Consider the following 72,089-nt stretch of genomic DNA (forward strand, 5'->3'; position numbering starts at 1 on the left):
TCTTATTTAAGTTGAAAACTCTACCACTTGAGTCATAGCTTCACTTCTGCTTTTTGCTAGTTAATTAGAGATAAAAGTTTTATGGATTTTTCTGCCCAGGGTGGCTTTAAGCTGAGATGCTCAGATCTCACCCTTCTGAGTAGCTAGTATTGTAGTTGTGAGCCAGCAGCCGGCTCCTTGGGTGTATTTTGAGACATTTCAAATGGCAGACAGGTCATAAGGTGAGTTTTTCTCACATGGTATGTTTATCACTCAGGATTCTGTCAAGCAATAGAAACCCAACTAGTAACTTTAATGGAGATTGTGGAACATAGACAATTGGTTGGATGGATGGTGATATCAGGGCAAATGCAAGATGAGCACAATGCATTCATAAACATATCAGCTGAAGGGAACTTTTGACCACCACAGATATCTTTAGATTGTTCTGCTCTGCAATTTCCACGGGGCGCTTTGAATCTCCCTGTTCCTCAGGCTGTAGATAAAAAGGTTCAGCACGGGGTTGACCATGGTGTAGTACATCACTGAGACCACTGCACATTCCCTTGGAGAATAGGACACTGCTCACCTAAGGTACACGCAAATGGTGGTTCCATAAAATAAACACACCACAGAGAGATGAGAGCCACAGGTGGAGAAGGATTTATGCTTCTCACCTGCTGATGTGATTCTCAGAATAGAAGAAATGATTTTATTGTAAGACGAAATTTTCCTAGAGATGAGAATTAAACCAAACAGGGAACACACAAAATATATGGTTAGGTTCTTAATGAGCATTTCTGAGTAGTCAAGGCTAAACACTTGAGAAAGGTCACAATAACAATGAACAATAGCCACATCCTTGACACTGCTAAACTGTAAGCAATCAAGGTGTGCACCTGTGACTCCAACATGCTAGTGAGGAAAGACACAAGAATCAGAAGTGTACAGACATGAGGGTTCTTGATGAATGTGTTTTTTAAAGAGTGACAAATGGACACAAGCCTGTCATAGGCCATCACATTTAGACCATCACATTTCCAAAAATGATAGCAAAAGACATGTGTGTCGGGCAGCCCACATAATAGATAGCTCTGCTGTGACTCTCTATGTCCACCAGCATCTTAGGGCAATGGTGCTGAAGAGACCAATGTCACTGATGGACAGGATGGAGAAGAAGTACATGGGGGTGTGGAGTTGGCATTCAGAGTTGATGACCAGGATAATGAATAGATTTCTGAGCACAGTGATAAGCTACATGGACAGGAACAGATCAAAAAGGATGGATTATAATTTGGGATCTGTTGAGAGACTCAGGAGAAGGAATTCTGTTACATGTTGCTAGGTTTTATGCTTCTGCATTGCTTGGACACCTGTTTTTTTTTAAAGGAATATTTGTTGGAGAAAAATAGAAGACACAACTAAGTACCCACTATCCTGTATGTTTTTGAATTCAAGTCAGCACTAGTAAAATGTTCTCACTCGAAGTCCACACACCTTCAGCAACATCTTTGGATTCTCATCAAGTAGTTGTTAAAAGGATTAAATTCATCATGTCATTTTGTGAATACAATGTATCATTTACAGTGTTGCCCCTTTCATTTTTCTCTCCATCTCTCCAAGTCCATCCTTCCTCCTTACAATTGTCCTAGTTTCATACTTATGCATTGAATACTATGACTGCATTCTCCCTCCTTTCTGTCATTTGTCCACTCCCACCCCTTGACCTTACCGTACTCCTTGCAAGTGCTAGTTTCTGGTGTTCATTTTATTGGACTGTAAGCATTTTTTGCCAAGGAATGACACCACCTGAATTATCTTCTGCATATATCATACTGTGGTAATTACATCTCTGTTCATTTGCATACAAAACTCCTATATGTTTAATTTTACATTTATAAATTAAATCTAACTTCCACAGGTAAGAGAAATCATGTGTGCTTTATCTCTCTGGGCCTGACTTACTTCACATAATTTTTTCCCAGATTTACCTATTTGTTTCCAAATGATGTAATATCATTCTTCTTATTGGATTAATACAATTCTATAGTGTGTGTGTGTGTGTGTGTGTGTGTGTGTGTGTGTGTGTGTGTGTGAGTGACATTTTCTTCATCTAATTGTCCAATTGAAGGGCATTCTGTCTGTTGCTTGAATTTTTCTTTTTAATGCCAATCCTGGGTGCTGTCCCTGAGCATTTTTGCTGAAGGTTAGCAGCCTGCCATTTGAGTCACATCTCTACTTCCAGCTTTTTAAAAAATTATTGTTTTGGTAGTTAATTGGAGAAAAGACTCTCACAGACTTTCCTGCCCTGGTTGCCCTTGAACAGTAATACTCTGCATTCAGCCTTCTTAATAGCTAGTGTTACAGGTGTGAGCCATCAGCACCTGGCTTCTACATATACTTTATTACCATTGTTCCTTGCAGTAAAATATACCTGACAGCTCACTATTTTCAGCATTTTTGGGGGCCCTAGTAAATGGCATTAAATTCATTCACATTGTTTTACAACAACAGCTGACATTCATTTCCAGAAATATCTATTCTTTCCAAATTGGAACTATGTACCCATTCTAAAGCTATGAATTCCTCTGCTTACAATATTTAGCAAAGACAATTATACTAGAAGAAAAGATAAAGAACTAAAGACTACAAAATTTACAATAATAATATTAATATTAATATTAATAATGTGAAAATAGGGCATACTTAACCAATTCAGATATTTACTTTGGCTAACTTTGTTTGAAAACTGCATTGTAAATGAAGAATACAACTCCTGAGTTTGGGATTGCTCTGTTAGGCAGACTGCACAAGACCTTCTCTCTATGGGTGTGGGTCCTGGGGCTTGAACTCAGGGCCTGGGCTCTATACCCAAGTGTTTCTTTTTCTTTTTTGTTAGTCATGGGGCTTGAACTCTGGGCCTGGGTGCTGTCCCTCAGCTCTTCAGCTCAAGGCGAGCTGTAGAGTGCTCGCCTTGAGCCACAGTGCCACTTCCGGTTTTCTGGTGGTTTATTGGAGATAAGAGTCTCACAGATTTTCCTTGCCCGGGCTGGCTTTGAACCATGGACTTTATTTCGGGGTTAGTTGAAAAGTCTCATAGATTTCACTCCCTAGGCTTGTATGAACTGTGATCTTCAGATCTTATCCTTCTGAGTGTCTGGAATTATGAGTGTGAATCACCAAATTCTGGCTCTTCTTCAAGCTTTAAAAGAAAGGAAGCAGCCTGGAGGCTACCACAGTGGCATCAGTGAAGATAATAGACCATTTCTGAGAGAATGTGAGAGAGCTAAAAGAAGGTTCATCCAAGGCTTGTTGTAGTCACAAAGCAAACCCCCACTACAATCATGAAGCACAGTTAAGAGAAGCCTCGATACTTCCCACGCCACCAGGAGATTCTAAAACAGAAATTGACAAGAAAGCACAAAGGTGCTGGTGACAATATAAGGCAAAGGGGCCCTTACACTCTATGTCTCACTATGAAAATCAACATGGATATTCCAAGAAAAAACAAATAGAAATCCCATATGTTTCTGCCACACCACTCTTGAGCTTATATTTGTGAGTGCCTACATTAGTTATGATTTTTTATATTTGTTATGCTAGTGAATCAGACAAGCATAATTCACTGAGAAATTTGAAGGATTTTTATTAAAACCAGAGGCCTTTATGGGATTGCAATAAAATGTGATTGCAATAAATTGCAATAAAATGGGATTGCACTAAAATGCAGAGCTGCTGCATGGCAAAGGACATAGCTAGCAAGATCAGTAGAAATCCAACAGATTGGGATATCTTCACTAGCCATACAGTGGACAAGGTTCTCATATCTAAAATATACTTATAACTCAAAAAATTAAATTCCCCAACAACAAATCCTCAAAGAAATAACTGCCTGATAAATAAGTGGACTAAAGACATAAAGAGAAATTTCTCAGAAGAGGAACTAAAAATGGCCAATAGACAAATGAAGAAATGTTTAAATTTTATAGCCATAAAAGAAATGTAAATCAAAACAACATTGAGATTCCACTTCCCCCAAGTTAAAATGGCTATAATCAAGAAATATAATAACAGATGCTAGAGGGGATGTGGCCTGAAGGGAACCTTACTGCATTATTGGGAATGCAAACATGTTAAATCACTTTGGAAGCAGTATGGAGGTTCCTCAAAAGACTCCACATAGAGCCCCCCAATGACCCAGCAATCCCACTTTGGGCATTTACCCAAATGATCACAAAGGACATATTAAGGCTACCAGCACAACTATGTTTATTGCAGCATTATTTACCATACGTAAGATATGGAACAAATCCTGATGCTCCTCAGTAAATTAATGGATCAAGAAAATGTCATATATATATATATATATATATATATATATATATATATATACATAGTCATATATATATACATACACAGATATGTAAATGTATATATATGTATATATAAAAAATAGAATTCTATGCCTCCATCAGAATGAAAGACATCACCTCATTTGTTAGGAAATGGAAAAACTTGAAAAAATTATATTAAGTGAGGTAAGCCAGGCCCAAAGGAACATAGGTCCCATGGTTTCCCTTATTTACAATAACTAGTACATATCTAGGACAAGCAGAAAAGGTCAAAAGCTATATACATATGTCCAGATAAATAATGTTAAGCAAAATGAAACCCAAGACAGGGACACAAATTTGTTTTACTTTCTTGCTATTGTTTGTAATGTATTTATAATGTACTATATGATTTTTTGTTTCTTTGTATGTTCCTTCCTCATGGTATAACCCCTGTTTTCACTGTATTTGATTACAGTGCCCTTCATCTTGTATATACACTTCTCTAATTTGGAGAGTAGAAGGGAAAAAACAAAATGCTTAAATATGTATAAAGGTTGACCCATTTTAACATGGAGATGTACAAGACACTATGTTGAAAATGAACTTTACAACTTCGGTGGGGGTGGAGTGGTGCGAGTAGTTGTGGAGGTGAGAGGGAAGGGATGGTAGGGAAAAAACAAAGCAGGAGCAACAATGCTCAATAGGAAATGTACTCATTACCTTGCTCATGTAACTAACTCCTCTGCACAATATTTTTACAATAAAAACATATAAAAAATTAAAAGAAAAAAATATAACCAGCCTGGGCAGGAAAGTACATGAGAATCTTTTTTTTTTTTTTTTTTTTTTTTTTTTTTTTTTTTTTTGTCGGTCGTGGGGCTTGAACTCTGGGCCTGGGCACTGTCCCTCAGCTCTTCAGCTCAAGGCGAGCGCTCTACCACTTGAGCTACAGCGCCACTTCCGGTTTTCTGGTGGTTTATTGGAGATAGGAGTCTCACGGTCTTTCCTGCCCGGTCTGGCTTTGAACCGCGATCCTCAGATCTCAGCCTCCTGAGTAGCTAGGATTACAGGCGTGAGCCACCAGCGCCCGGCGTACATGAGAATCTTATCTTCCATTAACTACCAGAAAACTGGAAGTGTCATTGTGGCTCAAAGTGCTAGAGTGCTAGCCTTGAGTGACAAAGCTGAGGGACAGCATCCAAGCCCTGAGTTCAAGCCCCATGACCAACAAAAAATCAACAATAGTTCTCCCAGGAATTTAAATGTGCATCAATCTTAAGACATAAACATACATTCATTTCTCATGTGAGTATATCGACCACAGTCAAATAGAAATCAAAATGTATGTCTATAATTTACAGTGCTACCTGCAAGTGCCAATGTGAGTGCAGAGATGGAAGATGAATGCACACTCTCAAATGAGAAACATCAAGATGCTTTTTAAAAATGATAAATATTTGGATTTTCACATGGGGTTAACATTCAATTGGATAGAGAAGCATTAAAAAATGGCAGCTGATAAACATGCAAAGCATTGTTCCAAAAAGCCATTTAAATTCAGACTGTTTTCTACTTGAATTCCAAAAAAAGCACATCATTATTTCTTTAGATGTACCCAGGAGCATTTGTAGGGAAGCAGAGAACCCTGAAATCTGACAGAGGCATCCCTCTGTGGGTTCCTCATCACTCATTATAACAAACCCTTTAGAGTCAGATGTTTCCAAACTTCAACCATGTGGAAATGACTTTCCTCAAGAGCTCATTAAATATGAAAGTCTGAGTCTGACCCCAGGAGTTTCAGACTCAATAGATCTGGGGAAAAAGCCAAGGAGTCCCCTGTTTAAGCCCCCAGATGAGGCTGGTCATGCTAATCTGTATACAATACTTAGGGAACCTGGGTCCTTGATTGGGTCCTACTACTTCAAATTAATTTTTATTTAGTTCCAAATAAATTCTTGCAGTTAGAAGACATCATTTCAGAGAGCATCATGGAACCCTGTCTGATCCATCTCATTCTCCCAAAGTGAATTTTCCCATAAAAGAAAAAAAAACTCAGGGAATTATTCCACACAGAAAATCTCTAACAACTAAGAGATCCAGTGTTTTACCTCAGGGATAATGGGAACTTATATAAACTTTTCAAGACACTGAGAAATTAATTCTCACTGGTCCTCATTCAATTAATTATTCTTTTCTTGAGGTATAGAGGAGACAAAAAATATCTTGCTAGCCACTCTCTCTAAAGACACATACATTTATTTTCTTTAATTATTTTTTGTTATCTGCTATGTTTGACCATTTGTAGCTAAGATGATCAGTGCCCTAGAGATTTTTAAGTTACTGTCTCATTCTTAAAAAAAGCTTTCCTATATGTGCTTGTCAAACAATACATTCTCCCATGAAAAGATTTTAATTTCAGGCTGGGTGCCAGTGGCACACACCTGTAATTATAGCTACTCAGGAGGCTGAGATCTGAGGATCACAGTTCAAAGCTAGCCTGGGTAAGAAAATCCATGAGACTCTTATTGCCAATTAGCCACCAGAAATTTAAAATGCTGCAAGTGAAGCTGTGACTCCAATGGTAGAGCAGTAGCCTTGAGCAGAAATGCTCATGGACAGTGCCTAATCCTTGAGTTCAAGCCCCAGGACTGGCACAACAAAAATTCAATGTCAATGTAGATGCTTCTGCCTGCATGACATATTTTAATGCCACAGGGCTCCCAACAACCTTGACTTTTAGGATCCCATTTGTACCCAAAATGAAATGCATGAGAAATAATCCATCACCATATCAAGAAGAGCAGCTACAGTTCTTTGTGGATCTGCTACTGAACCATCAACTATATTGAAGAACAGAAGTATCTTTAGTGACTTTGGCAGTGCAAATATTACTGCAGCTCTTTTTTTTTAAATTTAATTTAATTTTATTTGTGAACATACTGTACAGAGGAGTTACAATTATTACTGCAGCTCTTGAAGGATACTAGTGTCTTGGAAGTAGGAAGACCAAATGTGAGTGAATTTGAGGAGAGGGATCAGTGTAGAAATTAGAATATCAAGTAAAAGCAAAATTCCCCCAAATGTGAAGCAATACCCCAAAGAAACGGGGTCATGCATTGGTTTCACTTTATGCACACTAGGGGAATTCAGTGATGTGTTTTGTGTGTGTGTGTGTGTGTGTGTGTGTGTGTGTGTGTGTGTGTGTGTGTGTGTGTGTGTGTTTGTGTGTGTGTGTGTGTGTGTGTGTGTGTGTGTGTGTGTGTGTGCATGTTCTGTTTCTCCAACCTGAACTCAGGGTCTAGGTTCTGTCCCTGTGAGCTTTTTGTGTTCAAGGCTGTGTTCTACTGTTTGACCCTCAGCTCTACGTCTAGCTGTTTGTTGGTTCATTGGAGAAAAGAATCTCATGGACTGTCTTGTCCAGGATGCCTTTCAAACCAATATCCTCAGATCTCACCCCTCTGAGTAGTTAGGATTAGAGGCATGAGCCACTGGTGCCTGACACCACATACTCTTATAAAATAAATTACATCTGCATCTTGTATATACATTTCTCTAATTTGGGGAGGGGAAGGGAAATAACAAATTGCTGAAATAAGGATACAGGTTGACCCATTGTACCAATGAGATGTACAAAACACTATGTTGAAAACGAACTTTACAGCTTTGTGGGCTGGTGAGGGGGAGTTGAGGAAGTGATAAGGGGAAGGATGGTAGGGAAAAAGCAAAGGAGGGGGTAACAATGCTGGATAGGAAATGATCTTATTACCTTACTCATGTAACTGTAGCCCCTCTGTACAGTATCATTACAATAAAAATATATATTTCGAGTCCTGGAAATTTCTTAAGTGGTTTAAATTTTGTTTCCCTTGTTTGCAGTGGATTCCTGGACATCAAAGATTCATTGCACTTAGGAAACTTCTTTTTAAATTCTGTGTAATTTTCAAGGCTGTACAATGTGTGCTGATGCAAGTCTTTTTCAGTACAAGAGAATAAATGTTTATAAATACTAAAAAAATAAAAATAAAATAAAGTATAGCCTTCATTCCCTTCCTAAGGAAAAAATAAAGTCATTCTACTGAAATGATATTCATAAGCCTTCAAATATACCTGATCATATAGAATACATTCATACAATTCCCTTTAATGGAGGGTATTTATAAACACTCTGTAAGAACTAGACTGTATTATCTGAACACTACACTGAACAGTTAACTCTGAAAGCTCTGTGTTTAGTCTTTTGAGGAACCTCCATACTGCACTCCAGAGGAGTTGAGAAAGAACAAAAATGAGGCCACTCTAAAGCTACCATGTTTTTCCAACATTGTTTACCATAGCAAAGATGTGAAATCAGCCCAGAGGCCCCTAAGAGCATGAATTGATCAAGAAAATGTGGCATATATATATATATATATATATGTAGATATATAAACACATATACATATATATACATATTTACATATACACATATACACATACACACACACACAATGGAATTCTACTCATCTATTAGAAATAGAAATAGAAAGACTTGTGGAAAACTTAAATTAAACAAGTGAAGCCAGACCTATAATACTAACCAGTCATGTCACCAAATGCAGGTGATGGTTACTGAATTTTCCCACTAAAAGTAGGGACTCTTCACTTAGGGTCCTTGACTTTGATCACAGAATAAGAATTTCTGGACAAGTCCCAATGGTAAGAAAATAGAGCTTTCCTAAGTAAACATGCCAGTGAGCATTCAGACAAACAGAAAGACAGAGACACACTTTAACAGAGTGTGACTGTTCTAAAGGAAAGACACACAGCTCTTTGGCTGCCAGGTATATTTATATGATAAAGGTATTTTGTCTTTAATGACTCCTGCTGTTACACTTTCTGAATTTCTCGGGTATTCTTTCCAAATAACAGTGCATCCTGTCATAAAAAAGATGCTCATCACTAACATAAGGAAGGAGTCATGTTGTCTGAATGTAGGTAGGAGGTTGCTTAAGTTTTCGGGGAGCATTTCCTCAGGAAGATATATTTCCTGCCAGACAAATGTTAATTCCTGAGGAGAGATATGCACCTCACAGGAAAGAGTGTATCCTGATGTCTCTCTTTGAAGCAAAGTATAGTGCTTCTATATTCCTCTGTACCATGTTTCCTCAATTTGTACTCCTCATTTTCCCCTAAAATGACTTTCTTCGCTTAATCTTAAGGGAAGTGGATGGACTACCTTTAAGCTTGAGGTTGTTTCTTTTTAAATTTCTGGCAGCCATTTCCCATGCCTCATTTTCCCTAGGTTATCTTTCTTTATGGTCCCTTGAAATGACTTTGTTCCCTTCATCTTAAGAGAAATAGATGGATAACTCTCTCCTGTATTAGCTTTAAGCTTGAGTTTTTAATTACTGGCAGTTATTTACCCTGCTTCAGTTTTCCAAGGTTATCCTGCTTCAGTTTCCCCTCAAATAACGTTGGTCCCTTAATCTTAAGGGACATTGATTGGTGAAGGTTTGTCCCTGTCACTGCATTAAGCTGAGCAGGGACATTGACCCTTTCTATCCAGGCATCTGAAGTCTTGTCCTATCTTATCAAGGTGTGACATGGGAAGTTCTGTTGTTGGATTGCCAGGATGGGACATCATTCGGAGCATTCTTTAGCTACAAACTGGAAAGGAAGTCAAACAAGAAATTCTGGAGCATAACAATCCTCAGAAACTATATAAGGTACAGCAGATCAATATACCCTTACCTATTAATGCCATAAAGATAAATAACAAATTTCCTCATCAAGTGGTTCCAGAGAACCATGAAGCAAGAGCAGAGTCAGACTTCGTATCAATTTGAGTGTGTAGATCCAGAAGGGCTGGGGAAATATTTGAGTTGTCTGGAATATGCAGGCAGCATTTAACCTTTACAGTTCTGCAGGTTCCTCTTTGGGCTGCAGGAATGATAGCTAAAGTCTTCCTGTTCTGCAGGAGAGTTTTTCCCATCCCATTGACTATAAGTATGATAGTACTATTTCCAGAAAAGAGAAGTCTTTGAGCTCAAGTGCCCAAGAGTGGAAATTAGCCATAAATAACCTGACTTGTATAAAATTGGGCCCACTGTCAAAATGAGTTACTTTCCAATTTAGCTGAGGAAATAATAATTAGAAAAGGTGACTTCTTCTACATCCTAAGCTTAATGAAGGAGCGCTAACAATTGTTATGAGGCCAAGGAATACTATTTATAATTGAGTTAACAGAAATTTAAAACTGGAAACTAGATCACACCATTCAGGCAATGTGGTTAACTCCTTTTATTAATCTTGAAAAGGAATCTCAAGACTTTTAGAGGTTTACAGGTATAGAAGTTCCATGAGACCTTGTGCCTACATGATCTGAAATCTGAGATTGGAGTTTAAGAGATAGTTTTTATTCTAGAAATGTGTATTGTAGAAATGTGTATCCAAGGGGTAACACCAGACACTTCCATAGCTGTGGGAATACAGAGAAAAACTGAACAGGGTCACTTCCATTTAGGTAAGAGGTGATCTGTAGAAATTTGAGCCTAGAAGGGATTCAAGCCATTTGAGGAGTATCTTTCGTTTTTAAAAAAAAACTTATTTTATTGTAAAGCTGCTATACAGAGGGGTTACAGTTACATCAGTAAGATAATGAGCAGATTTCTTGTGAAGCATTGTTACCCTCCTTTGTTTTTCTCTTATTCTTGCCAACTCTTACTCTTGCTGACTTTCACCTTTTGTCCCAGACCATCTGGAAAATTCCAGAAGTTCACAATGTCATACTCTGCCTCCAATTTCCTTTCCTCATCCAAAACTACTTGTTCTCTTACAGTATTGGTAAATTGGATCTTAAAAACGGATGCAACTAAAAGACACACATTACCATAGCTTGAAGTACTTCCCAGAGTGACCACAGTAACCCATTATACCGGACAGGTGCTGATTGGATTTTATTTTCCCCCTCCCAATTCACAAACAGCACAGGAATCCAATCAGGTGGAGCAAATGCAGGCCTGTAGAGGACTGAAATGTTACCAAGTTTCTAAAACCTTGTTACCCAGGATAGGATGCAGAGACCCAAATTTAAAAGATTAAAACTTCAGCCACATCCACCTAACTAAGTATAATAATACAGACCTCCACTGCCTATCTCTAGCAAACCACAACCACTTATTTTATGAATGTGATCAGAGAGTCAGTCTGAAAAATAGTAAACAAAAACTAAGTAGAATCATAGAATATTTTTGACAACTATGAAAGATTACCTGAAGCATGACTTAGTTTATTGTATGTATGTGTGCCTATCCTGGGACTTGAACACAGTGCCTGGCACTCAACTTGAGAGTTATTTTTTCCATCTCGAGGCTAGCAAGCTTCTACTAGAGCCACAGCTCCACTTCTGCCTTTTTTTAAAATTATAATTGGAGATAAGGGTCTCTCGAAGGTCTGTGCCTGGGTTGGCTTTGAACTGATATCCCAGCCTCCTAAGTAGTCTGGAGTGATCCCCAAGTGTGAGACTTTTGTGCCAAGAAAATCTTAAGGTTTTCAAACATTAGTCAACCTTGACCTGCTATATTAATCAGTTATAATGAGAATTTAGATTTTGTACTATTGAAAAGTAAAGGCTTATACCACACAAAGTGAGGATGGGAACAGAAGACAAAGCACTTCCTTCTTAAAGAAGCAGTGTTATTCAAGAATGTTGTTAAACAACTGTATGGTCACTTCATGGAAAGCATGATGGGCCAAGTGCAACTTGTACTTTCCAAAAAGGACCCAGACTACTTAATTCCATCTGCTATGAAAGGTTCTAGAAAGACACTGTGCCTGGAACACTCAACAGATAAGTCTGTACCTGTGAAGAGAGAAATGCCTTTGCTTGCACATTGTGTGCTGGTGGCTCTTCTGTATGATGAAGAAGCATCTTTTGGAGGGCGTGGACCATGGCATACATGGCATTGTAGATGTTGTAACTCCCTTCTGACACGGCAGTGTCGAAAATGTGCCCCAGCAACCAATCCAGTGTGATAGTATACAAACAGTGCCCCAATAATGTACAGTCAGACTTAATCAGCAAACACTGAACAGTCTGAATCCATCAGCTAGAATGGGAAATATCTTCTGAGTTCTTAGAATACTCAGCTGACAGGAACAAACAGGTGAACCCAGAAATATTCCCATGGTGGTGAGAGAAGGTGAGGGGTGCATGGAAGGAGTCTAGGAGGAAAAATCATTTACTGAGGGTTACGTCATTATAGGGTGAGTTCATAACCCAGATTTTCCCTGTAATTAAACAGTCCCCTAATTTAAGAATAAAGCTTAGTAGAAATTCAGTGTCCCAATAAATGATCATCACATTGAGTGATGATTCCATAATCTGGCAATGTGTCAATGCACCATTTGTGAAACTTGGTAGGGCATTGTTTGTGCTTGTTTTTGCAAAGGCAAAACAGACTCCATTCTTGCCCATCTTGTCTCTCAGTTCTGAGAGGAACCACACACCATAGTCATCTTCAGTGATGAACAGTCCCACCCAGGACCAGCTGAAATGAAGTATCAAGGAGACCATGGCCAGGGATAGAGCTGTCCCTGGTCACTCAGGAGGGGATCAAAAGACTCAAAGGTGAACTAAAAAGGGAAAAGGTAACAGGAAGAGAATGGTCAAAGTCAGAGTTTAAGTCTTGATATGAACTAAAAAACAGCTAGCCATTGTGTGATCGAAGGTTTACTTATCCTATATGTAATTTGTAAAGTCATCTTGCACTTTCCAAGATCTTGGAAGAAATATATGGATCAGGCTCAGATCCTGGGGTCATCCTTTTCTCTCTTATAAGCTCTCTTTTTATCTCTTCCATCAAACCTAATATGGATGCACCAGCCAATTTTGGGAGTCTTTTCCTTTGAGGTCATTCAATATGAGAGGTTCATAATATCACTTTTTCCTTTCCTCTTCTTCAGCCTGTTGAAGACAGGGACAAAGGCAACATGCCTTTCCATCTCCCCACTCCTCCTAGAATTTTGTGGAGGTCTAGCACTGTCCCAATTGGGACAGATGTGCTTGAGGTTCCTGTGAGTACTGCTACAGCTTTGCTGTCTCTCCTGCAGGCGTAATTAGGGCTGTTTTTTCCCCAGACAGTAAGGTAAGTGGATTCTCAAACAGATTATCCTGCACAGAGGTCACAGAAATTTGGGCAAGTAAATGAGTATTACAAATGTAATTAAGTGGAAATCTCAAGGCTTTGTTGGATTGAATGCTTGTCTCTACACAAATGAATTGTTTAGACTCTATCTGCAAAGAAGTTGGAATTAGACTTGGGGTCTTCGGAAGTTAATTAGACTTAGGAGAGCTCCTGAAACAGGATTTGATCAGCATACACTAGAATGCTATTTTTTTCTGAGATTGCAGAAAGTGAGCAATCTGGCTTTCTTCTCTTTCATGTGTGGATATGTGAAAAGTAGTGATATCTAGGACACAGAAGCTTGTCCAGTTCACACACCAAGTCACTGAGTATCTTGAGGGAGGCATGCAGATGAAACAATTCTTAAAAAATTCAATTCAAGTTGTTCCACCAATGGGTCATGGAAGATATTAGAAAGGAAATTCAAACGTTCATGATATTCAACAAAAATGAATACACAAATTACCCGCTCCTCTAGGACACAGCAAATGCAGTACTCAAAGGAAAGTTTATAGCTCTGAGTTCCTACATCAACAAATCAGAGATATGAAACCAAAAATCTAACAAAGCACCTGAAGCTTATTGAAAAAAGCAGAAAGCTAAATAAACCCCAATCCAATAGATGGAAACAAATAATTAAAATTAAATCAGAATTAAATGAATTAGAATCCAAAAATACCATAGAAAGAATCACCAAAAGAAAGAGTTGGTTCTTTGAAAAAATTAACAAAATTGACAGACTTTAGCAAATCTTACGAGGAAAAGAATAGCACACACTCAAATAAATAAACTCAGAGATGAGAATGGAAACATCACTACAGAAACAATCAAGATTCAGAACATTATATGAGAGTACTTCTCAGAACTTTATGTTAATAAGTTTAAGAATCTGGAAGAGATGGAAAGTTTTCTAGCAAATATACACATGCTGAAACTAAACCAATATGATTTAAACCAATTTAACAGACTGATATCAAGCATCAAAATAGAAATAGCAATGAGAGACCTCCCATACAAGAGAAGCCCAGGACAGGATAGATGTGCAGCTGAATTCTGCAAAGCCTTCAAAGCAGAACTCATATCAATACTCCTTCGATTCTTCAATGATATTGAAAGTGAAGGTTCAAAGTTTGCTTCAAACTGTTTCTATGAAGCCATCATAACCTCATCCAAAACCAGACAGAGATTCATCAAAGAAAGGAAATTATAGACCCATTTCTTTGATGAACATCAATGCAAAATTTCTCAACAAAATTTTGGCCAATCAACTTCAACAATTCAACCAAAAAAACATACACCACGATCAAACAGGATTCATTTCAAGGATGCAAAGCTGGTTCAATTACACAAATCAATTAATATAATTCATCACTTCAACAAGAGCAAGGATAAGAAACCACATGATTACCTAAATAGATGCAAAAAAAGCATATGACAAGATCCAATACCCCTTTTGATGAAAGTCTGGTAAAACTAGGAATCCAAGGAACATTCCTCATTATCATAATGGCTGTGTATGACAAACCTGCAGCCAGCATTATACTTAATGGCAAAAAGCTAAAGCCATTTCCTCTAAACTCAGGAATAAGACAAGGGGGTCCACTTTCTCTACTTCTCTTCAATTTATTATTAGAATGCCTAGTTACAGCAATCAAAGAAGATGCAAACATAAAGGGAATCCAAACAGAGAAAGATGAAAGAAAACTCTTCTTTGCAGATGACATGATCTTGTATGTAAAGAATCTCATGGATTCCAATTCCTCGAGGTGATTCAAAAACTCTGTAGCAGGGTATAAAATTAACCGTCAAAATACAATGGCTTTTCTGTATGCCAACAATGAAAAGAGCCCAGCTGAAATCATGAAAGCAACTCCTTTTGTAATAGCCCCACAAAAAATAGAATACCTAGAAGTTAACTAAAGACGTGAAGGACCTCTACAATGAAAACTTTAAAAACCTGAAAAAGGAAATTAAAGCAGAATTTAGGAAGTAGAGAAACCTTCCATGCTCCTAGATTGGGAGGATTAACATTGTGAAAATGACAATACTGACAAAGGCTATCTCCAAATTCAGTGCAATACCTGTCAGTATTCCGACCTCATTCTTCAATGAAATAGAAGAAGGAATCAAAAAATTCATATGGAACAATAAAAGACCCAGAATAGCAAAAACAATCCTTAACAGAAAAAATACTGCTGGAGGAAAATAAATACCAAATTTCAAACTCTACTACAAAGCCATAGTAATCAAAGCAGCTTGGTACTGGAAAAAAAAAAAAAACAGTCCTGAGGACCAATGGATAAAACTGGAGACCCAGAAATGAACCCATAGACCTATAGCCACCTAATCTTAGATAAGGAAGCTAAAAAATAGAATAGAAGACAGCCTCTTCAGTAGGTGGTACTGGCAAAATTGGTTGAAGACCTGTAGCAACTAAATTTAGATCCTTATATATCAACCTGCACCAGCAGGAACTCCAGAAGGATCAAAGTGCTCAAAGTCAAAGCAGACTCCCTGAAGACATTACAGGAAAGAATAAGAGAAACATTAGGGCTCCTTGGCACAGACCGAAATTTTCTTAATAATGACCCAGAAACACAACAAATCACAGAGAGGTTGGACAAATAGGATTGCATGAAGCTGCAGAGCTTCTGCATGCAAAGGACATAGCTCGCAAGATCAATAGAAAACCCACAGATTGGGAGACGATCTTCATTAGCCATACAATGGACAAGGTTCTCATATCTAAAATATACTTACAACAAAAAATTAAATCCCCCAACAACAAATGCTCAAAGAAACAGATGCCCAATAAATAAGTGGGCTAAAGACTTAAAGAGAAAATTCTGTGAAGAGGAAATAAGAATGGCCAATAGACAAATGAAGAAATGCTCGACTTCTGTAGTCATAAAAGAAATGCAAATCATAACAACATTGAGATTCCATCTCACCCCAGTTAGAATGTCTATAATCAAGAAATCTAATAACAACAGATGCTGGGGGGGGCGTGGCCCAAAGGGAACCCTACTGCATTGTTAGTGGGAGTGTAAACTCGTTTAATCACTTTGGAAAGCAGTTTGGAGGTTCCTCAAAAGTCTCCACATAGACCTCCCCTATGACCTAGCAATCCCACTTTTGGGATTTTACCCAATCACAAACAAGACTATACCAAAGCTACCAGCAAAACCAGGTTTATCGCAGCATTGTTTACTATAGCTAAGATATGGAACCAACCCAGCTGCCCCCCCAGTAGATCTAGAGAATGTGGGATAAATACACACACACACACACACACACACACACACACACACACACACACACACACACACACACACACACACACACACAATGGAATTCTATGCCTCCATCAGAAAGAATGACATTGCCCCATTGGTTAGGAAATGGAAAGACTTGGAAAAAATTTTATTAAATGAAGTAAACCAGGCCCAAAGAAACACAGGTCCCATGTTTTCCCATATTTCTAATGAGTATTGTATGCCTAGGACCACCAAAAATTGTCAAAGGCTATGATTATATAAGATGATATTAAATGTAATAAACTCCAAGATAGGGACAAAAGTGTTTTTTCTTGCTTGCCAGTGCTTTTAATGTATTTACATTGTACTATGTAATTTTTTGTTTCTTTTGTATATTCTTCCCCCAGAGTAAAACTCCTGTTTTCACTATATTTGATTCCGTGTCTTACATCTTGTATATACATTTTTCTAATTTCACGAGGGGACGGGAAATAACAAAAATGCTTAAGTAGGATACAGGTTGACCCATTGTAACAAAGAGATGTACAAGATACTATGTTGAACACAAATTTACAACTTGGATGGTGGAAGGAGGAGTTGAACAGGTGGGGAGGGAAGGGATGTTCGGGGGAAACAACAAAGGAGGAGGTAACAATGCTTAATAGGGAATGTAATCATTACCTTACTTATGTAACTGTAACCGCTCTGTACAGTATTTTTATAATAATTAACAGGACTCCAAAGCATTAATAAAAGAAGAGAAGAAAAAAGAACACCTACAGTATTTGGAGAGGATTCTTTATTTGTTTTTTTTTTTGGGGGGGGGGGTGGGGGTCTGGTCATGGGGCCTGGACTCTGGGCCTGGGCGCTGTCCCTCAGCTCTTTAGCTCAAGGCTAGCGCTCTACCACTTGAGCCACAGCGCCACTTACGGCTTTTTTTTTCCTGCTTATGTGATGCTGAGGAATTGAACCCAGGGCCTCATGCATGCAAGGCAAGCGCTCTACCACTGAGCCACCTTCCCAGCCCGGAGAGGATTCTTTAAGCTAATCTGGGAAAACATAGTGTGTCCTTTCTTCCACTGCTTTATTATCTGCTTAGTTTTTAATATCCAGTAGTATTCCATAACCATTTATATAGGTCTCATTTCCACACCACAAATGTGTTTCTATTTTAAACATATTGAATAAAAAGTTGAGTAACATGCATTAACTTTTCACATTTTTGTGAAAATCTCAATATTATACACATCAATTTTTTTTTTCAGTTACATGCCAGTGGCTCGCTTAGAAGGCTGTGATCTGAGGATCAGAATTCAAAACCAGCATGGGCAGAAAACTCCATCAGAACCCATCTTTAGCAAAAATGTGCAGGCATTTCTCAAATGGTAAAATGCCAGCAGTGAATAAGAAAGGCAAGAGTAAGAGAGCATGAAGCCCTGAGATTTAAGCCCCTCCCCACACTTTTCTTTTAAAAACTTTTATGTATGTATATGTTTTTATTGTAAAAATACTGTGCAGAGGGGTTACATTTACATGAACAGGGTAATGAGTACAATTCCTTTTGAGCATTGTTACTTCCTCCTTTGTTTTTCCCTACAGTCCCTTCTCCCCCCCCCCCCACCCCGCACACATGGTACAGTTCGTTTTCAACATAGTGTCCTGTACATCTCATCGTCACAATGGATCAACCTGCACCCCCATTTAAACATTCTGCTATATATCTTCCCTTTTCACATCACAAAATGTATATGCAAGATGCAGAACACTGGAATCAAATACAGTGAAAACAGGGGTTATCCCGTGGGGGGAAGAACATACAAAAAAAAAAAAAAACAAAAGAATCACATAGTACATTATAAGTACTTTAAAAACAATAGCAAGCAAGAAAACAAAACTTGTGTCTCTGTCTAAACATTTCATTTAACGTCATCTCATTCACTTAATATAATTTTTTCCTTGTCTTTCCATTTCCTAACAAATGGAGCAATGTCATTCTTTCTGATGGAGGCATAGAATTCCATTATATATATATATATATATATATATATATATATATATATATATATACACACACACACACACACACATACGTACATATATGTATATGTATATATATATATATATATATATATATATATATATATATATATATATATCACATTTTCTTCAACCATTCATCTAATGAGAGCATCTGGGTTGGTTCTATATCTTACCTATGGTGAATAATGCTGTGATAAACATGGTTGTGCTGGTAGCTTTGACATGACCTTGTTTGTGATCATTCGGATAAATGCCCAAAAGTGGGATTGCTGCGTTATAGGGAAGGGCTATGTGGAGTCTTTTGAGGAACCTCCGTACTGCTTTCCAATATGGTTGAACAAGTTTACACTCCCATCAACAATTCAGTAGGGTTAGATCCTTATATATCACCCTGGACCAGAATCAACTCCAAATGGATCAAAGACCTGAAAATAAACGCAGATACTCAGAAAACATTACAGGAAGGAATGGGAGAAACTTTAGAGCTCCTTAGCACATGCCGAAATTTTGTTAATAGAGATCCAGAAACACAACAAATCAAAGAAAGATTGGACAAGTAGGATTGCATGAAACTGCACAGCTTCTGTATGGCAAAGGATATAGCTAGCAAGATCAAAGAAAGCCACATAGACTCGGAGAAGATTTAAACTAGCTATACAATGGACAAGGGCCTCATATGTAAAATATACTTAGAACTCAAAAAATTAAATTCCCCAACAAGAAATCCTCTAAGAAACAACTGCTCTATAAATCAGTGAACTAATGACTTAAAGAGAGACTTCTCTGAAGAGGAAATAACAATGGCCAATAGACACATGAGGAAATGTTCAACTTCTCTAGCCATAAAAGAAATGCAAATCAAAACAACATTGAGATTCATCCTACCTCAGTTAGAATGGCTATAATCAAGAAATCTAGTAACAACAAATGATGGAGGTGATATGGCCAAAAGGAAACACACACATTTTTCTAAAGCATAGAACTCCATTATGTATATATACCACATTTTCTTCATGCAGTCATCTACTGAGGGCCATCTGGGTTTGTTCCACATTTTAGCTATGGTAAATACTGTTGTTAAAAAAAAACATGATTGTACTGGTAGCTTTAGTACAGCCTTGTTTGTGGTCATTTGGGTAAGTGCCTAGGAGTGGAATGTATGGGCAGTGTTTTATACAAACAATATTTTGATGGTCCTAGATGTTGAACTCAGAACGCTGTGCTTGCTAGGCAGGGACAACATTTTTATATCTCTCAGAGTAGCCCAGCAGTGACCAAGCTCTCCTTGGCAGAACCGTGCCCTCTTTCGGGGAGGTCTTTGCTGTGCCCCAATAATTGTCACTGAGCCTTTTCTGATCATGGCCTACTTTGATATTTTCACCTTCACCTGGCATCCTCTGGTGCCATTCATATGCATCATCCCAGTGGCTTTCACATGAGTATATATATATATTTTTTGCCGCTTCTTTTCCTTTTCAGCTTTTTTTCCCATATAACTTCCCAAACAACTTTACAGGAAGGGAATCCATCTCTGGCGTTTTATTTATTTATTTATTTATTTATTTATTTTTGTCGGCCGTGGGGCTTGAACTCTGGGCCTGGGCGCTGTCCCTCAGCTCTTCAGCTCAGGGCGAGCGCTCCACCACTTGAGCTACAGCGCCACTTCCGTTTTTCTGGTAGTTTAATGGACATAGGAGTCTCACGGTCTCTCCTGCCCGGGCTGGCTTTGAACCGCGATCCTCAGATCTCAGCCTCCTGAGTAGCTAGGATTACAGGCGTGAGCCACCAGCGCCCGGCCTCTCTGGCGTTTTAATATCTAGAGTCCTGGATGAAATCACATCCCTGGGGTGTGGAGAAAAAGATCCTACACATGTTTTCCAACTTTTGTTATTGACCTTGAAGCCAGAACCCAGATGCAGGGCTGGAGGGCAGAATGGGCTCTGAATTCCTCTAGGACAGTGGAAGAAACTGATGGTGAGTCCCAGTAGCCATCCAGATAACAAGAAGCCACAGAAACTGAAGATCCACTTAGATACCTACCCGATGCTGCAGGCTCAGTCTACAGATGGAATCACAACTCTACACAGGGTGCCGGAATGATCCTTGTGGCTCTGACATTGCTTCTTCTCCAGCTTCTGCTTGTGGTCAGTTCCTCTGAAGATGCCAGATGCTTTTACACAGAGAAATCTGTGGCACACAGTAAGGGAGATGTGGTGATTGCTGGGTTTTTCCCCCTTTATTCTTGGGAATTCATTCGCAACATGAATGACCCTGGTATGCGGCAACAGGGCCATCGGTAAGTGATTTAATGCCTATTTATATTTGCTTTTTCTGTTGGGTTATCAATGAGGATGGGGAGGAGGTTGGATGCATTGATTCTTCTCTGGATCTTGTGCACTGCCATCACCACAGCAGCTCTCCTGTATTTCAGGTTCTCCTGATGAGTATTTTTCTTCTTCCCAGAGGGTAGAGAAAATACTTTTGGTCTTTCATTCCACTCCCCCTTCCCAGGGCTGTCCCAACCACCCCATTACTGTGCCTCTGCCAGCCTTAGCTGTCCTGCCTCAGGGTCAAGGCATGACTCAGATTCAGTACTAAGACAATCCAGCACCATGTCTCCATCCATAGGTCAAAGGCCATGGTCATCTTCAATAAATTCTATTCTTTATATTTTTAAAATTAGGACCAATATTATTTCCTTCTTTCAGGGAACATTTCTTAGAACAGACATGCAGTTTCTGTTTTAATAAAGACTGTTCTTATTTCAGCTGCCAGTCCTATCAGGGTTAAGAGATCTGTCACAGATTTTTCTTCCCCTTAGCCAATGTGATTTTCCCTTTCACTAATGTTTACCTGCATAGTCTATGATTGTTTTTATATTATTCACATCGGGTTTGCAACAAAGGTTCTAATTAGGAAAGAACAAAGAAATCCTTGCAGTGTCTTAGTTCTCCCCACAGAGGAATAAAATGTTCCTGGCAGCACCGACTGCTGAAACACCATTTCAGGGTCAGGGTGACAAGCATTTCCTGGTGTAATTGCCCACATTTGGTGGCAGAGCTGGCCCCATGAGGAATCAGAGCCCCAGTACTCCTGTCCAGGTCTCAGCCTGTCTCCTACATCATTCCCAGAGCTTTCTCTTCCTTTGTTACTTGTTCTCCACCATCTTTTCAGGCTTACCTATTTTTCCGGCTTACCTATTTTTTTCCATTCTCACACCTTCCCAAACTAGACACTATAGATACTTTGGTTCATGCGTTTGTTCTAGATGAATCTGTGCTCACTCCTTGCAGATCTACAGAATTCCCTGTAAGCCAGGGGTGTCACACACATTGTGTTGAAACACGAGGTATGGGACTGGCTCAGGAGAGGAATGGTTTATTCCAGGAAAGTCTTCCCATGGACTTTAGGGCTGACTGAAATGTGGTGTGGAAATAAGTAAGAGAGATTAGTCTAATGCCCAAACATGGTATTCAAAATATATCCTTCTGGGAGATGGGAGATTTCAGCGATATCTTCAGTTTTGTCCATTCACTAATTGAGGTGTGTGTGTGTGTGTGTGTGTGTGTGTGTGTGTGTGTGTGTGTGTGTGTGTGTGTGTGTGTGTGTGTGTGTGTGTGTGTGTACAGGGGCACAGTCACACACACACATTTTCACAAGCTGGTACACTGGCTTGAACTCATGTCCTGAGCACTGTCCCTTCGCATTTTTTCTCTCAAGGGTGGCACTCTACCACTGAATCCAGAGTTCTGCTTCCAGCTTCTGTATGGTTAGAGTCTCACAGACTTTAGTGCCCAAACCCCCTAGAAAACCTTGTCCTCACATCTCAGACTTCTTAGTAGCCACAATTGCAGGAATGAGCCACCAGTGCTGATTCATAATTCCTTTTTTTTATTATAATCATCCCCAGAGTTACATTGTCTAAAAAGAAAATAACAAGGATTCTAAAGAACCATGAGAGGTTAAATTCTCTCTATGAGAATTTCCCCAAACTGATGACATCGTGGTCAGCTACTGAATCATTGAGTCCTAGGAGAGCTCATAGTTCTGGAACATTCTCGATTCATATTGGCAAGTGATCTGGCCTTGTAAATGTCTCGTGATTACAGGAGACTGCCTTATTTGGCTTTGTGCCTGTCTTTCCAGAAATCGCAGGCAGGATTCGGTTTTACTGAGCCTGTAGACACTTCCAGGATGTCACCGCTAGATGGAGCTCAGGACCAGCTGGAAGTCAGTTGGTGGGGCGATAACTAGCCTCAGTACTAGAGAAAACCCAAAGCAAGCTTAATGACAAATACTCTGTGGGTCTCAAAACCTCAGAGAGGACCCCAATGAGTGGGGTGCTCCTTGAATAGCTTCCAGTGGGGTCATGGGGAGTCCTTTTTACAATGTTCTGTCTAGCAATGGCAAGATCTGTGTGCTTCACCTGGCATTAGTCACAACTATGGCCACCAAACTGGATTACAAGTGTAATACCAACCTGTAGTGTAACCAAATGCAGCTGAAGGTTAGTGAAGTATCCATCTAAAAGTAGGAACTCTTCACTTAGGGTCCGTGACTGTTGTTACAGACTAAATATTTCCATTCTATATTTTTAGCTCCCTTGTCGAAGGTTAGGTGGCTCTAGCTCTGTGGGTTCATTTCTGGGTCTTCAGTTCTATTCCATTGGTCCTCAGGTCTGTTCTTGTGCTAGTACTAAGCTGTTTGGATTAATATGGCTTTGTAGTAGAGTTTGAAATTTGGAATTACTATTACTCAAGCACTCCTTTTTCTGCTAAGGATTGTTTTAGCTATTCGGGGTACCTTATTGTTCCCTATGAATTTTTGGATTGATTCTTCTGTTTCATTGAAGAATAAGATTGGAATATTGTTAGGTATGGCATTGAAATTATAGATAGCCATTGGAAGTATTGCCATTTTCATGATGTTAGTCCTCCTAATCCAGGAGCATGGGCTGTTTTTCCACGTCCTAAATTCTGCTTTAATTTCCTTTTTCAGGTGTTTAAAATTTTCATCATAGAGATCCTTCACTTCTTTAGTTAATTCCTAGGTATTTTATTTTTTGTGGGGCTATTACAAAAGGAGTTGCTTTCCTGATTTCAACTGTGCTCTTCTCATTGTTGGCATACAGAAAAACCATTGATTTTTTTATGTTGAAAAGTTCTTTTATTTTAATACATTTTTATGGTAAAAATACTGTACTGAGGGGTTACAGTTACATGAGCAAGGTAATGAGTACATTTTCTATCAAGCATTGTTGCCTCCTCCTTTGTTTTTCCCTGCCATCCCTTCCCTCCCAACACAACAACTGCGCTTCCTGCCCCCAACCCTCCCACCTGTCTAAATTGTAAAGTTCGTTTTTCAACACAGTGTCTTGTACATTTCATTGTTACAATAGTTCAATCTGTTTCCCTACTTAAGCATTTTGTTTTGTGTCTTCCCCTCCCAAAATTAGAGAAGTGTGTAAACAAGATGCAAGGCACCGACATTGAATTCAATGAAAAGAGGGGTTATACCGTGTGGGAGGAACTTACAAAGAAACAAAAAATCATATGGTACTTTATGACTACCTTAGAATCAATAGCAAGAAAATAAAACCACTTGTGTCCCTATCTTGGGGCTCATTTCACTTAACATCACCTTATGTGGTCATATGTACATAACTTTTGACCTTTTCTGCTTGTACTACACATGTACTATTTATTGCAAATAAGGGAAACCATGAGACCTATGTTTCTTTGGGCCTGGCTTACTTCACTTAATATAATTTTTTCCAAGTATTCCCATTTCCTAACAAATTGTGCAATGTCATTCTTTCTGATAGAGGCATAGAATTTCATTGTGTGTGTGTGTGTGTGTGTGTGTGTGTGTGTGTGTGTGTGTGTGTTTGTGTATCACATTTTCTTGAACCATTCATCTACTGAGAGGCATCAGGGTTGGTTCCATATCTTAGCTATGGTAAATAATGCTGTTATAAACATAGTTGTGCTGGTACTTTTAGTATGGTCTTGTTTGTGATCATTTGGGTAAATGCCCAAAAATGGGGTATCTGGGTAATAGGGGAGCTCTATGTGGAGTACTTTGAGGAACCTCCATACTGCTTTTCAAAGTGGTTGAACAAGTTTACAGTCCCACCAACAATGCAGTAGGGTTCCCTTCTAGCCATATCACCTACAGAATCTATTGTTATTAGATTTCTTGATTATAGCCATTTTAACTGGGGTGAGGTGGAATCTCAGTGTTGTTTTGATTTGCATTTCTTTTGTGGCTAGAGAGGTTGAGCATTTCTCCATATGTCTTTTGGCCATTCTTATTTCCTTTTCATAGAAGTTTCTCTCTAAGTCTTTAGCCCACTTATTTATCAGACAGTTGTTTCTCTGAGGATTTGTTTTTGGGGAATTTCATTTTTTGAGTTCAAACTATATTTTAGATATGAGAACCTTATCTGTTGTATCATTGGTGAAGATCTTCTCCGAATCCATGGGCTTTCTATTGATATTGCTAGCTATGTCCTTTGCTATGCAGCTCTGAAGCTACATGCAATCCCATTTGTCTAACATTTCTTAGATTTGTTGTGTATCTGGGTCTCTATTAAGAAAATTTCAGCCTGTGCCAAGGAGCCCTAGAGTTTCTCCTATTCTCTTCTGTAATGTTTTCAGGGTGTCTGCTTTGTCTCCGAGGTCTGTGGTACATTTGGAGTTGATTCTGATACATGGTGATATATAAGGATCTAACTTTAGTTTTCTACAGGTGTTCAACCACTATTGCCTGCACTACTTACTGAAGAGGCTGTCTTTCTTCCATTCGACTTTTTAGCTCCCTTATTGAAGATTAAATGACTATAGGACTGTGGGTTCATTTCTGTGTTTTCAATTCTATTGCATCGGTCCTGTTGTCTGTTATTGTGCCAGGACCAAGTTGCTTTGATTACTATAACTTTGTAGTCAAGTTTGAAATTTGGTATTGATATTCCTCCAGCACCGTTCTTTCTGTTAAGGATCCTTTTTGCTACTTGGGGTCTTTTATTGTTCCATATGAATCTTTGGATTGCCTGGGCTCTTACGAATGGAGTTGCTTTCCTGATTTCAGGCACGCTTATCTCATTGTTGGCATACAGAAAAACCATCGCTTTTTGAGGGCTAATTTTATACCCTTCTATTTTGCCAAAGTTATGAATCAGCTTGAGTAATTTGGGATTGTAGTCTGTGAGAATCTTTAAATACAAAATCATGTCATCTGCAAAGATGGAGAGTTTTACCTCATCTTTCCCTATTTGAAACCCTTTTATGTGTGTATTTTGTCTTATTGCTGTAGCTAGACATTCTAATACTCAATTGAAGAGAAGTGGAGAAAGTGGACATCCTTGTCTTGTTCCTGAGTTAGAGGAAATGCATTTAGTTTTTCACCATTAAGCATAATGCTGGCTGTAGTTTTGTCATACACAGCCTTTGTGATATTGAGGAATGTTCCATGAATTCCTAGTTTTTCCAAATCTTTCAACAAAGGGGTTTTGGATCTTGTCAAATGCTTTTCTGCATCTATTTAGGCAATCATGTGACCTTAATTCTTGCTCTTGTTGATATGATGAATTATATTAGTTGATTTGTGTATATTGTACCAGTTTTGCATCCCTGAAATGAATCCTGTTTGATCGCAGCATATAATTTTTTTGCTGAGTTGTTGAATTCAATTGGCCAAAATTTTGTTGAGAAATTTTGTATCAATATTCATCAAAAATGGGCCTATAGTTAGCTTTCTTTGATGAATCCTTGCCTGGTTTTGGGATGAGGGTTATGATGGCTTCATAGAAAGATTTGGGAGTGAACTTTGAAGTTTCATTTTTTATTTCATTTAAGAGTTGGAGGAGTATTGGTGTGAGTTCTGCTTTGAATGCCTTGTAGAATCCAGCTGTACAGCTATCCAGTCCTGGGCTTTTCTTGGATTGGAGGTCTCTTCTTTCTGTTTCTATTTTGATGCTTGATATTGGTCTCTTATTTTGGTTTAAATTATCTTGGTTAATTTCAACATGTGTATATTTGCTACAAAACCATTCATTTGTTCCTGAATCTCAAGCTTATTAGCATAAAGTTTTGAAAAGTATTCCCTTATAATGTTCTGATTCTTGGTTGTTTCTGTGGTGATGTTTCCATTCTCATCTCTGAGTTTATTTGGGTGTGTGCTGTTCTTTTGTTGTTGTTGTTGGTTGTGGGGCTTGAACTCTGGGCTTGAGTACTGTCCCTGTGCTCCTCAGGTGAAGGCGAGCATTCTACCACTTGAGCTAACGTGCCACTTCTGGTTTTCTAGTAGTTTATTGGAGATAAGAAAGAGTCTCTTGAAATTTCTTGCCTGGGCTGGCTTTGAACAGTGAACCTCAGATTGCAGCCTCCTTAGTAGCTAGGATTATAGGCACAAGACATCATGCCTGTCTTGTACTCTTCTTATTCTGATAAAATTTGCTAAGGATCTGTCAATTTTGTTAATTTTTTTGAAGAACCAACTCTTTGTTTTGTTGATTCTTTCTATGTTTTTAAAAAATTCCAATTCCTGTAAATCTGATTTAATTTTAATGATTTGTTTTAGCTTGCTCATTTTCAAGGAGCTTCAGGTGCCTTGTTAAATTGTTTGTTTCAGATCTCTCTAATTTGTTGATGAAGGAACTCAGAGCTATATACTTGCTTCTGAGTACGTCCTTTGCTATGTCCAAGAGGAGCTGGTAATTTATGTATTCATTTTTGTTGAATATCATGAACATTTGAATTTCCTTTCTAATCTCTCCCATGACCCACTGGTGGTTCAACTGGAATTGGATTTCTTAAGAATTATTGCATCTACAGACCTATCTCAAGGTACTTAATGACTTGTTTTGTAAGCTGGACAAGCCCATGTGTCCTATTTATCATTGCTTTTCATATACCCCCAGTTGACAGAGAGGGAAACCAGCTCACTCACTGTCTGCAATCTTGGAAGAATAGCATTCTAGTATATGCTGATCAAATCCTATTTTGGGAGCTGTCCTAATCCTAATTATCTTCATAAGACTTCAAATTCTTATCCCACCTTCTTTGCAGATAGGTCCTAAACAATTAATTTGTGTAGTGACAAGCATTCAATTTAGCAGGCTTGAGATTTCAACTGATCAAATTTGTAATACTCGTTTATATATCCAAATTTCTGTGCAGGCTCAACTTAAAGAAATACCAATTGGTTCTGTCACTGACCCTTGCAGTTGAGGAAATCAACAAGAATCCCCATCTGCTTCCCAACATGACCCTGGGGTTTGAGATCTATATTTCACATTATGTAGAAACTGATCTGTTAGAGAATCCACTGACCTTACTGTCTGGGCAAAATAAAAACAGCCCTAATTACACCTGCAGGAGAGACAGCAAAGCTGTAGCAGTACTCACAGGAACCTCCAGCACATCTGTCCCAATTGGGACTCTGCTAGACCTCTACAAACTGCCACAGGTGAGTTTGGGAGGGGAGTGGAGATGGGAAGGCATGTTTCATTTGTCCTTGCTGTCAACAGGCTGAAGAAGGTGAAGGGAAGAGGTGATATTATGAACCTCTCTTGTTGGATGACCTCAATGGAAAAGAGGCCCAAAATTGCCTGGTGCATCCATATTAGGTTTATTGGAAGAGATAAAAAAAAGAGTTTATAAGAGAGTAGAGAATGACCCCAGGATCTGTGTTGGGTCTTCGTCCGTCTTTGGACGGATGGGGTCCGAGGAGGGGTAAGTGCGGCCGCTCGCCCGTTCCCCAGCCTCCCTTAGCCCAGGAGACAATCAGACGCAGCGGGGAGTCAAGTCAAGCAGGAACTCGTTTATTAACAGGGAGCATCCCCTTTTAAAGCAAAAGACTGCGTGGGAGGGGAGGAAATGGAACCAACCAATCACCAAAAGGCCACACCTTATCATGCACCTAAGCTTCCATGAGATGTTTACACACTGAACCTGAACAAATCCAGCTCTGCCCACTCAACTTCCTCTCAGGGCCATCTTTGCTATTCCCCACAGATCTGAGCCTGGAAAAAAATCTTGGAAAGTGAAAGATAACTTTACATATAGGATAAGCAAATCTCTCCCATCATGGCTAGCTATTTTTTAGTTCATATCAGGACTTAACCTCTGACTTTGACCATTCTCTTCCTGTTACATTTTTCCCTTTTTAGTTCACCTTTGGGTCTTTTGATCCTCTCCTGAGTGACCATGGACAGTTTGGTACTGTCTATCAGATGGCTGCAAAGGACTCAGCTCTAGCACTGGCCATGGTCTCCTTGATACTTCATTTTAGCTGGTCCTGGGTGGGACTGTTCATCACCGACGATGACTATGGTGTATGGTTCCTCTCAGAATTGAGAAAAGAGATGGGCAAGAATGGAGTCTGTTTTGCCTTTGCAAACACAGTCACATACAATGCCATACCAAATTTTGCAAATGATGCATTGATACATGGCCAGATTACAGAATCATCAACCAATGTGATTATCATTCATGGAGACAGTGAATTTCTACTAAGCTTTATTCTTAAATTAGGGGATTTTTTAATTACAGGGAAAGTCTGGGTCATGAACTCACCCTATGATGATGTGACCCTCAGTAAAAGGTATTTCCTGCTAGACACCTTCCACGCACCTCTCATCTTTTCTCCCCACCATGGGAATATTTCTGGGTTCACCAGTTTGATCCCATCAGCTGAGTATTCCAAGAACTCAGAAGATATTTCCCAACCTAGCTTATGGATTCAGGCTGTTCAGTGCATACTGATTAAGTCTGACTGTACAAAATTGGGGCACTGTTTGTATAATACCACACTGGATTGGTTGCTGAGGCACATTTTTGACACGGCCGTGTCAGAAGAGAGTTACAACATTTACAATGCCGTGCATGCCGTGGCCCATGCCCTGCACATGATGCTTCTTCATCACACAGAAGAACCTCCAACCCACAATAAGCAACCAAAGGCATTTCTCTCTTCACAGGTAATGATTTATCTTTTGAGTGCTCTAGGGAGAGTTACTTTCTAGAACCTTTCATAGCGGATGGATTTAAGTAGTCTGCCTCCTTTTTGGAAAGTACAAGTTGCAATGGGCCCATCATGCTCCCTATGAAGTAACTATACAGCTGTTTGACAACATTCTTGAATAACATTGCATCTTTGATAAGGAAATGCTGGGTCTTCTTTCCCCATCCTCACTTTGTGTGGTATAAGCTTTTCCTTTTCAATAGCACAAATCTAAATTTTCCTTGTAACTGATTAAAATTAAAGGTGAAGGTTGACTAGTGCTTGAAAGCCTTAAGATTTTCTGGGCACAAAAATCTCACACATGCGAATCACTCCAGGCTACTGAGGGACTGGGATTTGAAGATTTCAGTTCAAAGCCAACCCAAGCACAGACCTTCATGAGACGCTAATCTCCAATTAACACCAAAAAGGTATAAGTGGAGCTGTGGCTCTAGTAGAAGATTGCTAGCCATTAGAAAGAAAAACAAAAAGAAAAACAAATAAAACCCTCAAGTTGAGTGCCAGGTACTGTTTTTAAGACCTAGGATAGGCACACATACATGCCATAAACTAAGTCATGCTTAAGGTAATCTTTCATAGTTGTCATAAATATTCTATGATTCTATTTAGTTTTTTAGCCTAATTTTTCGGATGGGCTCTTGGATCACATTCATAAAATAAGTGGTTGTGGTTTTCTGGAGAGAGGCAGTGGAGGTTTGTATTATTATATCTCATTAGTTAGGTGGATGTGGCTGGAGTTTTAATCTTTTAAATTTGGGTCTCTTCATGCTATCCTGGGTAACCAGGTTTTAGAATCTTGGGACATTTCAGTCCTCTAAAAGCCTGCATTTGCTCCACTTGATTGGATGCCTGTGCTGTGTGTGAATTGTGTGGTGGGAATGAAAGCTAATCAGTCTGTTATAATGGGTTACTGTGGTCACTCTGGGAAGCACATCAACCTAGGGTAATGTCTTTTAGCTGCATCCCTTTTTGAAGAAGATCCAATTTACCAATACAGTTGGAGAACAAGTGGTTTTGGATGAGGAAAGGAAATTGGAGGCAGAGTACGATATTGTGAACTTTTGGAATTTTCCAGAAGGTCTGGGACAAAGGGTGAAAGTTGGCAAGTTTTCTCCATCTAGGCCACATGGTCAACGCCTTATTTTATGTGAAAATCTGATAGAGTGGCCCATAGGAATTACCAAGGTGGGTCATTTCTAAGTTTTTCAATCTCTCCTTTTCTTTTTTAAAGAAATACGTTATTATGAAGTAGATGTAGAAAGAGCTTACAATTCCCTAAGTCAGGTTATGAGTACAATGTTTTTTTGACAAAGTCCGCACATCTTTGTTTCTCCCACAGAGTTGATTTTTGAACCATAATGTGATAATCTATGTATTAATAAGCAATAAACTCTTCCCATTTTAAGCTGTTCCCCTAACCTATGGCTCCATGGTGTACATGTCAAAACTTTCTATTTCTGGAATTTGCTTACTAATTGACTCAGGGATGGAATAGGAGAACATTTAATTACCAATATGTTATTAAATGATTGCATATTCTCTATCATGAAAGAGAAATGACACCTGTTAATCAGCATTCTAACATTGTAAAAAAAAACCTGAGAAAATTAAATGAGAGAACAGAAAGGTTTGCTTTGCTCCTGCCTGCAGATTTCAGCCCATTGTCAGGTAGACTGATGCTTTTGAGTCTGTGGTGAGACAGAACATAAAGGAAGTTGCATCTGCCAGTGGCAACTGGGAAAACATAAAGAGATGTGAATGGTCCTTGGTATCACCAGCCTCTTTCAAAGGGATTTGCCATGCTTTAGACAATGGTTTTGAAGTTTCACTGAGTGATTTTCCTCTTCTGTTCTCCACATGTTCTCAGAGGACTAAGAGAGAACACACATCATGACCTGAATTCAATAATGTGATACATGATTTATTTCCTGTTTCCTAATTTCCTACATATTAACTCTACCTTTTCAAGGAACAATCACGTCACATATCACAAAGGGTTGAGGTTCAAGCCCTAACATAGTCTTAGAGTGATCTTATATGAAAGTGTAAGACAATTCAATTGATTCATTGGCTATATGGATACAGATATTATGCCTTCTAATGATTTTTTTTAAGCACTGGAGTGTCTAGGATGTCTGGTTACAGGAAGAATAGTCATTAATACTCATTTGAATTTCTTCAGACTCCTCAGTCTGTCTGCAGTGAGAGCTGTGGTCCTGGATTCAGGAAGGCCCCTCGGGAAGGAAAGGCTCCATGTTGCTTTGACTGTACTTCTTGCCCAGCGAGTGAGATGTCTAATGGAACAGGTGAGTCTGTGACTTACAGAGAAATTCCTCATCTCCCTCTCCTTACCTACAGTCCATGCATGACAATAGAAAGCTCTAAAGTAACATGGCAGGAACAGACATGTGCCTTCACTTAGAGTTCTATGACTGCCATTGACCATCAGTCTCCTTGGAATGCCTGGATCCACTGGTCTGCGATTACATATTCGATTTCATTTTCTAGTCTATTACAGGCTTTGATTACAAAATACCCCTCTCCTCAGTCACATTATCTTGGATTTAAACACGATATCAAGTACCAAGCCTTGATGCTCCAAAAGAGGTGGAAGCTGGGAGCTGGTGGCTCACCCTTGTAATCCTAGCTACTCGATAGGATGAGATCTAAGGTTTATAATTCAAAGCCATTGCAGGCAGGAAAGTCCTTGAGACACTTATCTCCAATAAACCACCAGAAAACCAGAAGTGTCGCTGTGGCTCAAGTGGTAGAGCACTGTCCTTGAGCTGAAGAGCTCAGAAACAGTACCCAGGCCGAGTTCAAGCTCCAAGACCGACCAGAACAAAAAAAGATTTGGATATTATAGTGGAGTTGTGGGTCTAACACAGCCTTTCCTTTCTGAGGGCCCAGCATTGCTCTTCCTTTTAAATTAAATTTTATTTTTCATTTGTAATACCTAAGTAATACCAGGAGCTTGGTATGATTATTCCATACCTGACACTGGCACTAATTTGACTAGCAACAACTCAAATATACTTCACACAGAACTAGTACCATCTGCATCTGATTTGTCTTCTACCTCCTCCAGCTCATCCTCCCCAGATCCCCCATTATCCCTTGAGTGTCATTGTTCTTGTCATGGAACAAATACTCAGGAAGTTTTTGGGGTTTTTTTGTAAGGAGTAAGTTGTGGTGTGGTGTAGACAGTCCTGTTAAAACTGACTTGAGTGGGCTGATTCTATGCTTTCCATTATTTCTTGAATAAATAGCAGACAGTCAGAGTGATATAATCTCTCTATAATTTAGGCACATAATTCCAGGCGAATGTAGCTCATACCAGTAATCCTAACTACTAAAGAGGTTAAAATCTGAGAACGAAGGACAGATTTAATCCTGGGAAGGAAAGTCCATAAGATGCTTGTTCACAGTTAATCACCAAAAGAGCTAGATGTGGAGATGTGGCTCAAGTAGTAGAAACATAGTCTTGAACAAAAATACTCCAAAAATGGCCCAGGTCTAGAGTCAAACACTTGACTGAAGAAAGAAAAAAGAAAGAAAGAAAGAAAGGATGGAAGGAAGAAAGAAAGAAAGAGGAAAGGAAGAAAGAAAGAAAAAAGAGAAAGGAAGTAAGGAAGAAGGGAAGGAGGGATGAAGGAAGGGAGGAAGGTAAGGAAAAGGGAAGGAGAGAAAAAGGAGGGAGGGGGAAGAAAGGAACAAGGGAAAGAAGAAAGAAAGAAAGGATGAAAGGAAGAAGAAAGGATGGAAGAAGGAAGAGGGAGGGAAGGATGGGACGAAGAAATATAAGAAAGTAAGAGAATTCAACCGCAATTATTTTGTATTGAAAATTATTCTATTTGATACTGAAAGCAATACAGATTAAAGTATGAATCAGGTCAGGTGAGCGTCTTGAGTGGAGGGGGATGAGAGGAAAGAGAAATCCTGAACCAAGACTAATAGTGATTCTCACCCCTCACCAGACATGGAGCAGTGTGTGAAGTGTCCAGATCATCAGTTTGCCAATACCGAGAGAAACCACTGCCTGATGAAAACTGAAAGCTTCCTGGCTTACGAAGACCCCTTGGGCATGGCTTTGGCCTGCACGGCTCTCTGCTTCTCTGCACTCACAGCTGCGGTTCTTGGGGTGTTTATCAAGCACCAAGACACCCCCATTGTCAAAGCCAATAACCGGGCCCTCAGCTACATCCTGCTCATCTCCCTCACCTGCTGCTTCCTCTGCTCCTTTTTGTTCCTTGGTCGTCCACACACAGCCACTTGCATCCTCCAGCACACCACATTTGCAGTGGTCTTCACCGTGGCTGTCTCCACTGTCCTGGCCAAGACCATCACTGTGGTTCTGGCCTTCACGCTCACTGCTCCAGGGAGAAGCACGAGGCAGTGGTTGGTGTTCTGGGCTCCTAATCTCATCATCCCCATCTGCACCCTCATCCAGGTGACCCTCTGTGGCCTGTGGCTGGGAACCTCTCCTCCCTTTGTGGATACAGATACACACTCTGAACACGGCAACATCATCATCCTGTGCAACAAGGGCTCCCTCACCGCCTTCTATTGTGTCCTGGCATACCTTGGCTCTCTGGCCCTGGCCAGCTTCATTATGGCTTTCCTGGCCAGGAACCTGCCTGATACCTTCAATGAAGCCAAGTTTCTGACCTTCAGCATGCTGGTGTTCTGCAGTGTGTGGGTCACCTTCTTGCCTGTCTACCACAGTGCCAAGGGGAAGGTCATGGTAGCTCTAGAAATCTTCTCCATCTTGGCCTCCAGTGCAGGCCTCTTATGTTGCATCTTTGCCCCTAAGTGCTATATTATCTTGATAAGGCCTGAGAGAAATTCTTTTCAGAAGAGCTCACAACATGTAAGAAATAAACCTTAACATGAATCTAAGTGTTGCCTAAATGAATTAGAGGATCTGATACCAATCATACTATTTGGGCAGTCAAAATATAATTTGAGGAAGTATTGGACAAAAAAGTTACTATTTCTCATTTCACTGGTTATGTTAGAGTCACATCAAGTTTCCACCAAGACCTTCTAAATGTGCATTTTATCCTAGATAGTCTATGCTTCCTCCAACGCAATGTACCTTTCTTACTAACATTCTTCTTTAACATACATTATCTACTCTGCTTTTTCTTTTTCCTTTCCTGTCTCAATGACTCTTTCTACATAAGCTATATCACTGCTTGAGTATCACTATATTGCTAAGTCCACTAATTTGTGAACATTTATCTTGGTGAAAGTTTGCATGCTTATATTTTCTATCCTAGTTCTGTGTTTCTTTTGACATATTTACTCATTTGCCATATTACTTTGTGTGTTTCTGTAGAAAATCTCTCACTGTCTTTCCCATCCTTCCTTTAGAATTTTAGAATGACAGACCCTAAGCATCCTGAATGGTAGCAGAGAAACAGAATAATCTATCATAAGTGAAAAAGATCCCCAAAGAGAGGACAAAAACATTAGATAGGCCCAGACTCAGTTATCTGCCAATGTTCTTTAAGAGTCTATGAGAAATGGAATGATTCAACAGTTTAGAGGAGGCCCTGAAGAAATCAGAAATGTTCAAGAGCTTTAAGGAAAATTGTCAGGTCACCACCATATTCTACAGCCATGAGGAGGTCAAAGGAAAAGCAAGCACGTGTCTCTGAGTCCAGAGATCTTGACATCATTCAATACTATAGCTGTGGCTGAGTGCAGTGAGCTCACCCACACTTGCAAGACAGAGATACACACAACACTGTCTCTAATTCTGCTGGGCCATTTCTGGAGGGCAGAAAAGCATCTGCATAAAGGCAGAAATGTCTGAAAGCCACACAAACTATTCCCAATTACAGTGAATCAAAGAAGACAGTGCTTATGTAATCACTACTATTGTTGAACAAGTATGCATTGTTAGAAAAGGTGCATTGAGTATTTCGCTCCAATAAAGCTTTAATGAGAACTTCACCATCATAACAAAACAAAATATATGTTAGACTGCCATGTCAAATGTCTGCATCAAACTATAAAGATTATTATCAGTTGCATAATAGAGAAGTAAGAACAAGAAAACTTCAGATCCAATCATATTTTTGCCCTTTAGGAAGTCTAAACTTACCATTTTATATATTTTACATTCATCACACTCCAGCAGCAAAAGATACCTGCTCCTGGATTCTCAAGGAAACAAAATGGATGTTTACTTGTCAAAGGGGACAACCTACCACAATTATCCTTATCTCATGCCTCATGTTCATAAGCAGTGAGCCCAATACAAATGTATCTGTAATAGTTTTAGTGTAAACACTTACAAGTTACATTAAAATAGCTTACACTTAGCCAAGCACCAGTGCCTCAGGCCTGTAATCTTAGCTACTCAGTAAGCTTATATGTAAGAACCAGGGTTACAAGCCATTGTGGAGCAGAAAAGGTAATGAGTCTTTTAACTCCAATTAACCTCCATAAGATAGAAATGTATCTGTGGTTCAAGTAGTGGAGTGCTACCTTTCTGTGCCTGCACACACACACACACACACACACACACACACACACACACACACACACACACACACACACACACACACAAATGCTCAGGAACAATACCCAGACCCTGAGCTCAACTCTCAGAACCAGTACACACACAGAAAAAAAACAGGAAAACAAACCTCAAGTGGCAATGGTGTATTTATGTTAGAGTACAGAAAGGTAAAGTATATGAATGAAAGAGCAACACATAACTTAGAGGATATATCTGGACAAAAATAGGAATGTCTGAATAATGCCATCGATTTTGTTTTGTTGACTGAGGTTCTTATCTAAAACATCATTGTGACCATCTCTTTGCAGTCTAAAGGGAAGAGTTTAATGTTGTTTTTGGAAGCTCTCAATAGGAAATGAAACTAGTATAGGAAAAAAGTAAAAATCTGCTTACCCATTCTGATAACCTAACACCACTAAGAGTTTATAAAACTTGATGAACTGTGTTGAAAGGTTTTTTAAAGAGCTGTCCTACCTTCCCAAAACTATTGTGTTAGGCTTTATGATTAAGAGATGATATTCCCAAGAGTCCTTCACACATCAATACATCAGTATTTACTAGGTTAAGCTGCTTCTGTCTTTAGTGATGACCAACAGGTAAAGAACCAAAGATTTTTTTCAAGCCTGGTGCCAACTGAAAGCTCAGCATCTGTCCTCAGGACTCACAGACCAGGAGCTGGCCAGTGCCAGCCTCTGTCCCTGAGGATTCATACATGGAACCCACACCTGTCCTGGAGAAGCTCAGGTGAAGGAGGGAAAGCATGGGCTCATCATTGAATGTCATATGACCTTGGAAAAAAATCAATGCCCACGGCTCACATCCAGCCAACTGGTGCATTGTATTGGACCATGTCTCTAAAGATCTCCAAACATTAGTAGAAGAACAAGAGAAGAAAGATGAACACCTACAATATTTTCGGGGAAGGATCTTTAAGTTACTCCAGCAAAAGGTAGTGTGTCCTTTCTTCCACTGCTTTACTTTTCTGTTTATTTTTTAATATACAGTAGTATTCCATCACTATTTCTATAGGTCTAATTTCCATTCCATAAATGTGTTACTATTTTAAACATACTAAAATCATGAGTAATATGTATTAACTTTTCACACTCTTATGAAAATATTAAAAACACCATTTTTTTCAGTTACATGACAGTGGCTTCCTTAGAAGGCTGTGATCTGAGGATCAAAGTTCAAAAGTAGCCTGGGCAGAAAAGCCCTTAAGACCCCATCTCTAGCAAAAACGTTGCATTGCGGGCATGTCTCAAATTGTAAAGTGCCAGCAGTGAACAAGAAAGCCAAGAATAAGAGAGCATGAAGCCCTAACGCATAGAATTCCATTGTGTATGTATACCACATCTTCTTTATCTGTTCATCTACTGAGGGGCATCTGGGTTGGTTCAATATCTTAGCTATGGCAAATAACGCTGCAATAAATATGGTTGTACTGGTAGCTTTAGTAAGGCCTTGTTGTGTTTATTTGGGTAAGTGTCCAGAACTGGAATGGATGGGATGTACTTTATCTAAACCATATGATTTTGGTGGTCCTAGTTGTTGAACTCAGAATGTTGTGCTTGCGAGGCATGGACAATATTTCTGTATCTCTCCCCAGGTGTCAGAGTAGCCCAGAAGTGACCAGGCTTTCCTTGGCAGAACCCTTCTCTGTGTTGGGGAGGTCTTTGACTGGGCCCCAATAATTGCCACTGAGCCTTTCTCACTATAGCATACCTTGACCTTTTGACCTTCACCTGGCATCCTCTGAGGCCTTCCATATGAATCATCCTTAGTGGCTTTCATATATTGCCACTTCTTTTTCTTTTCAACTTTTCCCCACACAACTTTCCAAACAACTTTACAGGAAAGGAATCCATCCTTGGAGTTTGAACATATTGAGTCCTGGATGAAATCAGAGGCCTGAGGGTGGGGAGAAGGAGATGCTACACATATTTTCCAACTTTTGATTTTGACCTTGAAGCCAGACCCCAGATACAGTGCCGAAGGGCAGAATGGGCTCTGTATTTCTCTAGGACAGTGGAAAAGGCCGGTGGTGTGTCCCAGTGGCCATACAGGTAACAAAAAGCCACAGAAACTGAAGATCCATTTAGACACCCACTTGATTCTGCAGGCTCAGTTTGCAGCCAGAATTGCAGCTTCAGGCCAAAGCAGCAGCAATGTTCCCTGTGGCTCTGACACTGCTTCTCCTCCAGAATCTGGTCCTGGTCATTTCCTCTGAAGATGCCAGAGGCATCTGTGGCACACAGCAGGGAAGATGTGGAGATTGCTGAGTTTTTCTCCCTTTATTTTTGGGAATTTGTTCACAACATGAATGACCCTGCAGTGTAAGTGATTTCTTGGGTTTTCTTAAAATTTGCATTTTCTGTTTGTTATCAGTCGGGGGGTGGGTTGGGGAAGGTTGGATGCATCCCTTAATGTTCTCTGTATCTTCAACACTGCCTTCACCAGAACAGCTCTACTTTATTTCAGGTTTTCCTGATGAATATTTTTCTGCTTTCCAAAGGGTGCAGAGGTTTCCCCTTTTCCAGGGCTATCCCGACCACCCCACCATCACGGTGACTCCTTCAGCCTGACCTGTCCTGGGTCAGGGTCAATGAGATGACCAAGAGTTCATACTAGAAAAACACACTAAAGTTCAGTGTCCCCATCCATAGGTCAAAGGCCAGGGAATCTTCAATCAATTTTGTCCTTATACTTTTACTTATACTTCAAGGCAACATTTCTTAGGATAGACATGCAGTTTCTGCTTCTGGGTTTATTTCATGTCAGCAAAGCTCTGGGAATGAGGAGCTGCTGGTCAGATCAGGAATAAGAGATGCATGACACATTTTATTTCTTTCCCCTTAACTAATGTAAGTGAGCCTCTGCCCTGCTGTCCTTATCTTGGCCTGTCTCCTCTGTCATACTCAGAAGCTCTGGTTCTATTCCTTGTTCTCTGATATCTTTCCAGGCTTATCTGTGTTCCTGATGCTCATAATCTCCTAAACTGAATTTGAGTTTTTTTCCAAATGTATTGTACACACTTTGATTCATGCATTTGACTCAGATGAGCTCACTACTTTCAGCTCTACAGAATTCTCTGTAAACTAGAGAGTCTCCGATGAATCTTCTCAGAGAAGTTGGGTGGAAACACCTTGTATGGTCTTTGTTCAGAAGAGGAGTACTTTATTCCATGAGAGATTTGTGAGGGATATTGAAGCCAACTGAACGTGGTGAGGAAGTGAGACAGACGGGGCTCATGTGTAAACCCAGCACTAGAAATGTACTCCCATGGGAGATGGGAGATGTCAGAGTTATGTTCTGCTCTATTCATTCTCTAAGCTGTGTGTGTGTGTGTGTGCGTGTGTGTGTGTGTGTACATGTGCATGCGCATGCATGCATGTTCATACATGCTCTGGTATTCAGGCTTGAACTCAAGTCCTGAGGACTATCCCTTAACATTTTTTTCTCTCATGGCTGTCACTCTACCATTGACCTACAGATTTAATACCAGTTTTTGTGTGGTTGATTGCACATAAGAGTCTCACAGACATTCCTGCCCAAAGTGACTACAAAACAAAATTATTTGTCACCCAACTTGCCTTTGGTTTTCTCTGTTACTGAAGTGGTTTACCACCTCACCTCAGGCCTTTTCTCCCACTAGTGGTGACATTGTGGAAGTCACTATAAACTCAGCAACACTGAAGCCTGCCCCCCACAAAAAATCCTCAAAGAAACAACTGCCCAATAAATAAGTGGGCTAAAGGCTTACAGAGAAACTTTTCTGAAGAGGAAATAAGAATGCCAATAGATAGATGAAGAAATGCTCAACCTCCCTAGCCATAAAAGAAATGCAAATCACAGCAGGACTGAGATACCACCTCACCCTAGTTAGAATGGCTATAATCAAGAACTCTAATACAATGCTGGAAGGGATGTGGACAGAAGGGAACCCTCCTGCACTGTTGGTGGGAGTGTAAACTTGTTCAACCACTTTGGAAAGATGTATGGAGGTTCTTCAAAAGTCTCCACATGGACCTCCCCTATGACCCAGCAATCCCACTTTTGGGCATTTACCCGAATGGTCACAGACCAGATCATACTAAAGCTACCAGCACAACTATGTGGTGCTGTGTTTCTATACATCATGCTTCTGAATTTCTTTCACCAGGTTATTTTCCTCAATATATCTTGTTTCATTTCCCCCTAAATGACTTTGGTAATTTAGGTCTTTTTAAAAATTTATGGTTTTTTATGTTTTTCATTGTAAAAATGCTGAATAGAGGTGTTACAGTTACATGAGCAAGGTAGTGAGTACATTTCCTCTTCAGCATTGTTGCCTCCTCCTTTGTTTTCCCCTAACATCCCTTCCCTTCCACCTCTACACCCCCATCCCCTGAAGGTGTAAAGCTCTTTTTCAACATAGTGTTTTGTACATCTCATTGTTACAATGGGTCAATCTCTATCCTTGTTTAAGCATTTTGTTTTTTCTTTCCCCTCCCTGAATTAGAGAAGTGTATATACAAGATGCAGAGCACTGGAATCAAATACAGTAAAAACAGGGGTTATACTGTGGGGGAGGACCATACAATGAAAGAAAATAATCAGATGGTACATTATAAATACTTTAGAAACAATAGCAAGAAACAAAAAGATATTTGTGTCCTTATCTTGGGGTTCATTTTGCTTAACCTCATCTTATATGGTATTATGTACATAGCTTTTGAACTTTTCTGCTTGTCCTACCCATGTACTAGCTATTGCAAATAAGGGAAACCATGGGACCTGTGTTTCTTTGGGCCTGGCTTACTTGATATAATTTTCCAAGTCTTTCTATTTCCTAAAAAATGGTGCAATGTCATTCTTTCATGGAACACAGAATTCCATTGTATATATACACCACATTTTCTTGATCCATTCACTTACTGAGGGGCATCTGGGGTTGCTTCCAAATCTTACTATGGTAAATAATGCTCTGATAAACATAGTTGTGCCTGTAGCCTTATTATGGCCTTATTTGTGATCCTTTGGTAAATGCCCCAAAGTGGGATTGCTGGGTAATAAGGGAGCTCTATCAGAAGTCTCTTTTATTTTTATTTTTTTTGGTCCAGTAGTGGGGCCTGAACTCTGGGCCTGGGTGCTGTCCCTCAGCTCTTCAGCTCAAGGCTAGTGCTCTACCACTTGAGCCACAGCCCCACTTCTGGCTTTTTTTCTTTTTGCTTATGTGGTTCTGAGAAATCGAACCCAGGGCCTCAGGCATGCAAGGCAAGCGCTCTACCACTGAGCCACCTTCCCAGCCCCAATCAGGAGTCTTTTGAGGACCCTCCATAATTCTTTCCAAAGTGGTTGAGCAAGTTTACACTCCCACCAACAATGCAGTGGGGTTCTCTTCTGTCCCTATCCCCTCCAGCATCTGTTGTTATTAGAGTTCTTGATTATAGCCATCCTAACTGGGGTGAGATGGTATCTCAATGTTGTTTTAATTAGCATTTCTTTTATGGCTAGAGTGGTTGAACATTTCTTCATATGTTTATTGGCCATTCTTATTTCCTCTTCAGAGAAATTTCTCTTTAAGTCTTTAGCCCACTTATTTATTGGGCAGATTTTTCTTTGAGGATTTGTTGTTGAATTTAATGGTCTCTTAATATTAAGGGAAGTAGATGAATGAATATTTCTGTATTTGCTGTAAACTTACCATACCTCTTTTTCCCTTAGTCTGCCCTGTTTCACTTTACCCCAAAATAACTGTTTTCACCTAATCTTAAGGGAAGTAGATGGACAGGCTTTATGCTTGAGTTTTTGAATTCCTGGCATGCATTAACCATGTCTCATTTTCCCTGGTCAACCTTGCTTCAGTAGGACATCCTCAGTCCATTGCAGTGATGGTTGAGGACCAAGGCTTGCCTCCTGTACGTGTTGGAGGTGTGCAAAAGGCCAAAGACTGCCCCAGCCAGCCACAGTCAGTGATAGCTGAAATAGAAGTCTGATTATCTGATGGCAGATGTCTTTCTAAAGTACTGGGGTGATTCCAGAACTCCCCCAGAGGTTTTCCTGGATGGTGTGTCGAAGCAACCTTCCAGTGCTATCAAGCAGCACACATTAAGTTTTGGAACAAAATTGCCATCTTACTATCCAGCAAACAAGAAGTGGGATGGAGGTTTGGGAATATGGCTCAGTGGTAGAGTGTTTGCCTAGCATGCACAAAGCCCTTGTTTCAATTCCCCAGGAGCACATAAACAGAAAAATCCAGAAGTGGAACTGTGGCCCAAGGGGTAGAGTGCTAACCTTGAGTGAAAGGTCCTTAGGGACAGTGCCCAGGCCCTGAGTTCAAGTCCCAAAACTGGCACAAAGGAATAAAAAGAAGTGGGTTGGAGAGCCATGCTATGTCACAGCAGCTCAGTAGGGTTTGTAGAGGAAGCCACTGGGCCATCTTGGTGGACACCACCCTGCATCCAGGTTCAGTCTCCTAGTGAGTGAGCCCAAACTGTCACGAGGGTCCACTGAGGCCCACACACCAGCTTGTGGTGCTGTAGGCCAACACACAATCATGACCTAGAGCTGCACAGGGTTCTGTCTGTTTCCATCTTGATCACTGTCCTTCTGCAAGAAGTGGTCCCTGAGGTTAGGGGATAAAAGTGGAGATGATTCACTTTCCACCCAGACTGGGTCTGAGCCAGGTAGGACATCCTGGGGGAAACTGATGTGGATGGCCTTTGGTCCTACCCGAGGGACCTTCTGACATCTCCTGAAAGATTTTAATGGGAGTTTTTGTCCTGGAATCACACAGCTCCTATGGGTTTTTATTGCTCCAGCCATGGCATGCATGACATGGGATTCTAAGAGAAAACTCTGACCCAGCCCCATGCCCTGCTTCCCAAGAGGTTGTGTCCAAATACTTGCTGCTGGTCATGAAATTGAGGGAGGGAGGTAATGTCAGTGTCTTCCTTCTTTGTCCTAACACAGTTCTGCAGGCACAATCTAAAGGTCTAGACACAGGAGGAGAGAGTATGGGGCATTTCTCCAACACTGGGGTCTGTACTTGGATATTCTGCATCGATTTAACTTTAATTATCTCCCTCCTTGCAGTGTGGGAGGGGTTTGTGTCCGAGCTGATCTGCTAAAGCTGGTAGAGGGGAGGAACATGGAGATGACTTAATTTCTCCTTTGCCTTCACACCCTTCTCTGTTCTTTTGTTTGAATAGAGGAGGTCCTTGGGTCCACACTCCTTTAATTTATCATCTGTTGTTTGGGGAGTGATGAAGGACTTGAATGTGCAGTCTTCCTTGGCTGCCATCTTGTACTTCTTCTGGCAAATCACCTCGAATGTTGATAAACATTCCATTCAACAAAGTCATGAGATTCGAACTTAATCATTTCTAATACAGGTATAGCTCCTCCAAAATTCTGTTGTTTTTCTCAGGATCAAGTTAAAGAAATATCAGTTGGTCCTGTCCCTGATGCTTGCTGTTGAAGTGATCAACAACTTCTACCCCAACTTATACCCAACATGACTCTGGGTTTTGAGATTTATATTGTGCATTATGTAGAAACTGATGTGTTAGAGAATCCACTAATATGGCTGTCTGGGAAGAATAAAAACAGCCCCAATTACACTGGCAGAAGAGACAGCAAAGCTTTAGCAGTACTCACAGTAACAAACACATGAGTCCCAATTGGGACACTGCTGGACCTCTACAAACTCCCACAGGTGAGGCTGGGAGGGGTGGGGAGATGTGAAGCTATGACCACATGGTATCTGCCCTTGACAGGATAAAGAAGGAGGAAAAAATAGTCGCTATCCTGAACCTCTCCAAATGAATGATCTACAGGAAAGACAACAAAGTTGGGTGGGGCATCTACATTGTCATGTTGGAGAGAAAAAAAGGAGAAGTTATAGGAGAGCAAAGGATGACCTCAGGCTTTGAGCCTGACCTATACATTTCTACAATTTAGAAAGTGGGAGATTACTTTACAAATAGGATAAGCAATATGTCACTTCTCCCCACTGCCAGCTGTATTTTTACTTCACACCTGGACTGAGTCTTTGACGATGGTGATCCTCTTCCTGGTGTTGTATTCATTTTTCTCCCTTTAGTTCACCTTTGGGTCTTTTGATCCTCTCCTGAAGATTAAAACTGTTTATGGTCATACACAGTTTGATGCCATCTATCAGAAGGCTGCCAAGGACTCATCTTTAGCCCTGGCTAAAGATGATGCTTCCTTGATGCTTCATCTCCGCTGCACCTGGGTGGGACTGTTCATTATTGAAGAAGACTATGGTGTGTGGTTCCATTCAGAATGAGCAAGAATGGAGTCTGTTTTGCCTTTGAGAACACAGTCCAGATCAGTGCAGTCTCCAATTTCTCAAATAATCCATCAGTGTATCATCATATTATGGAATCATCAACTAATGTGATTATCAGCTATGGAGACAGTGATTTCTACTAAGCTTTATTCTCAAATTAGGGCATTCTTTAATTACAGGGAAAGTCTGGGTCATGAACTCACCTTATGATGATGTGACCATGAGTAAAGCCTACTTCCTGATAGATTCTTTTCATGCACCTCTCATCTTCTCTTACCATAGAAACATTTCTGGGTTCCCCAATTTTATCCCCAAAACTAACTTTTCCAAGAACTTAGAAGGCATTTCCCTTGCTAGGTTATGGATTCAGTTTATTCGTTGCATACTGATGAATCTGACTGTACAAAAATTGGGGAAATATTCATTCAACGCCAAACTGGACTAGTTGCTGGGGCACATTTTTGACATGTCCTTGTCAGAAGAGAGTTACAACATCTGCAACGACATGTATGCTGTGGCTCATGCCCTCCACAAGATGCTTCTTCATCACACTGAAGAGCCACCAGGGCACAATGAGCAACCAAAGGCAAGTCTGTCTTCACAGGTAATGACCTTTCTGTTGGGTGACTACCCCAGATATAACTTTATATAAGCTTTCATAGTAGTTGTAACAAGATAGTCTGGCTCTTTTGGGGAAAGCAGAAGAGTTACTGAGCCTGTTGTACTCTCCATGAAGTGACTGTAGAGACTGTGGAAAAAGCCCTCGTCTTTTTGACAATACAAATCCAAATTCTTCTTGGAACTGTTTAAAATAACAGCTCAAAGTTGATTAGTATCTAGAACCCTAAGATTTTCTGGCCACAAATAGCTTAGACCTGTGGCTCAGTCCAGGTTACTTAGGAGACTGGGATCTATAGATTTCAGTTGAAAGCTGATCCAAGCAAAAATGTTTGTGAGATGCTTATCTCCAATTAAAAGTGGAGCTGTGGCTCAAGTGGAAGAATGTTAGCCTTGAGAAACAAACAAAAAAAACTGAAGGCAAATGCCCAGTGCCCTGTGTTCAACCCCAGAACAGGTATGTGCATGTACACACACACACACACACACACACACACACACACACACACACACACACACACACACAGAGTCACACACACATACACATACGGACACACAATAAACTAAATTTAGCTTAAGGTAATCATTCACTGTGGTCACAAATATTATAAACATAAATAGGATATTTATGTTTAGTTTTTAGTGGTTTTTTAGTTTATTGTTTATCTATTTTCACACTGACTCTCTGATCACATCTATGAAATGCGTGGCTGTGGTTGGCTGGAGAAAGGCAGTTGAGATCTGTCTTATTGTAATTCATTGTTCAGGTGGATGTGGCTGGAGTTTTAATCTCTACAATTGAATTTCTGCATTCTATCCTGAGTCACCAAGTTTTAGAACCTTGGTAACACTTTAGACCTCCATAGGCCTGCACTTGATTGTACTCCTGTGTTGTGTGTAAGTTGAGTGGCAGAAGGAAGGCTAAATCCCCACCTGTACATTATTCTGGGTTTCTCCATTCACTCTGGGAAGCAATTGGCCATAGTGTAATGTGTGTCTTTTAGCTGCATCTCTTTTTTGAAGAAGATCCAATTTACCAATCCTGCCAGAGAACAAGTGGTTTTGAATGGGCAAAAGAAATTGGAGGCAAAGTATGACATTGTGAGTTTTTGGAATTTTCAGAAGGTCTTGGACAAAGGGTGAATGTTGGCAAGTTTACTCCATCTAGGCCACGTGGTCAACAACTGATTTTGTTTGATAATCTGATAGAATGGTCCATAGAATATATCAAGGTGGGTCATTTCTACTTTTTTCACTCTTTTCTTTTTAAATATTTTATTATTATTATTATTGAGTAGTTGTAGAGAAAGATTACAATTCCCTAAGTCATGTTATTAATAAAATGGTTGTTGACACTGTCACCACATCCTTATTTCTCCCCCAGAGTTGGTCTTCCAACCATAATGTCATGACCTCTGTGTAAATAAGCAATGAGCTTTTATTTTTAAGCTGTTCACCTAAACTATGGCTCAGTGGTGTGCATTTTACAAAGTCCTGTTTCTGGAACTTTCTTACTGACTCATGGACAGAATAGGAGAACATGTAATTACCAATATGTTATTACATGCTTGCATATTGAATATCAGAAAAGAGAAATGACACATGTGAATCAGCTTTCCAAACCTGTGACAAAACACATGAGGGTATCAGATGAGAAGGCAGAAAGTTTACTTGGTTCCTGACTGGGGTTTTCAGCCCATGGTCAGGTAGACTGTTGTTTCTGAGTCTGTGATTAGACAGGACGTAAGGGAAGTTACATCTGCCAGTGGACACCACCTAATGGCAACTTGGAAGCCAGAAAGAAATGCGAATGGCCCTTGATACAGCAGCCCCTTCAACATAATTAGCAGTGCCTAAAACAATGGATATGAATTTTCACTGTGTGATTTTCAGCTACTGCTCTCCATATATTCACAGATGACTAAGAGAGTAGACACATCGTGAACTGTATTCAAGAATGTGAGACAAAATTTGTTTCTTATTTTGTAATTTCTTACAATTAAGCTCTACCTCTTAAAAGCTCCCATCACTTCATGAGAGCATGAAGGGCTGGCGTTCAAGATCCTACATGGTCTTTTTTTTTTTCCTTCGGTCGTGGGGCTTGAACTCTGGGCCTGGGCACTGTCCCTCAGCTCTTCAGCACAAGGCGAGCACTCACCACTTGAGCTACAGTGCCACTTCCAGTTTTCTGGTGATTTTTATTGGAGATAGGAGTCTCACGGTCTCTCCTGCCCTGGTTGGCTTTAAACCATGATCCTCAGATCTCAGCCTCCTGAGTAGCTAGGATTACAGGCATGAGCCACCAGTGCCCAGCCCTACATGGTCTTACAGTCATCTTAGGTGAAACTGTAAGAAGATCTTGGCTGGTATGTATATGGAGATGCTGCTGCCTAGCGACCTTTTGATTTCAAGCACTGGAGTATCTAGGATGATGGATAAAAAGGATTCGTAATCACTAACAGTGATCTGAATTTCCTCAGACTTCTCATTCTGACTGTACTGAGAGATGTGGTCCTGGATTCAGGAAGGTCCCTCAGGAGACAAACGCTATCTGTTGCTTTGACTGCACACTTTGCCCAGAGAATGAGATTTCTAATGGGGCAGGTGAGTCTGTAACTCACAGAGAAGTTCCTTATCTCCCCTTCCTTACCTTCAGTCCATACAAGCCCATGGAGAGATCTATAGTAGCGTGGCAGGAACACACCTGGGCCTTCATAATGAGTTCTGAGGCTACTGTTAATCATACTTCTCCTTGGAATAACTCAACCCACTGCCCCTCCATTACATATCTGATTACATTTTCTGGGGCATTATAGGATTTATCTTGAGAATACCTTTGCTCCCCTTTTTTTGGTCACATTATCTTAGATTTAAACTCAATATCAAGGGCCAAGCCTTAATCTTGGAAACAATGTACAGATCATAATGTATTTGTGGGTCTAACACAGCCTTTCCTTTCTGAGTGTCCAGCACTGTTCCTTTTAAATTACATTTTATTTTTGACTTAGCCTTTATCAGTAATACCTGGCACTTTGCTAGGACCACTCCATACCTGACACTGGCACTAGTTTGACTACCAACTACTAAAATATCATTTACTCAGAACAATATTACCAACTCCATTTCATTTCTCTTCTCCCTTCTCTATCTCATCCTCCCCAGACCTTCTATTATTCATTGAGGTGCATTGTCTTGACAGGGAACAAGTGGTCAGGAAGCTTGGGTGTGGTGTGAGGAGTAGGCTACAGTGTGGTATAGACACTCCCATTAAAACTGACATGAGTGGGCTGATTCTCTTCTCTCTGTTATTTCTTGGATGAGTAACAAACAGCTGCAGTGACATGAGCTCTACAGAATTCAGACATATAATGGTAGATTATTGTAGCTCACACCTATGATCCTAGCTTACTCAGGAGGCTGAAATCTGAGGATTAAGATTCGATGCAGTCCTGGGGATTAAATCCATGAGATTCTTGTCTACAATTAAGCACCAAAAAGACTGAAAGCAGAGCTGTTGCTCAACTTCTAGAGTTCTAGTCTTAAGCATAAATGTTCGAGAAAAATACCTAAGACAAGAGTTCAAAATCTGGAGTTGAGAAATGGAGAAAAGAAAGAAAGAAAAAAAAGGAAAAAAAGAACAAAAGAAAGAAAGAAAGAAAGAGAGAGAGAGAGAAGAAAGCAAAAGAAGCAAGGAAGGAAGGAAAGAAGAAGAAAGAAAGGAAAGAAAAGAAAAAAGAAAAAGGGAGGAGAGAAAGAAAGGAAGAGAAATAAGGAAGGAGAGAAAAAGAGGTAAGGAAAGAGAGAAGAAAGAAGGGAAGGAAGGAGAAAAGAAAGAAAGGAAGAAAGAAAGAAATAATGGAGAGAAAGAGAGAGAGAAGGAAGGAAAGAAAATGAAGAAATAAAGAGTAAAAGGAAAGAAAGTTGGAAGGAGAGAAATAGAGAAAAAGCAGGAAAGAATGAGGAAGAGAGTAGAAAGAAAGAAAGAAATGAAGAAAAGGAGTAGAGAAAAAGAGAGAAATAAGGATGGAGAGAGAAAGAGGGAAAGAAAGAGAGAAGAAAGAAAGAAGGAAAGGAAGGAAGAAGAAAAAAGAAAGAAAGGAGAGAATGCAAGAGAAAAAGACAGGGAAGGAAGGAACGAGAATGAGGAAAGATATCGAAGGAGAGAGAGAAAGAGAAAGAAAGATGAAAGAAAGAAAGAAAGAAGGCAGGCAGGAGGGAAGGCAGGCAGGAGGAAAGGAAGGAAGGGAGGAAGGAAGGAAGGAAGGGAAGAAGGAAGGAGGGAAGGAAGGAAGGACATTGCTAGGGGATAGAAAAGCTTCACTGTGGCTTTCCTGGTCTGACACCTTCAATGAAGCCATGTTCCTGACCTTCAGCATGCTGGTGTTCTGCAGTGTGTGGGTCACCTTCCTGCCTGTCTACCACAGCACCAAGGGGAAGATAATGGTGGCAATAGAGATCTCTCCATCTTGGCTTCCGGTGGAGGCCTCCTGGACTGCATCTTTGCCCCCAAGTGCTACATCATCCTGATGAGGCCTGAGAGAAATTCTCTGACCAGGTTCATGGAGAGATCATGTTCTGGAAGAAACAAATATTAAGATTAACATAAGTGTTGCCTAGAATATTTAGAGGCACTGAGAGCAATCTGTACCAATTTGACAGTCAGATCTTAGTTGAATTTGAGGAATTCTTTGAACAAAGTAGTTACTCTTATTCATTCTTCTGGTTATGTTAGAGTCATAGCAAATTCCCAACAAGACCTACTAAATTTGCATTCTAACTTGGATATTTTATGCTTCCTCCAGTGTAATCTGCCCTTCATGCTATCATTCTTCCTTATGAGTACATTATCTGCTGGCTTCTTCCTTTCTCTTTCCTGTCTCAATTATTCTTCCTACCTATGGTGTATTGTTGATTGTATATCACTATATTGCTAAGGCTACTAGTGTATGAATGTTATGTTTTTTAACATTTCCATGCTTTCATTATGGTACCTTGAGTCCATTCTCTGACCTAACTGTGTATTTTTATTCACATATTTTCTATTTTACTACATTACTAAGCGTAATTTTTAAGAAAATCCCTCATTCACTCTCTTCCTTCCTTAAGAATTTTAGAACAGGATGTTAATCTGCTACAGTTTCCCACAGGAATCTATAAATATAACTTTTAGGGAAGAAATGCAAGGGCACCAACATAAATAGAGCTGTCCAAATGAGCAGCTGCAGCAATAGTTTGCTTATTGGTCATTATTTCTTATTGAAGGCCAAAGATACAGAATGTACAACTGGCCAAGAAGAACCTTGGCATCCCAGTCCCTATGAATCCCCAATATTAATGGATGGAGAAACAGAATCATTTGTAAGGAGAGAAAAAGCTCCCCAAAGAGAGGACAAAAACATTAGATAGGCTCAGATTCCATATTCCTCAATGCTCTTTATGATTCTATGAGAACAAAAATGATTCAGAAGAGTCCCTTAAGATATCAGAAGTGTTGAGGAGCTTGAAGTGGGAATATTGTCAGGCCACCACTGCATTGTACAGCCAGGAGGAGTCCAAAGGACAAGCAAGCTCATGTCTCTGAGTCCAGAGATCTTGACGTCATTCAATGCTGTAGCTTTGGACTGATATCATCCACACATGCGTGACAGAGACACACACAGTGCTGTCTGTAATTCTGCTGGGACATTGTTAGGGGGCAGAAAAGCATCTGCATATAGGCAAAAATATCTGGAAGCCAAACAGATTATTCCCAGTTACAATGACTTAGAAAAGAGAGTGTTCACTGTTCTGTATATGTGCTTATGTAATGACTGCTATTGTTGCAAAAGTATGTATACAACACAGGGGGATTATTACAATAAAGCTTTAATGAGAACAAATCATCCTAATTAAACAAAACCAATTAGTGTTAGACTACCTTGTCAAATGTCTACATCAAAATTTATGAAGACTCTGACTAGTTGCTCACTAGAGAAATAGGAACAAGGAAACATCAAATCCATTAATTTTTGCCTTTTATTAAGTGTCAACTTACCATTTTATGCTAATAATAAATTGGTAGTTGCCCTTATATTATACGTTCATCACTCCAATAGTAAAGGAAGTAATAATTTAGTCATTTCTAAGGAAGGAGGCTAAGGTACAAGGGATCTGTGCCTGGGCTCTCAGCGAAATAAAATGAATGTTTACCTTGTCAAAGGGGACAACCTACCAGAATTATCCTGATCTCATGTTTTTTGTCCATAAGCAGCGAGCCCAATGCAAACACACCTGTAACGTTTGTGTCTAAATATTTATAAGTTACATTGTTATCGCTCACACTTAGCTGAGCACCACTGCTTCAGGCCTGTAAACTTAGTTCCTCAGAGAGCTGGTATGTGAGGATTAGAGTTCTGAGCCAGCCTGTGACAGGAAAGTTCATGAGTCTTTTATATCCAATAAACCAACAAAAGCCAGAAGCATACCTGTGGTTCAAATGGTAGAGCACTAGCTTTACACAAAAACAATGCTCAGGAACAACACCCAGAGCCTAACTTCAAGTATCAGAACCAGCACTAAAAACTCAAAAAACAAGAACTCAATTTTATTCAGATTTCTTTAGGTGACAATGATGTAAATTCACTATGAAGTACAGAAAGATGAAGCATATGAAATAAAAAAGGGAAAATGGAACACAGAGGTCATAGCTGGGCAAAAATAGGAATCTCCTAATAATATCATTGATGCTGTGTTGATAACTGAGGTCCAGACCTTTAATATCATTGTGATAGTTCCTTTGCAGTACACAGAAAGAGTTTAGAAAGATACATGCAATATAGTATTTTTGTTTTGTTTTTTTTTGTGGGGGGTCCGGTCATGGGGCCTGAACTCTTGGCCTGGGCACTGTCCATCATCTCTTCAGTTCAAGGCAAGTGTTCTACCACTTGAGCCACAGTGCCACTTCTGGCTTTTTTCTTTTTGTTTATGTGGTACTGAGGAATCGAACCCAGGGCCTCATGCATGCAAGGCAAACACTCTACCACTGAGCCACCTTCCCAGCCCCTGCCTTGTAGTTTTGGAAAGACATTAACAGGCATTAGAGCCAATACTGTATAGGTAGAAAGAAAAAATTGTTTCCCATTCTGGTATCCACACCCAACTAAGAACGTATAAAATTTGGTGAACTGTGGCATTCACACTATTGGTGAAATAATTTTTATTGTGTTGTCCTACCAACTGGCTACCCCAAACCATTTTGTTGGTATTTATGATTAAGACATGGTATTTCCAACACTGTTCACATATCAAATACATTAGTACTTATTAGGTAGAGCTGTTTCTGCCATTAGACACAACCAGGGGGTAAAGAATCAAGGATCTTTTCAAGCCTGTTGCCCAAAGAAATCACAGTCTCCATCCTCAGGAGTGACAGACCAGGAGTTGGCCAGTGCCAACCTGGGTTCCTGAGGATACAAGCATGGAACCCACACTTGTCCAGGAGGTGCTCAATTGAAGATGGGAAAGGATGGGCTAATCATCGACTTCCATATAACCTTGGGGAAATCAATGCCCAGAGCTCAAAATTAGTCAACTTGTGCATCTTAATTCGACCAAATCTATAATGACTCCCAAATAGAAGTGGAAGAAGAAAAGATAACAACAGCCACACTTGATTTTGGGGGGATCTCTTTGGCTATGATGGCAAAAGATAGTGTGTACTTTATTCCACTGCTTTATTTTCTGCTTATTTTTAAAAGATCCAGTGGCTTTCATTCTCCACTTGATTGGACTGGATTACACATCATAAAAGTGTTACTGTTTTAAAATAAGATATGTCAAAGTAAAGAAGACCCAAGTCACAAAGAACCTCTTCTTAATTTGTCATATACTTTCTAGATGACTCTATATTCTGGATCCATATCTGGTGCATAGGCATGCACATCTGAAAGAAGCTAGGGGGACAGCAACGAACTATATAGGTAAACAGGTGAAAAAATATGCAGAGGGGCCCATCAGCGGCACTGGTCATTGATGAAAGCAAAGTAAGTAACTTGAGTGGTGATGGGAGGGGAGGGAATGAGAGAGAAATAGGAAACAGCTGATACTAAGCAAAAGGAAAGAAATGTACATATCACCCAATTAGGAGAAACACTTTTACTGTTAAAGTCTATAAAATTCATAAGCTATGTAGATCAAGACAATGACAAGATGAATTGTGAAGGTTAAAAGGTGTTAGTGACTTTAGCTAAGAATCATGCCATAATACTGTGAAATTTATGTAATTACTTAATCTCAACAAAGTGTTACTGTTTTAAAATACTAACTAAAAACTTGAGAAATATGTTTTAAATTTTCATATTCTTGTGTAAATGTATTATTAATTTCATTGTTAATTTCCATATTATACACATAATTTTCTTCAAGTCAGACACCAGTGGCTCCCTTAGAGGGCTGGGACCTGAGGATCACAAGTCAAAACTAGCCTGGACAGAAAAGTCTGTGAGCCTCCATCTCTAACTTACAAGTAAAATATGGGACTGGAGGTATTTCTCAAATGGTAAAATGTCACTTGTGAATTACAAAGCCAAGAAAGGGAGCTTGGGGCCCTGACTCCCAGGGCTGGTACACACATGTGCGCATGCACACACACACACACACACACACACACACACACACACACACACACACATTTTTTCCATATTGAAAACATAAATTGATTTTTTAATTCCCTTTTCTTCCCACCACCCAACTCTGAAAAATGATAATCCTATATTTAGTTTTTTTTCTTTTAAAAAAAACAAGAGATGTCTTTTCTCACACTACTCTGTGGATGCCACTGTGGGTAGATTCAATGATGGCAAAGGCTCAGCAGATACCAGGACTTCAAAAAGGGGAAAAGAGAGAGAGAGAGAAGGCGAGAGGGAGAGAGGAAGAGAGAGATTGTGTGAGAAACATTCAATATATTAAAGTCACACAATCATTAAATGAAAACCAACCCAACATATGTGAGCAGAAGAAAAGAGAGGCCCACTAGTGGCAGGTGAGACACCCCAACCCAGAGAGGAGCCGGAATAGCAGGAATAGGCTATGGATGCCACACGTGGCCCCTGGGCCTGCTGCTCAGGATCTGCCCCGTGTTGGTGCTACTGAACCCACGTGGAGACACGGGCAAAGCCATGCAATATTCCAGAACCAAATGCAGCCCCTCATGCTCAAGGCCCAGGTCTCCTTCCTGATGATGCTCACTGCCGCATACCCCAGGGCATGCTGGGAGTATCCTTCCCGTTCCAGAGCAGAACCCTGAGCCCCATCTTCCCCCAGAGGTGCCAAACCATGCACAGGAGCTGGGCACCTCAGACACACTGCTTGTCATGTCTGGGGATGGCTTCGTGCACGAGGTGGGGCCTGCGCCTTAGGTTGGTTGGCCTGGTAGGGGTGAATCAGGAAGCTCCCTGAGGCAGAGGCCACACTCCTGCTCTAACAGGTGGTGAACTGGCTCACGGACCAACCAGACTAGGATACTGATATCCGGAAGTCTCTGTGTACGTTCCCAGGAGGATCTGGCAACCTACTGGTAGCTTCCACCAGCCAAAGGGATAAGAGGTAGAAATTCTCTAACTGGCTATGAGAATATCTAAAGGTAAGATTATTAGCTTGAGTTTTATGGTTTTCTTATTTTTCTTCTCTTATTTAGCCACTTCTTGCCAATACTAACCCATCCAAACTCATATAGGCCTTGTTTTTCAGCCCAGGATTCCTTTGGTAAAACAGTCGTGGAGTGTGTGTTCAGATTTTCTACTTTCTTATAGATATGGTTCTGATAGATTCTGTGCAGTTTGCTCTACATACATATTTTTCCCATTGTAGTTTCCTTTAAGGGACAAAACAAATATAGCACCTATGTTAAAATTTTTCTGGCATTGATTAGATATTTTCTTCAATGTTAAACCTAATTTATTTTCTTCTTCCTTTTTTTTTTTGTTCATCGGAGAGCTTGAACCCTTGGCCTAGGCACTGTCCCTCAGCTCTTCAGCTCAAGGCAAGCATTCTACCACTTAAACCACAGCGCCACTTCCAGTTTTCCTAGTGGTTTATTGGAAGTAAGATTCTCCCAGAGTTTCTTGCCCAGGCTGACTTTGAACTTTGATCCTCAGGAATCAACCTCCTGAGTAGCTAGGATTACAGGCATGAGCCACCTGCTCCTGGCTATTGCTCTATTATTTACACACTAAAAGGCTGATGTATGACTGTTTCTACCTAAAAGTTGTTTTCCTTCCAATATTACCTGATGAAAGTTAGAAGAGTGATATGTAAATTGATGCAATTTGATGCATTTTGTAAATAGCAAAAGAAATGGTCTGAGATCCCTCAAGTTTGTGAAGTTTGGAGTCTTAGTGCAAATGTCAGTCTACAAGTGATTCTCCTGTTCTCCCTACTTTAAAAATCAAATGTGAAATATCAATTTATAACCAATTTGTATAAGGGTAATTACTTTATATTTTTAAAAATGTCATAGCCAGGCGCCATTGAATCATAGTAATTCTTGCTACTCAGGATGCTGAGAACTGAGGATCAGCTTTCAAAGCCAGCCCAGGCAGGAAAGTCTGTGAGAATTTTATTGCTAATAAACCACAAGAAAACTGGAACAGGTATGTAGGGCACACAGGCAGCAAAAATGGCACTGGGAGGGAGTGGAGTGGGTATAGACCAATTTGTTTACATTCAGTGTATAAAGAGCTCATGGAAGCTTAGGTGCATGATAGAGTATGACCTTTACAGTGATTGGCTGGTTCCTTTTCCTCCCCTCCCATGCCACTTGGTCTTTTGCTTTAAAAAATGCTTGCTGTGTAGTAATAAACGAGTTCCTGCTTGACTTGACTCTCACGTTGCATCTGATTGTCTCCAAGAATAAGGGAGGCTGGGGAATGGGCAAGCAGCGCATTTATCTTTCCTTGGACCCTGTCCAATTTTCGTGGGACAGATGAAGATCTGACATCTGGCGCCCAATGTGGGGTCTGAAAGGAAAATATATGGGCTGAAGCTAAGCGGTCTCTCAGGGTAAGTGAAGCCCTTAGTATGGGTAATGGTATCACACAGAAGGAAGAGAAGGAGGCAACATTAGGCCTAGAGGGAGTAAAGGAGGACTTGGGAAGTGAGAAGGAAAAGGAATGGGTCAAATTTGACCGAGAACACACTGAAACATGCACAGTGGAAGTCAAAACGAGGGTGAAGGTTACACCCTCTGACTCGGGTACCCCTGATGGCCCTAGGCCTCCACTTTATCCCCCCGATTGGGGGGGGTGAGGTACATTGCCCTATGCGACCCTACAGAGGGACCTGCGATATCCAGACTCCTACCGACCTTCCACAGAGGGACCGAGGGCTGAGGAGGTAACCTGTGTGAAGGCCTACCCTGTAAATGAAGGGCCATCAGGAGCCCAGACCCTGAGCCACAGAATCGCTTCCCCAAGCATATCCTGTCAATCTGGCACCAGGAGCTTACAGGCCCTTGGAATGTTATCCATGGGAAGTTAAGGATTTTAAAGAGCTCCACAAGGCAGTGGCAAAAAAAATCTCACTGCCAATGGATGCCATGGTCACTACGGACCATTGAGCATCCTATGATGATATCCTGGATGGAGAAGAAGCACAAAGGCTTAAACAGGATCTAGAGAAAGTTAAGAAAAAGGATTTTTTTTAACTTTCATAATTACAGAGAAGAACATAGGGGACCCGCTCAGGTGCAACCCCAATCCTAAAGGCCACTGGCCCACAAGTATCTCCCATTAGATGGAAACCAGGAAGCCCTATTTGGGAGGAGCAGTGGCCATTGACCAAACCTAAACTTGTAGCCTTCCACCTTTTGGTGGAGGAACAGATAAACCTTGGGCACATATGCCCTTCTATGAGTCCTTGGAACACACCCGTATTTGTTATTCAAAAAGCCTCTGGGGCTTTGCGTGTGCTCCAAGATCTAAGTAAGGTAAATGAAAGGATGGAGCTAGTAGGAATGGCCCTAAGAGGCATGCCCTGGACTCCTGCTATACCTTCAGAATATACCTTGGTTGTGATTAATATTAAAGAATGTTTTTTTTTTCTATCTCCCTGCATCAAGATGACTGGGAGATGTTTGCTTTCTCCATCCCTTCTCTTAATTTTTCCAAGCCTGAAGGGAGGTTTGAATGGACAGTGCTGCCACAGGGAATGGCCAATAGTCTGGCCTTTTGACAACAATATTTGGCACTTTTAGGGCCTGTGCTGGGTTCAGATACCTCCCTTTCCTATGCCTACATGGATGATATAATTCTGGGGCACCAAGACCCGGGATGCCTGGAGGGTCTTCTGGCCCAGGCTCTTGCCATATTAAAATGGGGGGTTTTACCATAGCCCTCAATAAAATTCAAAAGGTACCTCCTTTTAAGGTGCTCGGATTCCACCTTACCTTGACTCAGGCTAGCCCTCTTAAGCCTTTGATGGATATTTTAGCCTCTCTAACCTTAACACAACTTCAGAGTCTTTTAGGGAAAATGAGTTGGATGTTGCCATGGGTTCCTGTCCCTAAAGATAGTCTTGTGCCCTTATTTGCCCTACCAAAAGACAGGATGCCCCAAGAAGTTATTACAATTACAGACAACCATTGGCCAATATTTTTGCAGTTCCAAAAAGCCCTGGATGAAGTTTCCCTGCAGAGGTATTCTATTTTTGAGCCCATTTCCCTTTGGTTGTTTGCAGGTGTTACACTGATTTCTGCACTTTTAACTCAAAGTGGGGGCATTAGAGTGTTCCCCTGGGGGGCACACCTCAGGTGTACTCTCAGGCAGACCAACTTGCAGGTGCTATCATCAAGGGAAGGACCCAAGCCCTCAACCCTCACTCCATTGTTTTTCCTTTTCTGATGGCAGACATTGAGTGACTCACTGGAGCCAATGCTCATCTTGCTCTCTCCTTGGAGGGGTTTCTAGGCAAAATTGACTGCCATTCTCGAACAATTGCAGATAGGGATATTCCAGCTGTTCTCTGTCCTGACCCTCACAGTCCTGGCAATGGCCCTGTAGAATCATCAACCTCATCGGGTGACCTGGGCAATTATCAATGCTGGAAATACCGAGATCATCAAATAACTTGTCTTTAGATCTTTTTCAACCCCACAGGCAAATAGCCAGATTAGAACAAGCCCCACCTCTGGACTCTGAAGTGGCAAAGACTGCTATCTCATCCTTGACTAATGTTAAAGGACTGTTAATGACATTGCTTGGCCTGGTAATGCTTTTGCTGATGGTTTTTCTATGCCTTCCTTGCATTATACGTACACTGCACAACTCTTATGAGTTTAGCCAGCCAGTTACATAAGATCACGCTCCAAGTGTATGAATTTCTCCCCAGAGGAATCGCAGCCAGAGACGGGTAAGATGGGCTGTCAGTCTGACCAACCTAAGACAGGACCTTCAGCTTTGCTCTGAAGAAGTTCCCGGGTAAGGCAGACAAGGCAATCCACCCAACCTAAGACAGGTGGTTTTGCTTCTGTAAACAAAGATGGGGGAGATGTTGGGAGCCATTGGGAGCTGACAGTAAAGCTCAAAGGTCATCTTGACTCCTGTGCTCACTTAAAGGCATGTACAAGGAACTGGCTTACTTAAAAGACATCAGGTGCCCGGGATTACTTTGCTGTGTCTGCAGAGTTTGTTTTAAATTTTCCTTGTTTTTCTGGACTATAGTAGAATGGCCTGAGTGTGGGGGCCCATGAGAAAAATGCCTAGGCACAGATTTCAAACACTGGAGTTGAGAAAGACAGAAAGGAAAAAAGAAAGAAAGAAAGAAAGAATGAAAGAAGAAAGAAAGAAAGAAAGAAAGAAAGAAAGAAAGAAAGAAAGAAAGAAAGAAAGAAAGAAAGAAAGGAAGGAAGAAAGAATGATGAATGAAAGAAGGAAGGAAGGAAGGAAGGAAGGAATGAAGAAAGAAAGGAAGGGAGAAAGGAAGGAAGAAAGACACAAAGAGAAAGAGATGGAGGAAAGGAATGAAGAAAGGAGAAAGAAAAGTAGGGGGAGGGAGGGGGGAGGAGGAAGGAATAAATGAAGGATGGAAGGGATGTAGGGAAGAAGGGAGAAAGGAAGGAAGGGAAGAAGGAAGAGAGAGAGGAAGGGAGGAAGGAAAGGAAAGAAGGGAGAAGATATAAGAAAGTAAGATAATTCACCTGCAATTATATTGTACTGACAATTATTCGATTTGGTATTGAAAGCAATAGAGTAAAACTGGCTAATTAGGCAAAATGAGCTGCATAAGTGGAAGTGGATAAGAGGAAAAAGAAATACTGATCACAGACTACTAGTCCTGGGATACCTGGGCTTCCTAGCCCTGGCCAGCTTCACAGTGTCTTTTCTGTCCAGGAACCTGCCTGACACCTTCAATGAGGCCAAGTTCCTTACCTTAGCATGCTGGTGTTCTGTAGTGTGTGGCTCACCTTTCTGCCTGTCTACCATAGTACCAAGGGGAAGGTCATGTTGGCTGTGGAGGTCTTCTCCATTTTGGCCTCCAGTGCAGGGCTCCTTGGCTGCATCTTTGCCCCCAAGTGCTACATAATCTTGGTAAGGCCTGAGAGAAATTTTCTGTCCAGGTTCAAGGAGAGATAACGTCCTGGAAGAAACAAACATTAAGATGAACATAAAGTGTTGCCTAGAATGTTTATAGGTTCTGAGAGCAATCGGTACCAATTTGACAGTCACATCTTAGTTTAATTTGAGGAATTCTTTGAACAAAGAAATTACTCTTATTCATTCCTCTGGTTTTATTAGAGTCATATCAAATTCCCAACATGATCTCCTAAATTTTCATTTTAACTTGGATATTTTATGCTTCCTCTAGTGTAATCTGCCCTCAATGCTATGATTCTTCCTCATGAGTACATTATCTACAGTGCTTCTTCCTTTCTCTTTCCTGTCTCAATTATTCTTCCTACCTATACTATATTGCTGCTTGCATATCTCTGTATTGCTAAGGCTACCAGTATATGATTTTCATGTTGTTGAACTTTTCCATGCTTTCATTATGGTACCTTGAGTCCATTCTCTGACCTAGCTGTGTATTTCTGTTCACATATTTTCTATTTTGCAATATTACTGAGTGCATTTCTTCAGACAATATCTCATTCACTCTCTTCCTTCCATAAGAATTTTAGAGGAGGACTTTAACATGCTCTAGTTTACCACAGGAGTCTATAAATCTATTTTTTATTGAAGAAATGCGAGTGCATATCACTATATTCATAAGGTACTAGATTTTTATGTTGTTGAACTTTTCCATGCTTTCATTATGGTAATTTGCGTCCATTCTCTGACCTAGCTGTGTATTTATATTCACATATTTTCTATTTTTCTATATCACTGAGTGCATTTCTTCAGACAATATCTCATTTTCTCTCTTCCCTCCTTAAGAATTTTAATGTTAATATGCTCCAGTTTCCCACAGGATTCTATAAATGTATAAATGTATTACAGGGACTCCCCAATATTAATGGCTAAACTAATAGAATCATTAATAATAAAAGAAAAAGCTCCCCAAAGAGAGGACAAAAACATTAGATAGGCTCAGACTCCATATCTCTCAATGTTTTTTTGCAATTCTATGAGAACAAGAATGATTCAGAAGAGGCCCTTAAGAAATCAGAAGTGTTGAGGAGCTTGAAGTGGGAATATTGGCAGGCCACCACTGCAGTGTATAGTCATTAGGAGTCCAAGGGACAACCAAGATCATATCTCTGAGTCCAGAGATCTTGATGTCATTCAATGCTTTAGCTGTGGATCAGTGGAGTGACAACACCCATGCATGCATGACAGAGACACACACTGTACTGTCTGTAATTCTGCTGGGCCATTGCTGGAAAACAGAAAAGCATCTACAAAAAGACAGAAATTTCTGGAAGCAAAAAGGATTATTTCCTGTTACAATGACTCAAAGAAGAGATTGCTCATTGTTCGGTAGCCACCTGCTTATGTATTGACTGCCATTGCTGAAAAAGTATATACACTTGTATTGATGAATTTTACTACCATAAATCTGTAATGAGAACCAAAATGGCCTAACTAAACAAGCGAAATGAGTGTTAGACTACCATGTCAAATGTCTACATCAAGCATTATGAAGACTCTTGTCAGTTGCCTACTAGAGAAATAGGAACAAGGAAACTTCAGATCCAATAACTTTTTGCCCTTTATTAAGTGTCACCTTACCATTTTTTGCTAATAATAAATAGGTAATTGCCCTTATGCATTCATTATACTCTAATGTAAAGGAAGTAAGCATTAAGTAATTTTTAAGGAAAGAGGCTAAGGTACAAGAGACCTGTTACTGGACTCTCAGTGAAATAAAATGGATGTTTACCTTGTCAAAGAGGACAACTTACCAGAATTATTCTGATCTCCTGTCTTTTGTCCATAAGCAGCAAGCCCAATGCAAACACTGCTGTATCCGTTTATGTCTAAACACTTACAAGTGACATTAAAATCTCTCACACTTAGCTGAGCACCAGTGGCTCAGGCCTGGAAACTTAGCTCCTTAGAGTGTTGAGATGTGAGGACTGGGCTCAAAGCCAGCCTGGAGCAGAAAAATACCTGTGTCTTTTATATTAAATGAATCAACAAAAGCCAAAAGTATATCTGTGGTTCAAGTGGTAGAGCTCTAGTTTACACAAAACCAATATTCAGAAACAACATCCAGATCCTGACTTCAATGATCAGAACCAGCACCAAAAACCCACACAAGAAAACAAGCTTATATTCATTTCTTTAGTGGCAATGATGTAAATTCCCTGTGAAGTAGAGAAAGATTAAGAACGTGGAATAAAAAGAGCAACACAGGTCATAGCTAGGCAAAATAGGAATCTCCAAATAATATCATTAATGCTGTTTTGATAACTGAGGTCCATACCTTTAATATCATTGTGATAGTCCCTTTGCAGCACTCAGAAGGAGTTTAGAATGATACAAGTATTGTAGTTTGGGGAAGACCTCAACAGGAAACAGAGTTAGTATTCTGTAGGTAGAAAAAATAAAAATGGCTACCAATTCCATTGGTTACCAAAAACAACTAAGAATGCATAAATCTTGGTGAACTGTGGCATTCACACAAGTGGTTAAATAATTTTTATTGTGCTGTTCTACAATCTCGCTACCCAAAACAATGATGTTGGTATTTATGATTGAGAGGGTATATTTCCAAGACTCTTCATGCATCAAACACATCAGCACTTACTGGATAGAGCTGCTTCTGTCTTTAGACACAACCAAGGGGTCAAGAACCAAAGACCTTTTCAAGCTTAGTGCCCAAAGAAAGCTCAGCCTCCATCCTCAGGATTGAGAGATCAGGAGCTAGCTAGTGCCAGCCTCTGTCCCTAAGGATAAAATCATGCTACTCACAGCTGTCCTGGAGACATTCAAATGAAGGAGGGAAAGGATGGGTTCAACATTGACTTCCATATGACCTTGGGAAAAATCAATGCCCAGAGCTCACAATTAGTCAATTTCTGCATCTTAATTGGACCAAATCTCTAACGAATCCCAAATAGAAATGGAAGAAGTAGAGAAAAGATAACAACAGATACATTAGATTTTGGGGGTATCTCTTTGTCCATGCTAACAAAAGATAGTGTGCACTTTCTTTCACTGCTTTATTTTCTGTTTATTTTTTCAAGTTCCAGTGTTATTCATTCTGCACTTGATTGGACTAAATTACACATCAAAAATGTGTTACTGTATTACAATGAGATATGACAAAGTAAATAAGACCCAAGACACAAAGAACCTCTTCTTAAATTGTCATATACTTTCTAGATGACTCTCTATTCTAGACACCATATATAGTGTAAACACATGCACATCTGAAGGATGCTAGGAGGAGGGCAAAGAAGTATAGGAAAATGGGTGAAAAATAAGCAAAGGGCCCCATTAGCTGCACTGGTCATTGATGAAAGTGAACTAAGCAACTCAAGACTAGTGATGGGAGGGAGGGAATGAAGGAGAAAGAGGAAACAGCTGATATTAAGCAAAAGGAAAGAAATAATCATTTGGATACTTAATGGTGAAAAACTAAAGCCATTTCCTCTTAACTCAGGAACAAGACAAGGATGTCCACTCTCTCCAGTTCTCTTTAATCTAGTATTAGAATGCCTAGCTACAGCAATAAGACAAGATGCAGACATAAAGGGGATCCGAACAGGGAAAGAAAAAATAAAACTCTCCCTCTTTGCAGATGACATGATCTTGTATTTAAAGAATCCCATAGATTCCTCTCCCAAATTATTCAAGCTGATTCAAAACTTTGGCAAAGTAGCTGGGTATAAAATTAACCCCCCAAAATCAATGGCTTTTCTGTATGCCAACAATGAGAAAAGTGTGGCTGAAATTAGGAAAGCAACTCCATTTGTAATAACCACACAAAAAATAAAATACCTAGGAATTAACTTAACTAAAGAAGTGAAGGACCTCTATGATGAGAACTTTAAAATCTTGAAAAAGGAAATCAAAACAGAACTTAGAAAATGGCAAAACCTCCCATGCTCCTGGATTGGAAAGATTAACATCGTGAAAATGGCAATACCTCCCAAGGCTATCTACAAATTCAACGTGATACCTATCAAAATTCCAACCTCATTCTTCAAGGAAATAGAAGAGGCAATCCAAAAATTCATATGGAACAATAAAAGATCCAGAACAGCAAAAATGCTCCTCAACGGAAAGAACACTGCTGGAGGAATATCAATACCAAATTTCAAACTCTATTATAAAGCCATAGTAATCAAAACAGCTTGGTATTGGCATAAGAACAGACCTCAGGACCAATGGAATAGAATTGAAAACCCAGAAATGAACCTACAGACGTATAGCCATCTAATCTTCGATAAGAGAGCTAAAACAATAGAATTGAAGAAAGACAGCCTCTTCAGTAAATGGTGCTGGCAAAATTGGTTAACTACTTGTAGAAAACTAAAGCTAGATCCTTATATATCACCCTGCACCCCAGAATCAACTCCAAATGGATCAAAGACCTCGAAGTCAAAGCAGACACTCTGAAAACATTACAGTATGGAATAGGAGAAATCCTAGGTCTCCTTGGCTCAGGCCGAACTTTTCTCAATAGAGACCCGGAAACACAACAAATCAAAGAAAGGTTGGACAAATGGGATTGCATGAAGTTGCAGAGCTTCTACATGGCAAAGGACTTAGGTAGCAAGATCAATAGAAAGCCCACGGAGTGGGAGAAGATCTTCACTAGCCATACAACGGACTAGGGTCTCATATCTAAAATATACTTGGAACTCAAAAAATTAAATCCCCCAACAACAAATCCTCAAAGAAACAACTGCCCAATAAATAATGGGCTAAAGACTTAAAGAAAACTTCTCTGAAAAAGAAAGAAGGATGGCCAATAGAAACATGAAGAAATGCTCAACATCCCTAGCCATAAAAGAAATGCAATTCAAAACAACAATGAGATACCACCTCACTCCAGTTAGAATGTCAAAAATCAAGAACTCTAACAACAACAGATGCTGGAGGGGATGTGGACAGAAGGGAACCTTACTTCATTTTTGGTTGGAATGAAAACTTGTTCAACCACTTTGGAAAGTAGTATGGAGGTTCCTCAAAAGACTTCACATAGAGCTCCCCTATGACCCAGCAATCCCACTTTTGGGCATTTACCCAAATGTTTACAAACAAGACCACACTAAAGCTACCAGCACAACTATGTTTATTGCAGCATTATTTACCATAGCTAAGATATGGAACCAACCCAGATGCCACTCAGTATATGCATGGATCAAGAAAATGTGGTATGTGTACACAATGGAATTCCATGCCTCCATCAGAAAGAATGACATTGCCCCATTTGTTAGGAAATGGAAAGACTTGGAAAAAATAATGTTAGGTGCAGTAAGCCAGGCCCAAAGAAACATAGGTCCCATGGTTTCCCTTATTTGCAATATCTAGTATATGTATGAGTCAAGCGGAAAAAGTCAGATAATGTGATGTTAGGAAAACGAACCCTTAGATATGTATTTTAATGTTTTTTTTTATTTCATGCATTTGTTTCTAACGCATTTATAAGATTATTCCTTTGTTGCTTTGTATGTCCCTCCCTCACAGTATAACCCCTGTTTCACTATATTTGATGTCAGTATAACTTGTGGAGGAGATGGGTAAAAACCAGTTGTTTAAGGATACAGGCGGACCTGTTGCAAAAATGAGAAGTACAAATTGTCATGTCGAAAACGAGCTTTACAACGTTGGTGTGGGTGGCGAGGGAGGGAGGCTGGGAAGGGATGTGAAGGATAAACAAAGGAGGAGGCTGCAATGCTTGATAAGAAATGTACGCATTATCCTGTCCATGTAATTGTAACCCCTCTGTACAGTATGTTCACACAAAAAAATAAAATTAAATTAAAAAAAATGATCATTTGGGTAAATGTGTCGAAAAATGAACTTTACAACTTTGGTGGTGTGGGGGTGGGGTCTTGCTTGGTGGAAGTAATGGGGTGTGGGGGTGCGGGAATGGAGATTGGAAGGGATGGTAGGGGATAACAAAGGAGGAGGCAACAATGCTTTATAAGAAATTTACTCACTGTCTTTCCCATGTAACTGAACCCCCTCTGTATGGTATTTTCACAATAATAAATAAAGGAAAGAATATACATATCACCTGATTTGGAAGAAAGAATTTTATATGTTAAACTCTGTATTGTTCATAAGCTTTGTAGATCAAGACAATGACAAGATGCATTGTGAAGTTTAAAATGCATTAGTGACTTTAGCTATGTATCACTATGCCACAATACTGTGAAATTTATGTAATTACTTAATCTCAATAAAGAAAAAGGGTTACTGTTATAAAATGCTGACTAAAAACTTGAGTAAAATGTATTAAATTTTCATATTCTCCTGTAAAGATATTAAATTCATTATTAATTTCAATATTATACACATAATTTTCTTTAAGTCAGATACCAGTGGCTCCATTAGAAATCTGGGATCTGAGGATCACAGTTCAAAACTAGCCTGGAAAAAAAAAGTCTATGAGACTCCATCTCTAACTTACAATTAAAAATATGGGACTGGAAGTACTTCTCCAATGTTAAAATGCCACTTGTGAATTAAAACCCAAGAAAGGGAGCTTGGGGCCCTGATTTCTAGGGCTGGCACAGACACAGACACACACACACACACACACACACACACACACACACACACACACACACACACACACACACACACACACACACACACACACACACACGTTTCCATATTGAAAACATAAATTGATTTTTAATTCTCTTTTCTTCACACCACCCAACTCTGAAAAAAGTCAATCCTGTATTTACACTTTTTTAAAAAGCAAATAATGTCTTTTCTCATGATACTCTGTGGATTTCACTGTGTGCAGTATCAATGATAGCAAAGGTTCAGCAGATTCCAGGAGTTAAAAAAGGGGAAAAGAGAGAGAGAGACACAGAGAGAGAGACACACACAGAGAGAGACAGAGACAGAGACAGAGACAGAGAGAGATAGTGTGAGAAACACCCAGTATATTAAAGTCATTAAATGAAAACCAAATCATTATGTGTGAGCAGTAGAAGAGTAGCCCATACATGGCAGATGAGAGGGGCCAGAATAGCAGCAATAGGCTATGGATCCTGCCTGTGATCCCTGGGCCTGCTGCTCAGGATCTGCTGTGTGTTGATGCTGCTGAACACGGGCCCAGTTGCGGGCAAGGCCTTGTGGTATTCCAGAGCCACGTACAGCCCCTCATACTCAAGACCCTGTTCTCCTTCCTGATGATGCTCACTGCTGCATGCCCCAGGGCATGCTGGAAGTATCCTTCCCCATCCAGAGCAGGACCCTGAGCCCCATTTTCCTGAGAGGGGCCAATCTCTGCACAGAAGCTGTGCAGCTCGGTCATGCTGCTTGTCATGTCGGGGGATGGCCTGATGCATTGGGTGACGCCTGTGCCCTAGTTGGTTGGCCTGTTGGGGTGGATTTGGAAGCTCCCAGAAGCAGAACCCACACTCCTGCTGTAACAGGTGGTGAAAAACTCATGGACCAATCAGACTGGAATACTGTAATCTGGAACTCTCTGGATACCTTCCCAGGAGGATCTGGCAACCTACTGGTAGCTTCTACTAGCCAAAGTGATAGGGGGTAGAAATTCTCTAACTGGCTTTGAGAGCATCCAAAGGTAAGAATATTGGCTTGGGTTTTACAGTTTTCTTATTTTTCTTCTGTTATTTTGCTACTACTTTTCAATACTAACCTATCCAAACTCATATATGCCTTGTTTTTCAGCCCCAGGATTCTTTTGATAAAACAATGGTGGAGTGTACGTTCAGATTTTCTATTTTCTCATACATGTTGTTCAGATGTATAATGTGCAATTTACTCCACATACATATTTTTTACCACTGTGGTTTCCTTTAAGGGACAAAGAAAACAAATAGCCCCTATATTTAAATTTTCCTGGCTTTATTTCTTCAAAATTTAGGAAGGAGACAAGAATGTCCACTCGCTCCACTCCTCTTCAACTTAGTATTAGAATGCCTAGCTAGGGCAATAAGACAAGTTGCAAACATGGTCTTGTATTTAAAGAACCCCATAGACTCCACTCCAAAATTACTTGAACTGATTGGAAAATTTGGCAAAATAGCAGGGTATAAAATTAACCCTCAGAAAGCAATGGCTTTCCTGTATGCCAATAACAAGAAGAGCGGGGCTGAAATAAGGAAAACAACTATTTTTTGTATGTTTTTTATTATAAAAATACTGTACAGAGGGGTTACAGTTACAGGAGCAAGGTAATGAATATATTTCCTATAGAGCATTGTTGCTCCTCCTTTGTTTTTCCCTTACCATCACTTCCCTCCCACCTCCAGAACTACATCTCCCCACCTCCCCGGCAGAAGTTGTCAAGTTCAACATAGCGTCTGGACATCTAATTGTTAGAATGGGTCAATCTGTATCCCTATTTAAGCATATTGTCCCCTCCCCTTCTATAATTAGAGAATTGTATATACAAGATGCAGAGCACCAACATCAAATACAGTGAAAGCAGGGGTCATAGTGTGGGGAAGAAACATACGAAGAACCAAAAACTCATATGTTACATTATAAATACGTTCAAAACAATACCAAGACAGAAAAAAAAATAATTGTGTCCCTATCTTGGGGTTCATTTCACTTAACGTCATCTTATATGGTGATATGTACATTGCTTTTGACCTTTTCTACTTGTCCTAGACATGTGCTAGTTATTGCAAATACGGGAACCCATAAGACTTTCACTTAATATAATTTTTCCATCTTTCCTTTTCCTAACAAATGGGCCAATATCATTCTTTCTGATGGAGGAATAAAATTCCATTGTGATATATATATATGTAAATATATATATTTACATATATATATCACATTTTCTTGATCCATTCATCTATTGAGGGGCAGCTGGTTTGGTTCCATATCTTAGCTATGGTAAATTATGCTGTGATAAACATAGTTGTGCTGGTAGCCTTAGTATGGCCTTGTTTGTGATCGATTGGGTAAATGTCCAAAAGTGGGGTTGGTGGATCATTGGGGAGCTCTATGTGGAGTCTTTTGATGAACCTCCATACTGCTTTCCAAAGTGGAAAGCAATCCCTTTTGTAATAGCACCACAAAAAAAATACTTATGAGTTAACTAAAGTGGTGAAGGACCTCTATGTGGAAAACTTTAAAAACCTGGAAAAGGAAATACAAGGAGACTTAAGCAAGTGGAAAAACCTTCCATGCTCCTGGATTGGGAGGATTAACATTGTGAAAAGGGCAATACTGCCAAAGGCTATCTACAATTTCAATGCCATGTCTATCAATATCCCAACCTCATTCTTCAATAAAATAGAAGAAGCAATCCAAAAATTACATATGGTACAATAAAAGAACCCAAACAGCAAAACAACCCTGAGCAAGAAGAACAGTGCTGGAAGAATATCAATACCAAATGTCCAACTCTCCTACAAAACCATAGTGATCAAAACAGATTGGTACTGGCACAAGAAGAGACCAGAAGACCAATGCAATGAACCCATAGACCTATAGGCACCTAATTTTTGGCAAGGGAACTAAAAAAATAGAATGGAAGAAAGACAGCCTCTTCAGTAAACAGTGATGTCAAAATTGGTTAAACACCTGTAGAAAACTAAAGCTAGATCCTTATATATCACCCTTCACCAGAATCAAGCCAAATGCGTAGGGCACATGGGCATCAAAGATGGCGCTGAGAGGGAGTTGAGTGGGAAGAGCCTGATTTGGTTTATGTTTGGTGCATAACCAGCCCATGGAAGTTTAGATGCATAATAGGGTGTGACCTTGACAGTGATTGGTTCCTTCTCCTCCCCTCCTATGCCACCCGGTATTTTTTGCTTTAAAAAGGTCTTGCTCTGTGTTAAAAGTTAGCTTTCCTGCTTGATTGACTCCCCACTGTTTCTGATTGTCTCCTGGGCTAAGGGAGGCTGGGGAACAGTTGAGGAGCCGCACTTACCTTTCTTCAGACCCTGTCTGTCTTTCATGGGATTTTTGAAGCCCCGACATCTGGCTCCCAACATAGGGCTCAAAAGGAAAAGATACTGACCAAGGCTAAGCCGTCTCTCAGGGTAAGTTAAATTCTTAGTATGGGTAATGCTATCTCACAGAAAAAGGAGGAGGAGGCAACCTTAGTTCTAGAGGGAGTAAAGGAGGACTTGGGAAGTGAGAAGGAAAAAAAATGGGTCAAATTCAACCGAGAATGCACTGAAACATGCAAGTCGAAGTCAAAACAAGGATGAAGGTTACCCCCTCTGACTTGGGTGCCACTGACGGTCCTAGGCCCTCACCCTATTCCCCCAATTGGGGGGGAGGTATGGTGCCCTACGTGATCAGCGAGAGGGCCCTACAAGTTCTGGACCCCTACTGACCATCCATGGAGGGACCAAGGACGGGGGAAGTAACCTACTCTGAGGTCTGCACTTTAAGGGATGTGTTACCCAGGAGCCTGGACACTAGGCCACAGAATTTGCTTCCACAAGCATATCTGGTCAATCTGGCACCAGGAGCAAACAGGCCCTTGGAATGGTATCCATGGGTAGCTAAGCACCTTAAAGAGCTCCACATGGTGGTGGCAGAGGATGTCCAGAACTCTCCTTGGGCCCAGACCCTATTACAGGACATTGCTTATCACCCATATGTCCCTAAGGACTGGCTGGATGTGGCCAAAGCTGTCCACACTAGTTCTGTTTATTAAATGGTGTGCTTTCTTTAAGGAGGAACGCAGAGAGCAGGCAGAGAATAACCAGCAGGCTCAACCTGTGAAACCTATTACTTATGCCATGTTAACAGGGATGGGGGAAGGGTACTCCACTGGCGTCCAACAGGCTACAATACCTGGCCCATACCATGACCAGGTGAGGCAGGCTGGACTTGCTGTGTGGTACAAACTGGATGATGGGCCTACTGAGTCCCCCATAAAAGGAGTGAGACAGAAAGTGAGTGAGCCTCTAGCTGAGTTTGTAGACCGTGTCCAACAGAGTATTAACCATGAGCTGCCGGCAGGGAACCCCCAAGATCAGTTTGTAAAGCTGCTGGTCTAGAAAGGGATGAATGCAGACCACTACATGGCCTGAACAAGATTAAAAGAGAGTTCCCTGAGCAGATAGGTGGTGGCCTCGCAGGATGTGGGAACGCAACAGCACCAGTCCCAATCATTAGGTTTAGCTTTACAGGCTCAGACATCTGCAATGACTAAGACTATTACCCAGGCACTGGCAGGGCCAAGTAACCCCAAGACCATCGGGGAGAGGGCACTTTAAGAGGGACTGTTTACAACAATCCCCCACCAACCAGCCCGGGGGGGGGGGCAATCCACCACCTATATGCTGCCCCAGGTGCAGGAAGGGATACCATTGGAAAAAGGATTGTCCATCCAAGTTTGATTTAGATGGGAAGCCTTTAAACTAGGGTAAGGGCATCCTCCAGCCTGCCCAGGCAGCCTCGTGGCAGGATGACCCAGGTCCATTGGACAGTCCCCTGGTGGAAGGACTCTGTCCTAAAATGAGTATTCTTATAGGTGGAAAGAGGTTTCACTGCTTAATTGACACTGAGGCAGGTCAAACCATACTCAGGGAGGAGAAAGTACCATTGGACTGGATGCTTGCACCCGGGCCTCCTATGTTTTGGGGGTATGGGGCAACTTCCAGTCTAAAGAGATGGTTGCCCTTATGAAATGGACTAGCCCAGATGGAGAACAGGGAAAGATATGCTCTTTAGTGGCAAAAAACCTCACTGCCAATTTACTAGGGCAAGACATACTAAAAAAAATGGATGCCATGGTCACTATGGACCATCAAGCATCCTATGATGATTAAAACAAAAAGGGGGAGTTAGCCCCCATATACAGTTAACATTTTAAATTTTTTTAAAATGGGCAACTGAATCCAGATTTCAGAAGCACTGGGGACAAATAAACCCTAAGCCCCAAGTGCCAGTCAGGTGGAAGGACCCCCTGACACAATGGAGAGGACCTGACCCACTAGTTACCATGGGCAGAGGATTTGGATACATTTTTCCCATAGGGGTAACAGCCCTCATTTGGATCCCTGCCAGGAAGCTTAAGTTTTTACCAATTTCCTCTATACAGTTGGATGCCCAAGGATAAACTAGACATCCCCAAGGGCAACCAGCCGTTGAGAAACTCTTGTGTTCTCTAACAATTGCAAATGGAGATACTCCAGCTGTTGTCTGTCCTGACCCTCCCAGTCCCGGGAAATGGCCTACGGAATCTGCATCAACCTCAACGGGTGACCTGGGCAGTGATCAGTGC

The 72,089-nt window shown here is 40.3% G+C and overlaps 1 protein-coding gene across 1 annotated transcript; it reads left to right on the top strand.

The window, feature by feature from the left end:
- Positions 1-20,870: 20,870 nt before the first annotated feature.
- Positions 20,871-38,561, top strand: LOC138813647 (vomeronasal type-2 receptor 116-like). The gene is made up of 7 exons (XM_070002044.1): positions 20,871-21,070; positions 27,954-28,242; positions 28,946-29,755; positions 30,757-30,984; positions 31,982-32,105; positions 33,777-34,669; positions 38,304-38,561. The coding sequence occupies exons 1-7, from the start codon at positions 20,871-20,873 to the stop codon at positions 38,559-38,561; spliced, it is 2,802 nt and encodes a 933-aa protein (XP_069858145.1).
- Positions 38,562-72,089: the final 33,528 nt, after the last annotated feature.

The sequence above is a fragment of the Dipodomys merriami genome, unplaced genomic scaffold (genome assembly GCF_024711535.1).
Source record: "Dipodomys merriami isolate MVZ:Mamm:240054 unplaced genomic scaffold, mDipMer1.0.p SCAF_6, whole genome shotgun sequence".
NCBI classification, from domain to species: Eukaryota; Metazoa; Chordata; class Mammalia; order Rodentia; family Heteromyidae; genus Dipodomys; species Dipodomys merriami.

Excerpts from the sequence above, each read along its gene's own strand:
- LOC138813647 (XM_070002044.1), top strand. The coding sequence starts at position 20,871 with ATGATCCTTGTGGCTCTGACATTGCTTCTTCTCCAGCTTCTGCTTGTG. Across the intron at positions 21,071-27,953 it reads ATGCGGCAACAGGGCCATCG|GCTCAACTTAAAGAAATACC; the intron begins GTAAGTGATTTA and ends ATTTCTGTGCAG. Across the intron at positions 34,670-38,303 it reads TTCAGAAGAGCTCACAACAT|CCAGACCCCAGATACAGTGC; the intron begins GTAAGAAATAAA and ends TTGACCTTGAAG.